Source organism: Ipomoea nil, unplaced genomic scaffold (assembly GCF_001879475.1).
Source record: "Ipomoea nil cultivar Tokyo-kokei standard unplaced genomic scaffold, Asagao_1.1 scaffold3100, whole genome shotgun sequence".
Lineage (NCBI taxonomy): Eukaryota > Viridiplantae > Streptophyta > Magnoliopsida > Solanales > Convolvulaceae > Ipomoea > Ipomoea nil.
This window is the reverse complement of record NW_017619528.1, coordinates 2,362,257-2,434,345: the sequence shown is the minus strand read 5'-3', so window position 1 is coordinate 2,434,345 and position 72,089 is coordinate 2,362,257. Positions and strand designations below refer to the sequence as shown.

The 72,089-nt window shown below is 39.0% G+C and overlaps 1 protein-coding gene, 1 long non-coding RNA gene and 1 pseudogene across 2 annotated transcripts; all 3 read right to left on the bottom strand.

Annotated features, from left to right (window-relative positions):
- Positions 1-7,883: 7,883 nt before the first annotated feature.
- On the bottom strand, positions 7,884-9,897 carry LOC109166443. The gene is made up of 6 exons (XR_002051660.1): positions 9,703-9,897; positions 9,499-9,561; positions 9,329-9,348; positions 8,976-9,219; positions 8,433-8,535; positions 7,884-8,346 (listed from the first exon to the last, which is right to left on the bottom strand). It is a non-coding gene; the product is annotated as an uncharacterized LOC109166443 (long non-coding RNA).
- Positions 9,898-10,977: 1,080 nt separating this feature from the next.
- On the bottom strand, positions 10,978-11,931 carry LOC109166499. Its single transcript, XM_019315449.1, has 2 exons — positions 11,547-11,931; positions 10,978-11,486 (listed from the first exon to the last, which is right to left on the bottom strand). The coding sequence occupies exons 1-2, from the start codon at positions 11,929-11,931 to the stop codon at positions 10,978-10,980; spliced, it is 894 nt and encodes a 297-aa protein (XP_019170994.1).
- A 10,138-nt stretch (positions 11,932-22,069) lies between these two features.
- On the bottom strand, positions 22,070-59,893 carry LOC109166442 (annotated as a pseudogene).
- Positions 59,894-72,089: the final 12,196 nt, after the last annotated feature.

The window sequence follows — 72,089 nt, the reverse complement described above, 5'->3', positions numbered from 1 at the left end:
ATTGACAATTATGCTACACTTGTTGGAAACACCACTATGTTTAAAGGTTTTAGTAATTTAGGAATGTTAGTATAGAAACATTTACAGATATATCTTAAGTAACAGTAGTTAATATACAATTATCCATGAAATGTTATTTAGGTCTTGCACGTATTTGTGGAAAACAATCTAATAGACAATAAATATTGTACGAGATTTAGTGTAGGATAGGTTGAGGGAAAAACAAAATTAAATAGATGGAGTTTCGTCTCTTTTATTTGAATAGATTTAATTTTGAGTAAATACCGACCAAGGTCCCTTGAGTTTGATGGTTTCACCACCTATAGTCCCTAATTTCATTAATTACCATTTGTGGTCCTCCGAGTTGCGAAATGTGACCTGCTACCATCCTTCCGTTACTTCCTGCGGTCTAAGTCGTCAAAAGTGGGGGTATTAATGTCCTTTGGCATATAACAACATATTCAGAAATAAAAAAAACAATAATTTCCGTATGAAATGTAAAATTCCCAAATCATTGTCAACCACTTAGAACCCTAATTTCCACCGAAGTCTTATTCAGAAGTCGCGATTTTCACAGCTGCTCGAGGGAGACAAGGTGCCGGTGGCTCCTCTTCTTCATCCAGAGACAGGTTAAGATCAATCTGATTTTTTAAACCTAGAACAACAGTTGGCGAGCCCCTTCTCTATAATAGAATTTGATAACTTCAGGTGGATTTCTAGACAATGCCTCATCTGCAAAGACTTTATTCGAATTATCTCCTTTGGAGATAGAATCTGCAGTCTTTAGATTTCCAGAAGAACTAAAAATCTGAACCCCGAAGATCTTCTTAACATTAGCATCATCACTAACACTATCAGCCTTGCTCGACTCACAAGCATTGATGGATGTTGATCGCCTGTCTTCTTGTTTCTGATTCAAATCTCGAGAGAAACTCTCATCGGTTTCAGACTTCTTAAAAAACTGCTGAGAACAATTATGCAATAAATCAAGATTCATGTGGTAGCAGTTCTCTGATCAGCTGAAGATTATGCTGCGACTTCGCTATGAACCATGGCAACGACCCCTTGGAGCTTTCTTGCTTGCTTATTGGAGTCTGATAATTTTGATTATCTGGCGCTAAATCACCAGAACTCACGCCATTAAAAGCGTCAAATCTAAGTAATGAACACCCTTGCACCTTTCCGACACTCAAATCCGAACTGTTGGAAGCACCATTTTTGTATGAAGCCGTTTCTTTTGAGTTTGAAACGGAATTAATATTACCATTCATGCGTATTTTACCTCCATTAAAGTCTAGGCTTTGCTTCAGTGAATTAATATCCCCACTGGAAGCGGTGAAAAATTGTTGAAGCGGTGAAAAACTGTTCTTCAGTGAATTTATATGCCAAATGACATTAATACCCCTGCTTTTGACGGCTTAGACGGCAGGAAACAACGGAAGGCTGGTAGCAGGTCACATTTCGCAACTCGGAGGGACCACGGATGGTAATTACGAAAGTTAGGGACTATAGGTGGTGAAGCCACCAAACTCAAGGGACCTTAGCTGGTATTAACTCTTTAATTTTTATGTACAAACAGTTAAACGGACCTTGTTAAAGAAAAAAAGATTTGACATAATTTTTGTTTTGACAATATGAAGTGGAAACACATGTGGTATCTGTTGTTAGGGTAATGTGTGCCGAGTATATCAATTGGATGATTACGTCTGAAATTACAAATTAAATGAGACAGGTGGGAGGCTATTTTTTGAGCTAGACAGAGTGTAAATATTTGAATCTTTGATTGATCTTAATGACAAAATATTGACAGCAAAAATTTAGTGTCAAACAACGACTGCACACGAATGACAAAATAACGGCTGGTTTACAAATGTTGCGACTATTTTTTTTTTTTTTTTTTGTTCCATTGTGGAGGGACGTGTAATAAAAGAAAAAATCAAGGTTAATGAACAAATAGTTAACAATTTTGAGTTGGCTGCCGAAGCAAAGAACACCCGCTCGGCATGGGCATGTTACAACACACCATTTTTTTTTCTTCCCAAAAAAAGTCATCTTGTAGGGAGAAAAACATGGAACACAATTCTACCTCCAATTGTTATTTAGCGACCTACAAGTGACCTCATCACTAAGAAGCAGGATATATGTAACACTCAATCGGACAAGATTGTGCATGTAGGGCGGATATAACTCTAACAGACAAATCCTCAAACGACCACCTATGATTTTTTTTTTTTTTTGATCAACAAAAGATCTCATTGCTGAGAAGCGGGATAGATGGAACCGGTCCTGCGTTTCATTTATATATGACGTTAGTTGTTTGGAATAATCAATGTGGTATTATTATTATTATTATTATTATTATTATTATTATTATTATTATTATTATTGTTGTTGTTGTTGTTGTTGTTGTTGTTGTTGTTGTTATTATTATTATTATCCTATATATAATAAAGCTATATGGTTTGGGAAATAATTAATGTTACAATTAATGTCACAACATCCTTTATTATATATATATATAAAAAAAAGCACAACATTTAAAAAATAAAATAGCTATATATTATATAATCATATAAAAAATATATTTTTGAAAAATAAAATAGCTATATATTATATAATCATATAAAAAATGTGTTCAATTAGAGTTTAAATTTACACATACAAAATTTGAAATTTGTTTTCCAAATGTAATTATCTTAGTTACTATTCGTATTGTGAAAATTATAATATAGATGAAATACAATTAAGAATAAATCAATGTAATTATATAAATTCTCTCTATAAGTTTATCTGAATATGCACATTATTAGAGATTATATTAACCATACAAAATTTTAATTTTAATTTTAATTTTAATTTTAATTTTAATTTTAATTGTAATTTTGTATTCCATAAAAATAATAAATACTTGACCAATGGAAGCTCAAAAGTATTATTATATTAAATAATTTAAAATATTTTAATTTTTTCTATTTTTATTTATATTTATAATAACATAATTTTTTTCCGTGCATCGCGCGGGTGAATTACTAGTTATTATTATATTAAAGTAACAACAAGTGGTAAAAGTCTAATTTAATTAACTTGATTCCTCAATAGTTACGCATGGTGCACATGGTTGCAAAACGACATCGTTTTGACTAAAAACGTGCGTCCCATTTATAAAAAAAAAAAAAAAAATATATATATATATATATATATATATATATATATATATATATATATATATATATATATATATATATATATATATATTCTGTTTCGATTCCCCTCAACAGCATTATTGTGGATATATAGTTATGAATTGGTGGATATATAGTTATGAATTTGTGGATATTTAGTTCATTCATTGTGGATATTTAGTTCATTCATTGTGGATGTTTAGTTTATTCATTGTGGATATTTAGTTCATTCATTCAGGATATTTAGTTCATTCATTCTGGATTTTGTGTTATTCATTCACTGTGGATATATAGTTATGAATTTGTGGATATATAATTCAAATTATGCACAAATAATGTTATTGCCGGGAATCGAACCTGATTTTTTTTTTTTAAAGTGAGACACGCGTTTTTAATCGAAATGACATCGTTTTTACAACCTTGTGTACCATACATGGTGCATACAGTTGCACAGCATAATTTGCGAAGATTCCTAAGGCAAGGCACAAAATGGCACATGGGTAAGAAATACATCTTTATTGGCATACCAGCTGGGATTAAAGGTTATATCCTATATGATTTGGAAGATAGAACTGTTATTGTATCTCCGGATATCACATTTTATGAATTCCAATTCCCTATGGCAGCTGAGAAAATCACCAGCTACAACCTGTCCTCCTCTGAGCCCTCTCTCCCAAATATTCCTACTACCATGGATCTTGATTGGCATGACAATTATGATCATCAGCTCAATACAGCCTTGTTCCGGAAGTGGTACTAATCAGTATTGCCAAACTCATCTTAATAATGAATAGGCAGATGATAGTGTTTCACATGGGAATGAACAGGTAGATAATGATCAGCCATGCACTACTATCCCAGATTCCTCATCTGATATACAACCTAGAGTTCCGGCACCTATTGATATCCAGCCTCGCCGTTCTGACAGAAACCGTCATGTCCCAAGCAGGCTCTTAGACTATTACTGTGATGCAGCCACATCACAGGGTACCTCACCCCACAAGCTATCAGAAGTTATCTCCTACAACCATCTCCTTATGCCACACATGAAGTTTTCAATGGCAGTCACTTCTATCAAAGAGCCAACAACATATAATCAAGCCATACGTGATGATTGTTGGAAAGAGGCTATGATTGCTGAAATTAAAGACACTAAAGCCCTTGTGATTATTTTACATCATCTAATAAAAGTATTTATTACATAAAATATTACACTATTGCATAAGATATAAAATATTAAATAACAAAATTAAATTAAAAAGAAAAAGAAAAATTCAAATAAAAGAAAAAACATTTAATTTACATAATCCAACAAATTCGTGTTATTTAAAAAAAAAAAAAGCATAAGTATAAAATAATTTTGAGTTGATTGCCGAAGCAAAAAATACCTGCTCAGCATTGACATGTTACAACACACTATTTTTTTTGTTCGGCCCATAAAAGCCATCTTGTAGGGAAGAAAACATGGCAAACAATTCTACTGCCAATTTTTATTTAACAACCTACAAGAGGCTTCATCACTAAGAAGCGGGATAGATGTAATACTCGACCGGGAAAGATCGTGCAGGTAAGACGATATAATTCTAACGGACAAAACCTCAAACATCCGCCCATGAGTTTTTTGTTTTTTATTTTTCGATCAGCAAAAGGTCTCAAAGCTGAGAAGCGGTATATATGGAATCGGTCATGCGTTTCATTTATATACGACATTAGTTTTTTGGAATAACCGATGTCGTATCATTATTATTATTATTATTATTTATTTTTTTATTTTTAAAATAACAACTAGTAAAAGTCTAATTTAATTAACTTTACGAGTTTTTTTTTTTTTTTTGAAAGCCAAGGAAATTATATTGCATTAAACTATAAGCAAAACAAAGGAAGGAAGATAGTCCCTCCAGACAGAATGAGAGTCAGTCGCACTACTATGCTTTGCTAAGGCATGAGCTACCATATTGGCATCTCTGCGTACAAATTTTATGGAGCAAGAATCAAAAGAATTAAACAACTGTAAACATGAATCCAAAATAATTCCTAGATATGAACGATAGGTCATCACATCACGGAAGGACGAAACTAGGACCGCACAGTCTGAAAAAATCGCAACATTCTGAAATCCGCGGTCCCGTAGCCAAGATAGGGCCTCACGTACCGCCATTGCTTCAGCTAAAAGGGGATCATTCGGACAAATAAGAGGTCCGTTTGCAGCTGCCTCCAATCCACCTTGTGCGTTGCATGCGTAAAAACCGTAAGTTGGGGATGTACCGTGAATGGCTGCGTCCGTGAAGCAATATAACCCTCCAGGCGGCAGTGGCATCTCCAAAGCTACCGGCAGTACAGTAGCATGTTGAAGCACAGCCGGCAGTGCATGGGCAGTCGGATCTTGGGGAGCAGCTGGGGGTTCCGGCGCAGTTGGTCCAGCAGGCGCAATCGGCGAGCAACTTGTGGAGTAGGCAAACCAATAACCATGAAATGCGTGACACAGCTGCGTAGGAGTCGGTAGAAACGAATCCCAAACAGTCATATTCCGGGCTCTCCAAATTTCGTAGAGTATTCCGTAAATTTGTTCTTTTAGGAACCCAGCAGATGTTGCTGAGCATCCTAACCAAGCCTCCACCCACTGCATAAAATCATAATTATCAACATTAGGGATTATAAGACGTGAAACATTCCACACACGTCTAGCATATACACAAGTGCATAAAATATGCATAACATCCTCCGCACAATCTCCACAAGCTGGGCAAATATTAGGAATTTCCACCCTCCTTCTAACCAAGTTGGTAATAGTTGGCAAAATATTGGAAAGGACCTTCCATAGAAAAATCCTCCACTTGGGAGGGACCCTCAGCTTCCAAATGTTATTCCAAATTGCTTCTGGGGTGTTGTCCAACTCACATTGGCATCTATAGCCATTTTTAACCGAATATTGTCCCCTAATATCCCCCTTCCAAAACCAGTCATCCTTGAAATTAATGCTCACAGGAACCTGTTGAATTCACTCAGCATCCCTGGGAACAAACATCTGAGAAATTAAATCATGGTTCCATTTCCACTGTTCATAAACTAACAGATCTGAGACCATAAGATCCGGATACTGTGCCCCCTGGTCAGTTACTACAAACGGATTCTGAGAGTCAGGCAACCACGGGTGTGACCACACCTTAGAAGTTCTACCATCCCTAATTCTGCGCCTGCAGCCACTATGAATCAGGTTCCACTAGTACAAATTTGCACATCCGCTACCCTTGTAAAGGGCTATCCACTACCCTTGTACAAGGGTAGCGGATACTAGGGTCGCTGAAAACCCTGAGCTTTCCGCTACCCTTGAACAAGGGTAGCGGAAAGTTAAGAATCCGCTACCCTTCTTTAAAAGGAAGGGTAGCGAATACCATTAATTTATTAAAACAATCCGCTACCCTTCTTTAAAAGGAAGGGTAGCGGATTGTTTTTTATAAATTAAAAAAAAAAATCATTATTATATTTAAATTTCCCAATTTTATTTTTTTTTAAATCCTATACGGAATTCATACACTACATATCAACATAATACTACAATCCTACAATAATATTCATAATATAACGCAATCCACAACAAAATCTTTCGCCCATATTCAACATAATCTAAATTAATCATTCACAATAATCAATTTAATCCAACCATTAATAATATATCCTAATTAACTAATGATAATCATCAATATTTCAATACAACCAATATAAGAACGATTAAGCAGAACTAGTACAATGTATATAGTAAAAAAAGATGTATGAAATTCACTTGAAACAAATAAGTGCATTACTGATATATATAAATATAAATTAGATTCATTAATAGCCAAGCACATGAATCACAGCTAATTGATTCCAAGTTTAACAGGTGTTATAAATCTATCACAAGGGAGCTAAAACTAAGTCAAATATATCAGGAAAAGAATAGGACATTGCAGATCCAACTTCTGTAGTACACTGCAATAGTCATTTTATGCCAGGAAAAAAAACTTAAGTATCTTCATAATATAAAATAGTAAATTAAATAGCTCATGAGCAAGAATCAGAAGAAAATTAACTCTCCCAAACATTTTGCTATATTAACTTTAGAAAAAAAATTATCATCTAAATAGGCAAGCATATTTTCATTCACAGAGAATCCAAGTCTATTCCTCATTCCTACAGTTTTTTGAGAGATTTTCATAATGTTTCACAACAATAAAATTACCAAATTCAAACTATAGTTGCATGTTCTCTAGAAGGTGGAAACAAATATGGGGGAACTGGAGAAGAAAAGCACTAATAACAACTAAACAATCTAAAACCTGAAGGAATTCCTTTAGTTAGTAGTTTGATTACTAATATCTGTCACCTAGACATATCAGCTTATCCTCAAATGTCAAAGTTCTTATTCTCCTTTCTTCTATTTGGGAACTATGTTAATGATCCCTTTGGACAGCTATCAAGTGATCATCAAGTGCTTCTATAGTATTATAGTTCAATAAAAGTCAAGTATACCTAAACTCATACCAGAAAACTATAATGACCAACAGTCCTTGACCCAATAATTGTTTCTTTTAGACATATGTTAAGAAGATAGAGCATTTGTCTCTCTAATTGATTATCCCATTTATCTCTACTCAAATAAGCCTTAACAGAGATCTTGTTGGGGTTTGCTGCAAGAACTTCTTAGTTTAATCTTATTATGTAAAATGAACGCTGTGCACCAAACCAGCCTAATACAGATTGAAAACTTAGACACCCATCAAAATTCAACTATTTTAAGGTCACAAGACAAAAACCCAATAATCCTCATAGTATAGAAAGTCATTAAAGTTAGAAAACTTCCAATCAAACAACCCAGAGTCAACAATTATTTATTAAAAAAAAATTGAATCTAGAGATTTTAAGGACAATGCTTATACGAAGTATGGGAGTTGGAAGAAACAAGAATCAATAAAACATTAGAATACATTAAGACAAAACACACATATGACATAGAATTAAGGTGACTAAAGTAGTTAATTTAGAGAATTACCTTCTCAACAGATCACTCTCCCATTACACCCCTTCTACTTTTGATGGCATGAAGATGAGCATGGTTTGGGGCAACTTTGCGGGATGCAACAGAAACAGCTAGTTGACTCAATGAACCCCACAATTCTTCAACTACCTGTAATAACACTTACTGCATTATATACTAATATGCGTGCTAGAGACTACTAAACAAAATTCTAACAGCAATCCATGAGTATCTACCTCATCCAACTTTCGTCCTTCGAGAGCAGCTTGCTCTTTAACTCGCTTTAAAGCGTTTATCCTTCAAATATGGGTTGAGTTCTCTTGGATTTACTTTTCTAGTCTGAACCAGAAACAGAATAGAAAAACGGGTAATCCAACTTGATCACACAAAAAGCCCATCATAAAAATTCTAGTAGAGAAGTTAGAACTAATATACTTTGCTGAAAACTAACACAGAATTGTTCCACTTTGGGTAGAGGAGATGCATTTTTCAAGCATTTATGGGAGGTTAACAACTAAAATACATCTGTACCTTTGAAAGTAAATAATAATAATAATAATAATAATAATAATAATAATAATAATAATAATAAACAAAGCTACACCATGGCCAATGGCCAATAAACAATACAAGTTAAAGTGATGGTGATGCCCTATCCTCAGACTCAACAGATCAATAGAAACCACAGACTTGGGTCACTTGTGATTAAGAGTTAGATAATTAGTATCATAATATGAGCAGTCAAAGTCAATAGGTCATAGAATGTACAAGAAACATACCTCCTCATCTTGATTTTCCTCGGGTTTATCTCAGCAGTTTTAGAAGCCTTCTCTACACTGTCTGCAGGCCTAAGCTGAACGTGAGGAAAAATCATCATCTGAAGCATGCCATTTCTTCTTTTTTCTAAATCCAGTTTTCACTCTTTCAAGATCATCATCTAAACTACTTAAGGATTCAGAGAAATACTGTAAATCAGATGGTCCAGCTCTGTCCTGGTTACTAGGAGAGGACCGAGGAGATCTCCTACATTTCAAAAAATATGCACAAATAAATAGATAACTGCGTATCTCTAACCACTTTGGCCAGATCTCCTACATTAGTCTAATTAGAAAAGCATTTCAACTAAACTGACCTGTATAGAGAAATTTCCATCTTCCAGTTGTGCAACACAAAAACATTTTTAAAAAAAAGAAGCTAATTAGCAAAGAGAATTACCAAACTCCTCACTTACTGCATCATTTAAAACAGATTCATCAAAAACCAATGCATAAAGGTTGACATCTATGCCAAACAAGAACCAACCATTCATTCAGCCCCTTGCACCCATTCAATCTGGAATCACTAAAGTTGCTGGCCTTATCCAACCTGGAAATTCATCATGGAATGACACCCTTATTAATACTCTTTTCAACCAAAGTGATGTGAACCTCATAAAGAGTATCCCTCTTCCAGACAGCAAGTTAAAAGGATAAAATTATATGGACGGAGGATGATAAGGGTACTTACACTGTGCGTAGTTGCTATAATACTCTTGCAGGTGATTTCAGTTCTGTCCAAGTCCCAATCTGGACCAGATTCTGGAAATTCAAACTCCCTCCAAAGCTAAAGACTTTCTTTTGGCAGCTTTGTTCCTCCTCTCTTCCTACTTGTGATCGGCTGAGAACCAAACATATCAATGTTCCCGATTTATGCCAGCTATGTTCAAATGAATACCTATCATCAAATATACAATTATGCCATATTTATTCATCAAACAACATATTTATCATAAATAATTTATCAAATACATATTTCATCAAATAAAAAATAAACAATTTATCAAAATACCTATTTCACACAACATTTATTAAAATTCAAAAATAAATAATTAAAATGTCAAAATTCTAAATAAAATAATAATAATCAAAATTCATAACCAAAATTCGTACTTCTAGTCATATATTATACCATATATGCACACATTACTATATAATCCCAACAAAAATAACAACTAAATTCATATCTTTACACATATTAGGGTATAACAACAAAAATAACAACAAATAACTAAAAATTCGAAATAAAAATTAACAAATATAATATATATTACAATGATAATTATAAAAAATAATTTTAACAAAAAAAAATTACCTGCACGTACAGTTTTGTTGACCAGCTGCCGACGGTGGAAGTCACAGAAGCAGCCGCGGCGGTGGCGAGGGTGGTGGCGGGGTCGTGGGTGGCTGATGAGAGAGGCGTTGGATCCTTATCTTGGTGGCGGCGGCGGTTTTTGGTCGAGGCTGAGGGAGTCGTGGTGAGAGAGGCGGTGTAAGCGGCGTCGTGGGAGGATGAGGGAGGCGCTGGTGAGGGCGACGACGGAGGTGTGGCCTGTGGGAAGGAGCGCAGCGACGACGGAGGTGTGGTGAGAGTGACGGTGGAGGCAGGAAGACGCGTTGAGGAGAGGTGAGATATGAGAGTGAGCGCAGCTAGGTCAGCGAGATCTTTTTTTTTTTATTTTTGTTTCCCCGCTACCCTTTCTACGGGGAAGGGCAGTGGAAAGTATTCATATTTACAATTATGCCACCGTCTTTTTTTTGGAAGAAAAAATCGCTACCCTTTTTTTTTAAAAGGGTAGCGGTTTCATATTCATTTATTTACAATTATGCCATTGTCTCTTTTTTTTTTAACAATACACTACTCTTGTTTAAAGAAGGGTAGCCTAAAATCATATTTCTTTGCTCTATTTTGTACTAGTGTTCTGACTTGCCATAATGTTCCTCCATACGTAACTTGGGTTACCACCTAAGGTGGCCTCATAAAACGTGGAATCATGATAGTACCTTGCCTTAAAATTCTGGCCATTAAAGAATCCGGCTTTGTTAACAGACGACAAGCTTGTTTCCCTAAAAGTGTCAAGTTAAACTCATGCAGCTTCTTAAAACCCATACCACCGTACTTCTTGGGCACACACATTCTATCCCAGGCCATCCAATGAATACCATCCACTGTAGTACTCTTTTCCCACCAGTACCTATTCATCAGTCTTTCCAAAGAAGCACATAAAGATATAGGTAGCAGAAAAATACTCATAGTGTACGTAGGCATAGCTTGTGCCACGCTCTTGAGCAGTATCTCCTTACCTGCCATAGATAGCAGCCTCTTATTCCACGAACCAAACCTTTGCCTCAACTTCTGCTCCACATAGGAAAAAACATATTTCCTGTTCCTACCAACAACTGAGGGGAGCCCTAAATATTTTCCAAAATCCTCTGCCTGCTCTACCCCTAAACCCATAGCAATAGCATCCCTGTCTAACAACAAAGTATTCCGACTGAAAGAAATGTTAGACTTATGAAAGTTTACCGATTAACCTGAGTATTGCTCATAAATTTCCAAACAACGCTTCACTTCCATAGTTTCCTGCATGTTAGCCTTGAAGAACAATAGGCTGTCATCAGCAAAGAAAAGATGAGAGATGGGAGGGGCCCCACGAGCCACTCTACAGCCATGTATCCGTCCTTTTGCTTGGGCATCCTGCAATAATAACGACAAGCCTTCCGCACAGATGATAAAAAGATAGGGTGATAGAGGGTCACCCTGTCTTAATCCTCTCGTGGGCAAGATCTCCTCACTAGGCTTCCCATTGACTAGGACCCTGTACCTGACTGTCCGTACACATAACATGATCAAATTTACCCATCTAACATCAAAACCAAGCCCCAACAACATGCGTTCCACAAACCTCCATTCCATCATTTTCAGGAGCCTCAACTGCAAAAGGAACAGCAAATCACCTTGATGAAATAATGCAACGAAACATATAATGACAAACCACATACAGTTAGCAAGAAGTTCCTTACCCACAATTTCTGGCAATAACTTTACGAGTTTAAATTAAACATGTCAACGTTTAAATTAATTGATAATTCAAAAAGTTTAATTATTTTAATATGTTATTAAAAGTATTTATTCCATAAAAAATTACACTATTGCATAACATATAAAAGATTAAATAAAAAAAGAAAAAAATATTTGATTTGCATAAGCTAACAAATTTGTGTTATTTAAAAAAAACATAAATATAAACAATTTTAAGCCCTGAATAAAAAAAATAAAAAATAAAAAATAAAAAATAAAACATACAAATTGCATGACCTTTGCTGACACTATAGCCAAGATTATTATTTTCCTTCAGAGGATCAAGTATGTTAAGATGCTTTTGTTGAAAGGTTCTGAAGTTCATATCATACCCTTTTGAAGAAACAGAAAACATTTTGACACAATATCTAAGAAAATCATTGTTGAGCAGTAACTCACCACCATCATTTTCAGGAGCCTCAACTGCAAAAGGAACAGCAAATCACCTTGATGAAATAATGCAACGAAACATATAATGACAGACCACATACAGTTAGCAAGAAGTTCCTTACCCACAATTTCTGGCAAAGATGATATGCGAACAGGACCAGCTAAACAAATACAATATTTTTCCCAATCAAACTTGCTAAAGTAGTCCAAAATTTTGTAGAGGACCTAAAAATTTAGAAGTTTCAATCATTAGAGTTTCCAAATGTGAATAAGAATGCGGGATATATGAACATTCAGTGTGAGGTTTGGACGTTTGGTTTCAGAAAGTTTAATAATTCAGCAGTTTCAATTATTATAATCAGCTCACTTAGGTCGTTTGATCGGTATAAAATAAAACCATAACTAACCACAAAGTAATGTAAGTTTTGGTTTCCACAGATCAGTAGATCACAAGGTTTAGCTTGGTAAAACACTTTGTCTAACTTAATATAATGTTTGTAGGTATGAAAACTGTTGACTCAAAGTATTTTGTCAAAGTTATGTGCAAAAAGAATTCCAGTTCTATAAAGGAATATCAGTACTAAGAGGAATAGTTATTGAAGAATACTAATTCTAAGGGGATTTGTTGTTGAAGATTTTCTAGTTCTAATTTGATTAGGAATAGTTTGTTATTCACGAATCTGTTAGGGAATAACTACTATAAATAGGGGATGTCCTTTATAGTAGATCTCAAGCATTCAACATTAATCTTGTGAGGTACGAGAGTCTTTGAGAATAGGATACTAAATTCCCCTAGAAAGTAGTACATGTGTTTAGGTGTCAATAGTTTGGTAGGAAAGATCATTCTATTGTGTAATCTCAGGTTCCAAACAGTGTACTTTAAATATTGAGCTTTTAGTGGATTTAGGCAAGTTCTCAAATTGAGAAGTGCCTCGCATATTAGGGTTGTTTGCCCGAACTGCGTTACAGATTGTTTGTGTTACAACTTCAGTTTCGGTGCTGCGCTTTACAAATTTTCAATTGGTATCAGAGCCAAATTGCTTAAATTATTAGTAGGATCCTAATGGAGTTTCCCAGAGAAGGACTGTCAAGCACCAGGCCCCCTGCGCTCTTTGGTACAAATTTCTCCTACTGGAAAGCTAGAATGAAAATCTATATTTTGGCACAAGGAGAAGGAGTTTGGGAAGCTGTTGAGAAAGAATGGAAGAATCCAGTTGATGATAAAGGTAATCAAAAACCTAAAGTAGAATGGAATGAAGAAGAGCGAAGAGAATATAATTACAATTCAAAAGCAATGAATGCCATATATGGAGCGGTAAGTGAAGATACTTTCAAACTAATCGCTACCACTGGCATAGCTAAAATTGCATGGGATATACTATGTGATCATCACGAAGGAAATACTTCTGTTAAGCAATCCAAGCTGCAAATGATACAAACACAGTTTGAGAATTTAAAAATGGAAGAAGATGAGGATATCTCACAGTTTAGTGCAAGAGTTTTAGGGATTGCTGGAGATGCGTTTAACCTAGGCGAACCTATTCCTGAACCTAGGCTCGTCAAAAAGGTCCTACGTTCCCTACCTGAGAGATTTATGATAAAGGTTACAGCCATCCAAGAAAACAAAGATCTAAACACCTACAAACTCAGTGATCTAATGGGAAATCTTCAAACATATGAGCTTGAGATACTGCAAAAAGGGAAAAATAATGACAAAGGAATTGCGCTCCAAGAAAGAGAGTCCAGAAATTGATACTGAAACCATGGAAAAATCAATTGCTCTCCTAACAAAGAATTTCAACAGAGTTCTCAGAAAATTCAACAAATTTAGAAGCAAAAGTGCTTCAATCAATCAAGGGAACTTCCCAACTGGACAAAATCAATCTATTTCAAAAGGAAGGGAGAGTCTAAAACCTGAAGGAATTCAGTGCTACGAGTGCAAAGGGTTTGGACACATCCAGTCAGAATGTCCAACATACTTTAAAAGGAAGAACAAAACATATGTGGCAACACTAAGCGATGACTCAGATAGTGAAGAAGACACCAACACTAATTTCGTAGCATTCACCGCAAATCATGAGAATGAAACGAAAACAAAAATGATATGCAAGAACTGCTAGAGTCATATACCCAATTGCATGCTAAATGGGAACAAATCATCAAAGTGAATCTAGAGCTCATGCAAGAAAATCAGTTTCTAAAAGGTGAAAAAGAGAGAGAAGAAAAGCGCCTCAAAGAAACTCAAAATGAATTATTAGAATCTAAAAACAGAGAGGCCAAACTGTTACAAGAAATCAAGGCACTAGATGGAAGGCCTAGATCTCCAAATCCAGCGTCCAGTGAAAGCCACTCTTCTGAAAATCCTGAGGTGTCACGACATCACTTTCAACATCGAAGGAGAATCAGATGTTATTACTGCCACAAATTAGGACACATAAAGGCGTATTGCTTCAAAAGACAAAATGATCTCTATTACAGACAAAACAACAGAGATTGGGCAGTACAAAGCAAAAATAACAGCAAGAAAGTATGGGTAAGAAAGGAACAAACACAAGCTGTTGTGTATACCTCAGAAACAAGCCAAGAACAAAGTGTTTGGTATTTTGACAGCGGATGTTCAAGACATATGACAGGAAATCCACATTATCTTGAGAATATCCAGTACAAAAATGAAGGGCATGTCACTTTTGGAGATGGAAGAAAAGGACAGATTATCGCAACTGGTACCTTGAATGTCCATGGACTGCCCAGATTACCAAGAGTCTTTTTGGTACAAGGACTCAAAGCAAACCTTATCAGTATAAGTCAACTGTGTGATGATGAACTCAAAGTAGAATTTTCCAAAGAGAATTGTAAAGTCTACAACCAAAAACATGAATGTGTTATGATGGGGAAAAGATCATCTGATAAAAGTTACACATGGGATGGTGATCTAACCTGTCATTAATCTGCCATCAATCAAACACCACTGTGGCATCAACTAAGGGGGAGAAAGACAGAGACCAAGGTGTTTGCCAAAAATTTGACAAAGGAGGAGAATGTTGACTCAAAGTATTTTGTCAAAGTTATGTGCAAAAAGAATTCCAGTTCTATAAAGGAATATCAGTACTAAGAGGAATAGTTATTGAAGAATACTAATTCTAAGGGGATTTGTTGTTGAAGATTTTCTAGTTCTATTTTGATTAGGAATAGTTTGTTATTCACGAATCTGTTAGGAATAACTACTATAAATAGGGGATGTCCTTTATTGTAGATCTCAAGCATTCAACATTAATCTTGTGAGGTACGAGAGTCTTTGAGAACAGGATACTAAATTCCTCTAGAAAGTAGTACATGTGTTTAGGTTTCAATAGTTTGGTAGGAAAGATCATTCTATTGTGTAATCTCAGGTTCCAAACAGTGTACTTTAAATATTGAGCTTTTAGTGGATTTAGGCAAGTTCTCAAATTGAGAAGTGCCTCGCAGATTAGGGTTGTTTACCCGAACTGCGTTACAGATTGTTTGTGTTACAACTTCAGTTTCAGTGCTGCGCTTTACAAATTTTCAAAAACAAACTACAAAGAAATAATAAAACACAAAACAAAACAAAATTAACACAAAACATAGTTTTAAAATTAAACAAGTAAAATCACATTCATGTGCATGTATACATTATAAACATGTGTATCTTCTGTATTATTCATTCATAACTGGGTATAGATATATTTAATAGGTGGTTCAATTTTTACAATAACGAAGTGTTAAACCATAATAATAAACTCTATGTCTTTCAGATTTTAAAAACTAAAAGCCCAAAGTTTTTTGAATTAGACGAAATACTAATTGATTTGCAGGGGGTTTGAATGGTATGGACATTTTCTTGGAACAACCCTAACAGGGCGTTTGGTTGGAGGGGGGAATTATGTGGGAAAGGAATTGTAATTTCATGGGAGTTGAATTACTGGGAATAAAGTCGGAATTTAAATTCCAGTGTTTGGTTGACAGGAATAGAATTACTGGAAATTTCAATTCCAATGTTTGGTATACATGGGAATTGAAAGGGAATAAGTAGTATAAAGTCAAAAATGTCCATTTTTGTTGTTAGACATTAATTTTAGGTTAAAAAAGGAAGGGATAATTTTGACTCATCACTATATTTTTTTCCCAGGAATTAAAATACCAGGGGAGGGACATGGGATTTTAATTCCATGAAAATGGGGGAATTGCAATTCCAAGGAATTGCAATTCCCTCCAACCAAACTACGGAATTTAATGGCCTTTGGAATTAGGTGGGAATTAAGTGGGAAGGGAATTTAAAATCCCTCCAACCAAACGCCCTTAAATTGTCAAACAATTAATCCAGGTAAACTTAGGGTATGTTTGGTTCGCACATAGGAATCGAAATCGGAATCGGAATGGGTATCATATACTAGGTAATGAGTTTTGGTGAAAGTATTTAACATGTTTTGTATGGATTTTTTCAATTGATGAAGTATTCGAAATCCATAGTAGTGTTCTAAAAACCTATCAACCAAACAACAACAATCAATTTAATACTCATTCCTATGGACAAAACTCACCAACCAAACACACCCTTACTGCTAAAGTACCATCCAACGTGGAGTGAAATAGATGAGTCGCTCCCAAGACTTGTCTTTGAAGTCGGAAGGTGAGCCGCTCCCGTTGGCAAGGTGATCTTCCGCTTCCGGAGGTTGCGCTTCACCTTGCAGGAGTCTATAACTGGCTTTTGTCCAATAAAGACCTCTTGGATGACTTTTCCAGAACCATGCATCCTCAAACGAACTGCAAACTGGCACCTTAATTACGAATTTCAATTCTTCGACGTCTCCGGACTCGAAAATTTCCTCCAACAGTCACATTCCAGTTTAAACCATTGGGAAGCAGAAGTGTATTTACCTTGGCATTCACCAACTGTTGAGTCGAAGTGGAAGTGATATAGGGGTTGTCTACGTTGAGAAGCCAAGGAGAATGCTAAATGCGTTCAAAAGTCTCAAATTTCGGGGCTTGCTTAACAAATGACAAGTAATGGAGTTTAATGAAATCCTGTGGTTTTTTATGCAATGACTCACGGGAGGAATTATTCTATTACGTACTAAATTCCTTATAATCCTATATCGAGGGAAGGACTTTCTTCTTTCTCAAGTGGCAACACTACTGCCAGAGCGAAAAACATTACTTATGAGCCATCAATTTCACGAAGAATCTGCTCCGTTCATTAAAATTTAACGCGGACTGCCTTCTTCCGCTTCCGGAGCCTATACGGAGGATTAGCTAATCTTCCGAAGTCGGAAGACATCTTCTGAAGTCTTCCTGAGTTTATCAAAATATTTATGACAATGAAAATTTGCAACTATTATGCATCTGGTAAATTATATATGTTCCTATCCATTAATCTACAAACTACAAAAAAAATAAATTGCAGCAAAAATACCAAAAATAAATTACAGCAAAAATGATCTGTTATAAACTACTAGATAAAATCTTTATCTCATGAACATCACAATTATTAATTGCAAGAGGATATGGATCGTAAAACATATATGGCACTCCTAATGCACTCCTGTATCGATCATATCCACAATAAAGCGGCAAGTCTTCACGTGACAAGTCTCCCCTTTGAGTGTAGAAGAAGCCAGTATTAAGGATACTTGTGGCTGATATATTTTGTCTCTATTTAGTTTTAATTATTCTCCTTTAATTTAGCAGTATTAAACTGGTGGTTACAACTAGGGATGTCAATTTAGCCCTGAACCAATGGGCTGGCCCATTAAGCCCTAAAAATTGCAGGGCTAAAATCCAAAAAGATCAATCCAATAAGAAAGTAAACTCATTGGGTTGGCCCTATTGGGTTATTGGATTGAGTTAGGCCAACTCATGGATTGTTGAGCTGGCCCATGTAATATTCAATGATTGTTGGATGGACCATAGTCTATACAACTTGTGTGGACCATGAATATAAGGTACATTTTTAATATATTAATTGTACATTATTTGTATATTGAAGGTACATTATTTGATAGTATATATGAAATAATGTACTTTTATACACTACACATATTATATGTACACTACACACAGACTGTACACACACACACACACTATATATATATATATACACACACTGTACACTGTACACACAATATATATACTACACACTGTACACACACACTGTACACACAATATATATACCACACACACACTATATATATATATACACACACACACTGTACACACAATATATATACTACACACACACTATATATATATACACACTGTACACACACACACACTGCACACGCACTATATATATATACACACACACTACACACACACACTCTCTCTCTCTCTCTCTCTATATATATATATATATATATATATATACTACACACACAGTACACACACACTGCGTGTGCAGTATATATAATTAAACACACTATATATATATATAAACACACACTGTACACACACACTGTGTGTAGTATATATATATAGTGTGTGTGTATACAGTACAGTGTGTGTTTATATATATATATATATATATATATATATATATATATATATATAGTGTGTGTGTGTGTAGTGTGTGTGTATATATATATATATAGTGCGTGTAGTGTATATATATATATATATATATATAGTTATGAACCTACTTTATTTGTAATAAAAAATTTGTTTAGTGATTTAGCCCGTTGGATTAACCAACAATCCGTTGTTTAGGATTAGGTCTAACCCAACTCAAAAAGAAAAAATAAAAAACCATTTTAGTCCAAGCCAACAAGTCCACCAACCCTGTAGGGCTAGTCCAAAACCCAACGGGTTGGCCCATTTGACATCCCTTGTTACAACTTTCTACTAACCACCTACTAACTTCTCTCCCTTTATGCAATAACTTGTTTGTGTTAATTAAATTAATACAGTTCATAATCTTATAGCCAGCGCATTTAATGTTATGACTATCACTGAAGAGACAAGCCTGCACAAAAAGACAAAAAAAGTTTATGCAAGAACAATTTTTGAACCACATGCAAATCTGACTTTGATCGTGACCATTGCACCTTACGTGTTCCTCCATTTTTCCGGACAGCTTCTCATCTGCATTTTTTTCGGCCAGCTTCTCATCCACCGCAATTCATGAAAAGCGAAGCATTAACGATGTTCACCGAGAAGACAACGAGATCTACCAGAGAACAAAATAAGAGTCTCAGTTATTTAGCAGCATGTCCCTCCGAACCCACCGTTGATTGAATATGGTGGAAGTTCACCCAAGGTACAAAAAATCTCACCTGAAAATATCATGGGCAGATATAAACCAAAAACAGTAAAATATGTGAACAATTATGCTTACCAAATAGATATAGACGAGAGAGGCAAAGTAAGCAAAAGGATGGCAGTAATCGAAGAAATTGAGCAACCAAAGAAGCTAAGTAGCAACACTACGACCACATGGTGTATCATTGTACCTTCTGTTATACTACTAACCATTCTCGAAATTTATTTTCTATACATGCAACTTCTGACCTGAACCAAATACCCGCTACAGATTCCTGACCCGCCCGGCACTGAGCAATCGCAATTCACAAGATCTGGAGGATGCTTAACAAAATAAAATGTTTAGCCCTTCCATACTACTCCGTGTAAAACACTCATTGTTACGCATATCGCCTTTGATGAATTGGAGAAAAGCGGAGCGGATAGAAAGTGAGATTTGATTTGTTTTGTTCTTAGCTACCGTGGACCAGAAGCATGTGGAGCAGTGGCAGAGAGACGAAGAAACATTTTCAGTAGATCAGATAAAGCTGTGAGGTAGACCGGAAGAAGGCAGCGGTATAACTTCTTTGCGGACAAATATTTTTTTTCTTAATAACAATAAGGGGGGCGGAAGAAGGCAGCGGTATACCTTCTTCCGGAACGGCGCCAAAGAAGCAGAGAAATATTCTTTTTTTTCTTTTGTTAATAACAATAGGGTGGCCGAAAGAAGGCAGCTGTATACTTTTTTTTAGGGACATTTTTTTTTTTTGAGTTAATCAACGATTTGGTCCCTTAATTATTATCGAACTGTCAATGTAGTCCCTCAATTGCTTATACATCGATTTGGTCTTCGAAAAAAAATATTTTTAATCGATTTAGTCCCTCCAGACGTCGATTTGGTCGCCGAAAACAATTATTTTTAGTTGATTTAGTCCCTTCGGCCGTTGACGAAAGACGGCCTCAGAGACTAAATCGACTAAAAATAATTGTTTTCGGGGACCAAATCAATGATTAAGCGATTGAGGGACTACATTGACAGTTCGCTAATAATTGAGGGACCAAATCGTTCATTATTTTAAATAATAATATGGTGGCCAGAAGAAGGCAGCGGTATAACTTCAAAAGTGCTTAGGCAAAGCTATATCAACTATAAGGAGCTGGTCTAGCTGGATGGCTAATCGCCTTAGAGTAAACTACAAATTGAAAACCAACAGCAGGCAAAACATTTGTTTCAGCATATTGACAGTTAACTACTTGACTTAACAGAAAACGGTTCAAATTTCATTCTAAAAATCTAACCCAGCACTTATGCATTCACGGTCACAAGTACATTCCTGCAAGCAGATGCCTCCTTCAAAACAGTGATTGTCTTCAAATGTTTCCAAGTGCACACCGCCACCAAGCAAAGCAGAAGCGTCCTTCCGATTTGGAGTCACTAAATCAGCCAGTGAAAGAAGTTCCTTCCTATTATGAGCAAACTAAAAGTTATGGTTACATAAGTTATTAGCGGAGTAATGAAGAGATGCATAAACGCAGGCGAAGGAAATAAATAAACGAGAGGGAGAAGAAACAGAAAAAAATGCCAGTGAGAGAGAAACGAGTGACGGGGGAAGAGATGAAGAAGAAAGATAAAAATAATAATATTACATGTCAGACTTGATGGAGTAAAATAGGGAGTACCGGTTGAAGGCATGGACAATCTTGTAGGCTCTACACAAAGAATAGACATAAAATAATAAAAAATAGAAAAAAGTACAAATGAAAGTATTGATGTCTCTGGATTACAGTATGGCAGCCTGTGGAGAAACAGTGCACCACAGTAAGAAAGTCATTCCAAGCCAGCTAAAGTAAATACTTTTTTACTTTTAGTCTTGCCTGGGTGTACTTTATACGGCCTGAATTTGAACGGCTGGAAGCAAAGAAGGGAAAAATAGACAAACAAAATTCAAGGAACAACCATCAATGCACAAAGTACAAAAAATCTCGCCTAAAAATGTCAAGCAAAAATCACCTCGATTTTACTCTCAAAAAAATACTGAGAATAAACTTCACAAATCAGAGAAACCAGAAGACATCATACAAAATGTTATGGAAGGAAGATTTTTGTTTTCAACCTGTTTTTTTTTTTTTTAATCAATCAAGCAGACAAAGTAAAATCAAATCAATAAAACAATTAAATACAAAAGTAAAAAAAAAAAAAAAAAAGAGAATAAGAACTCTGAGAAAACATAGTCTGGTTTGAGCCTGTGCAGAAAAGCTTACACATATGACAAAATCATAATATTATTTACTATTAATATCAAAATACGGAGAATAAACTTTACAAATCAAAAAGCACACACATGTTTCTTAAATGCATCAAATAAGCTCAGTTTTGAATACTGAAAGTGATGATGTTACTGAAAGGTTGGTCTAGTAATAGCAGTTGTCTACACAAATTAACATATGGTGAACTAAAGAAGGTTTAAGGCAATTTCATTATATCCAAGTTCTATTATTGTCACCTGAAGCAGCCATAACTTGTGACTTAACACGGTGTCCTATATCTCGAACCCACTCCGCAAAAAATGGCACCTTCATGTAGCGCTTAATTATCCTTCCCAAGTTCTCTGGCAACTTGCTTAGTGTAAATGTAACCAATGGTATGCAGCATAGCCTCACCAAAAGCTGAAAACAGAAAAATGCAAATTGTCTATAATTTCTTCTTATCTTCAGGGAAAGTGGAAGGGAAATGACAAGTGAATGTTACACAGAACTCTTTTCCACAAAAGAAGAAGAAGAAGAAGCCTTATCTTACTGGTTATTGTCGTTGTTTAGCTTTTAGCATGCAAAAATCAATACTGGTTAAAAGCATAGAAGCCTTATCTTACCAGCTAGAGATAGACGACTTGCTTCTGATGTCGCCCAATCCACAAACTCTTGTATATGGGCTTCAACAAATCGGTGAAGACGATCTATTAGAATCTTCACAAGTTTGTCTTCCCTTTCCTTCTACAATGCCTGTATACAGGAGTCAAAATGTTCTAAATAAATTGTTCAGAGTGAGATTGACTGGCCTTTCATGAATTAAAGTCTTAACAAGCATATCTTCATCTTTTCTGCGACTTTCACATTCCGGGTTTCAGGATCAGTAGAGGCCTGTTCAGCTTCAACAACTGACAAAGAAGCCTATAAAAGTTGCCCCACAGTCTTCGAAGAAATCACTTCTAAATAGCACTCCAGAAACTGCTGCAGGGTCTAGCATAGCTTTCCTAAGAATAATGAAATGAAATAAGTGAAAACCAATTCTTTCCTGCTTGAAAAGTTGAAATACAAGATATTAGTGACGATAGCACTTAAAATGGGTTCAGTGAACAAGAATGTAAATATGTTCTATTGTGGTACAAGTAAATTTTGTTTAATTCAATTCCTTTATCACCCATAATCCATGCATGCAAGTGATGCAAGGTCTTAATTTACTCCATTCAAGATCCACCCCATCTATGGGATACTGGATCTTCTTATTGCAACCACTGATTTGCCTCTCAATTTGTATTGCGTGCCAATAGATGAAAGGTGTTATAAGCCATAAAAAAAAAACTCTGGATTTTTAGAAAATGTTCAAAAGCAGGTAATGAAACTGTTTGCAATTTAATATTTGCACTTACTCCTGCACTCCATATTTCCCATTTCTGTCATATGCTTCACGCTTCTCAGGATCACTCAGGACCTGATAAGCCTCTCTAAGCACCTTAAATCTCAAAAAAGAATTGAGAAAAAAGCAGCAAAGAAAATTATATTCTAAAGGAGTTATCTTGTAACAAATAAATACTCTAGTATTTGTCAAGTACTTGCTCGCTCCATCGCTAGCTCACACACACATTTGGAGTAGGAAACTAACAATGTTCGTCGCATGGAAGAGATTACCTCCAGTCCTTTACAAACTTAAAGCATTCAAATGATTTGGAAACCAGATTGAAAGTACAAACCAAAAGAAGAAGAAGAATAAGAAGATATGCTGACAGATAAATTAAAACGACCAAAATACCTGGAAATTGTGAGCAGCTTTTGGATCCACAGGATTTTTGTCTGGCTGTACTGCCCTTGCCAGGCATAAGAATAACACTTTCTTTATATGCTAGTGATTCACAAATGTTTATCAAGAAGAAGACTGAATGGAAATTAAAGAATGTGGAGAAAAAAACACACACAAAACTCATGTTCAATAAATGTCATAAACGAATAATTGTTAGAATATAAAGGAAAGCGAAGAATCGAATTGAAAATTGAGAATTATAGAAGTTAAATAATAGAGAAAAAATTTAAATGAAGAAAAATATATAAAATGACAAAATAATTAATAAGAATGGGAAAATATATATAAATATATATATATTAATCTCTAAAAGAGAATACTAACAAAATATATGTATATATTTCTACGTGAAAGAAAGAAAAGAATGGATAAAAAATGAATTCAAATAAATTGAATTGATGTAAGAGGTGATTTGATTACAAAGTAAAGCATGCTATTTATACTATAAATAAAAGCAAGAAATGCGCATGAAGTGCTGCTACGTGGGGAGATATTGCGGCAGTGGTATGCTACGTGCACAATAGAGAAACTCAACAATAGAGAAATCATCTCATGGATTTGGAGCCACATCTAACAATCTCCACTTTGGATCAAATCCATTGTGAAATTAACAACTGGAACAGCCGACTAAACTCAAACACTGTTTGAACTTAGCAATATGAAGAGCTTCAGAATAGCAGGATGGATCACCATCAACCATCTATGCGACAGAAAGAGCATTAGAAAGCAAGTTTGTAACACCCCAGATTTTCGAAACTTTTAAAACTTATATAATAATGGTAAATTCTCATTAAATCCCAACCAGAGTAATACTAAACATAAGAATACCGGTGTTATGCCACATCTGAGCTAGAGAACTCAGATGCACAGGCTAAACTATCTAATTATCCTTAAATAACATCATTACATCATTATGGCACGCAGGCCGAATATGAGATTATCTATTTAAGCCTTGGGTCCTCTAGCGCGCTCCGGAGCTAATCATCTGTGTTTGAAAGCCAAATATATCTGTTCAGCGAATAATGCTGGTAACCTACTCTAACGCGTTGAAATACCGTATAAGTATATATATATATATATATATATATATATATATATATATATATATATATATATATATATATATATATATATATATATATATATATATATATAAGAAAAGCCATTTTGAAGCAGGAAGATATATCCTAGGAAACTCTAGTTTCAAAACCTGAATAGACTTTGACAGATCAAGATAAGCACATTCAACAGTTATAACCAAGCATATAAAGATACTAGCATATATCCTACAGTCACAAATTCACTTTATCTCATTTATATCATCATTCATCTCGTCACACAAGCACACTTCGGTGGCGCCACAGGACCAATCGCATGCCCATACATGAGGGTCAGGGCATATAGCTCTGACACGGCCCTGCAGCACCCTGCCTCGTATCGCAACACGAAGGGATCGATCGCAACCGACCGATGAACCGCATCTCATCATAATGTTTGATCGCAACCAAACAGTGGACCTCAGCCCAAGAGTGATCATCTGACCGCAGCCAGGAATATGAACAACAGCTCATGTAGAACGTTTGATCGCAACCAAACGGTGGACCGCAGCCCGAGAGTGTAATTCTGACCGCAGCTCAGGAATAACCAATTTGATCGCAACCAAATTGGGGTATCATGCACACATAACACACCGCAAGCACATGCAACCCACATTAACACATTGGGAAGGGGGAGAAAATGTATAACGAAACCTATGCGCGGTCATCCACATACTAGGAATAATCCTAAGGGGTTCGTACTTCTTTTACCTAGGCCAACGGGATACCAATTCAATTAGCATGCGATATATAAGACTCATTTGACCTACGAATGGTACCCGAAACATCAGACCAGACTTAGGCACGATAAACGGAGTCCATTGGGACACCACGAGGGTCGGGGAAACATCAAACGGGGAAGCCGGAGACCCAAGTTGGGCATGTTCCAGCGGATAGCCGGTGGGTGGAGGATCACCCGCTGGCTGCCCGCCGGAGAAAAACCTCCGGGCAGCGGGTGTCCGGCGGGCAGTCGTCTGCCCTCCGGCTGCCCGCTGCCGGCGGCGTCACTTTCGGGCAGCAGGTAGGTGGCGGGTCCCCCTACCCCCACCTAGCCCCCACTGACTCTTTATCAAAATAAACGTCCCGGGATCCCTTGTGGAACCCGAAACCATGCTTAGACACTTTTAAACGCAATTGATGACACCACGTAGACAATTAACGGATCAAAAGTAAGAATCATATAACATATATCCTATCATGACTTCTAAGCATAATCAACACCCGAACATGAGAATTCCCACCCAAATATATCAAGAATATCACAATATGCGTTTCACGATTCATCCTAGGGCTCTAATCATATTTAAATCATCAAGATCATAGTTCATCTTTTAACATCAAGAAACATCAAGATTTATCAAGAACATTACATAATCATCAAGAACTTCTTATCATCATCAAGATCACACATACAATCGTCTCATCAATTATCAAGATCATATCATCAATATCATAAACGATTCATCGCGACACAAGCGTAGAGAAGAAGCCAAAGAAGATAATTATAGCAAAGAAAATAGGTTTTGTTAAGACATGGGTTACCTCTTAGCCTTAATTAATTTCCTTGGCTATGAAGGGTCTTTCTTTAAGATTCTTTCTTTCTTGATTTCTCATAAAGGAATTCTTGGAGCTTCTTGTGTGGTGGGAGATTATTGTGGTGTGAGATCTAGGTGCCTCCTATGTCTCTATTTATATATTTAAGAGTCCTAATTAGGGCCTAAGTGGTATGGGTTTGCTAATTCTATTTCCTATAGGACTAGGGGATTCGTTTTAGGGATAAGGGCCCATGGACCATGGTAGATCTTTCTTAATTAATTAATGAGATTTAATCCCTATTTCTGGGTAAATAATTAATTGGTTTATGGGCCGTAACACGGGGTGTTACACTCTCCCCCCTTAACGGTATGCTTCGTCCCCGAAGCTTTGGTCCTTGCTGAGTGACTTTTTCCCTTATCCTATGCTTTCGTCTTGGTTACCTTGTGTGAAGAGTTCGGGGTAGCGTTCTTTCATTGTGTCTTTGAGTTCCCATGTTGTTTCTTCGGTCCCATGGTTGGTCCAGAGGACTTTTACCATCTCTATGGCTCGCTGGCGGGTGGTTCTTGTCTTGGTGTCCAGGATTCTTATAGGTTTCTCTTCGTAAGCTAGTGCGTCGTCAAGGTCCACGGCCTCGGGTTGTTGCACGTGGCTTAGATCGTGTATATATTTCTTTAGTTGGGATATGTGGAACACGTTGTGTACCCGTTCCAGTTCGATGGGTAGGGCGAGGCGGTAGGCCAGGTTCCCGACTCTTTCTATGATTTCATAGGGGCCGATAAACCGGGGGCTGAGTTTCCCTTTGCACTTGTATTATCGCATAAAATGCTAACATTTTCGCACTTAATCCCATAGTCCAATAATTGTTGCTTCATCCACAAGATTTGTGCACAACAACTCCCAGCTGCAATATATTCGGCTTCGGCGGTGCTCGTAGCTATGGAGTTTTGCTTTTTGCTGAACCAAGAGACCAATCTTCCCCCTAAGAACTGGCATGTCCCTGAGGTACTTTTTCGGTCTATTTTACAACCTGCAAAATCTGCATCTGAATAACCCGTTAGTGTAAAATCTCCTTCTTTGGGATACCATAATCCCACATTGATTGTTCCTTTGAGATATCGGATTATCTTCTTGGTTGCAATTAGATGACTTTCTTTGGGCTTTGATTGGAATCTTGCGCATACGCCAACCGAGTAGGATATGTCCGGTCTGCTCGCGGTTAAGTATAGTAACGATCCAATCATCCCTCGATACATCGTTTGATCGACGTCTTTTCCTTCATCATCTTTATCCAACTTTTGAGATGTACTCATGGGAATTTTGACTGAGGATTTTCCATCTATGCCAAATTTCTTGATAAGATCTCTTGTGTACTTGGCTTGATTTATGAAAATTCCTTCTTCAAGTTGCTTGACTTGCAGTCCCAAAAAGTAATTTAATTCTCCCATCATACTCATCTCGAACCTATTCTGCATGAGCTTAGAAAATTTCTCACATAAAGATTTATCAGTACTTCCAAAGATAATATCATCAACATAAATTTGTACTAACAAAATGTGATTATTTTCTTGAGTTCTAAAGAGGGTTTTATCGACTAGACCTTTGGTGAATCCACAACTTATTAAGAACATGGACAAGGTGTCGTACCAAGCTCGCGGAGCTTGTTTTAACCCATACAATGCCTTCTTTAATTTGTAGACTTGATCACCAACGTCTTTTACCTCAAAACCAGGTGGTTGTTCGACGTAAACTTCTTCTTCAAGTAAGCCATTAAGAAATGCGCTCTTTACGTCCATTTGATATACCACGAAATTCTTGTGCGCTGCGTATGCTAGGAATATCCGAATTGCTTCGAGTCGTGCGACGGGGGCGAATGTCTCATCAAAATCAATGCCTTCTTCTTGTGAATACCCCTTCGCAACTAATCTTGCTTTATTCCTAACAATGACGCCGTCTTCGTTTGCTTTGTTCCTAAAGACCCATTTAGTGCCAATTACATTTTGGTGCGTTGGTCTTGGAACAAGTCTCCCTACGTCGTTGCGCTTGAATTGATCTAATTCTTCTTGCATGGCATCTATCCAACTTGGATCTGCTAAAGCTTCATCAATTTCTTTTGGTTCCAGTTGAGATAGAAAGCATGAGAACATTGCATCTTGTTGTTGATTCCTAGTAGATGATCGCGTTTTCACTCCGTCACTTGGATTTCCAATGACTAGGTCATGTGTGTGACTTCTTAGCCATTTTCGATTTGGTTGGAAATTTGTTGGATTCTCAGAGTTTCCTTCTTGTTGTGATTCCACTTGGTGTGACACCACTTCTTGTATATTATTGACGGGTGCTTCTTCGGGTTCAACTACTGGAGTTTCTTCTTGTGCAATTTCGGGTGCAACAGGCATGCGTGACATTTCGGGTTCCTCATTGCATATAGCCTCATATTGGTGAATACCCATGTCACTTGATTCTTCTACTTCCTGCAACACATCATCTTCGAACAACTCATTAGAATTATTCAAATCACAATTACCTTCACCATTTTTGCCATTTTTGTCGTGATTCTCGTCGAACACAACATGAATTGATTCTTCTACCACCATTGTTGATTTGTTGAATATTCTGTATGCTTTGCTGGTGGATGAATATCCCAAAAATATTCCTTCGTTCGCACGTTCGTCAAAAGTCTTTAATTGAGACTTTCCATTAACAAGTACAAAACATTTACAACCAAATGTATGAAAATAGGTGAGATTGGGTTTTCTCCCTTTCCATAATTCATATGGTGTTTTGTTATAGGACTTGTGGATTAGACTTCGATTTTGAGTATAACACGCCGTGTTAATCGCTTCTGCCCAAAATCTTTTTGGTAGTCCGGTGGCCGTTATCATGACTCGTGCGGCTTCCTTGAGTGTTCGATTTCTTCTTTCAGCTACACAATTTTGTTGCGGCGTTCGTGCGGCAGATAATTGATGTAAGATTCCTTGTGAATTACAATAGGATTGAAACTGTTCACGAACTCTGTTCCTCGATCGGTTCGTATTGTTGCAATCTTCATGTCTTTTTCGACTTGCAGTAGCTTCAATAGCTCTGGCAACTTTGATAAGACTTCATCCTTTTTCTTAATGAATATTGTCCATGTGTACCTAGAAAAATCATCAACAACAACCAAAGTATATTTCTTACCACTTATACTTACTGGGCCTACTGGACCAAATAAATCCATGTGCAGTAGACTTAAGGGTCTTGATGTTAACTCTTGAGCTTTGACTTTGAATGATGCTTTGATTTGCTTTCCTTTCTGGCATGCATCACAAATTTGATTTTTCTTGAACACAATGTTGGGTAGTCCTTCGACTATATTATTTCTTGCAAGCTTGTTGATGGTTTTGAAATTCAAATGATTTAGCCTTCTGTGCCATTCCCAACAAACTTCATTTGAATTATTTGCCATCAAGCATACGGATTTCTTCGTTGTACTCCAATCTACAACATACATGTTTTTCTTTCTTGATCCGGGGAGTACGACTTCATTCGTGGATTCGTCCTTGACTTGACATTTGCCTTTGTAAAATTCTACGAGATATCCTTTGTCGCAAAATTGACTTGTACTAAACAAGTTAAATTTTAATCCTTCGACATAAGATACGTCATCAATTTGTAGACCATTTTTCACAATTGTGCTGGTTCCTTTTGTCATTCCATATTGATCGTTTCCACCGAACACTACTTTTGGTCCTTCGATACTTTTGAACTCAACTAGACTAGCTTTATTGCCGGTCATGTGTCGAGAGCATCCGCTATCGAAATACCAAATTTCCTCTTCGTCGATTTCACGGGCCATATAACATTTTTCATGTTCGGATGTCTTGCCCACTAGGCATAGTAGCGCCGTATCTTCTTGTGATGAATCACTCTCGTCACTAGATGATTCTTCGGATTCACTTGCTTCTAACGGATCGCTTATTAGAGCCTTCCGTTTGCCCTTTTTGAATTTCTTCTCTTTGGATTTGTATTCCACTTGTGGAGAAGTATTCGAATTTTTGTCCGCCTTGGGGTGTGGACATTCGGCCATAAAATGTCCAGGCTTTCTACAATTGTAACACACGTTTGTGTTATCTTCGACCGGTTCCCTTCTTGATCTTCTATTTTCTCGAAAGAAATTTCCTTGTGGTGATCCTTTGTTCTTTCGCATGAACTTCCTGAATTTTCTAACAAATAGAGAAAATTGTTCGTCAGATAAAAAATCATTATTTCCTACTGACCTTGATGTAGACGGTTGATTGGCCATCAATGCGGATGTTCGTTCATCGCGTTCTTCCTCGACTCGTGTCTTCATTTCAAACTCATACGCCTTAAGATCACTAAAGAGTTTATCCGTAGATAATGTTCTTAGATCTCTATGATCGCGCATTGCGGTCACCTTCATATCCCAATTTGTAGGTAGTCCGCGTAACACTTTGAGCGATATTTCTTTCTGGGTAATGGTCTTTCCCAGATCCGTGATTTCTCCAAGAATTTTGATCAATCGAGCTTCCATGTCGGTGATGCTTTCGTTCGGTAGCATTTTGAAATCTTCGAACCTCTTCATGGCAATGGTTAGTTTGTTGTCTTTTTCTTGTTCATCGCCTTCACCTATACTAATGAGAGTATCCCATATTTCTTTTGCTGTGGTGCACTTTCGAATCTTTGGGAATATGGTGTCATCGACCGCTTTGAACAAAATATCTTTGGCAATGTTGTCCAAATTATTTCGCCCTCTATCTTCCTTTGTCCACTCCATTTTTGGCTTTGGAATATATCGTGGAGCATTTGGAGTTAGTGCGGCGGCAGTGTTAACTTCCATAATTTGGATAGGACCATTTGCGATGACTTCCCACATTTCGTCATTTAAAGCAGATAAGTGCACCTGCATACGTATTTTCCAATCATCAAATTTATCAAGTGAGAAAAGCAAATTTTGAGCAAGAGCCATATCTCTCTTCATCTTGAGGATTTTGAGATCTATCTAGCAGTCAAAAATTGACTCAAATAGACAACCGCTCTGATACCACTTGTTGGTCCCGAATGGGTGGCGAGAAGTCTAGAGGGGGGGTGAATAGACTTCTCTAACTTTTCAAATTCTTTCGCAAAACACACAAGGCAAATAACACTTTAATTATATCAACTCTAAGTAACAAGCATCATCAAGATAAACAACTTAGAGTGTGCTGCGGAATAGGTAGCGGTATAGTGTTATGCTTAATAGTGTGGTGCTCAAAGAGAGATTCTAAACATGCAATACGTTAGAAACACTTAATATGGTTCAAATATAATGTACGCAAAGTTTGGCTCGCATGCAAACGTGGGAACTATCAAACCCAGACAGATAAAGATACGCGATAAATTGTAATCGGGTTAGTTCGCAGTTAGAATAAGCATGCACAAAATATATGAGCAGTAAGTAAATAGAGAGAGAGATTTATAGTGGTTCAGAGGTGGTGTAATCCTCCTAGTCCACTATTCTCCTTTCACTTCAAGGAGGAAATTCACTATTCTTCGATCACCCAGATACAATAGTGAATAAGTGCCCAACGACACTTCTCCGAGTGCTTCGCACAAAGCTACACTCCTCCAAGGTTTTTCGCAAGCTCCTCTTGTTACTCCGCCTTCCCGAGTACTTCGCACCAAGCTGTACTCCTACACCACGAGAACTACGCACAAAGCTACGTCCTCCAAGGGTTTTCACAAGCTCCTCTTGTTACTCTACCCTTCACCACGAGTGCTACACACAAAGCTACACTCAACCAGGGGTTTTTCACTCTCTCTAGTTACTCCGCCCTCTTTCTACACTCAGTAGAGAATATTACAAAGAAATAAAATTTCTCTCTCACTCAGACTTGAATTCTATCGTGTATAGCTCAATATATTGCTTCTTGGCTGATATAAATATTGCTTGCTTTTCTCTTGCTTGTAATTTTTCAGCCGTGTTCAAGTCCTTCTGTCTTCAAGTCTGCTTGGGCATTTTATAGCCAAAGAAAGCTATTTGCCCGTTGATCAACTTTCGATCTTGATCGTCCATTTTGAATTGTAGTTGATCTGATAATTTTGTCAACTTGATCTGCAATTGTAGGTAGATGTCATTTCTCCTTTTTGTCAGATGATTTGAATAAATTGCCCGTTGCCGTGTCTTGAATTTTGTAGCCTCCAAAATTTGAATAAGTTCGGCGCGGCGTGCTTGATTTTCTTCACCTTCATAAATGCTCTGACATGTCAAGTTGATCAAATAATTTAACTGCTGATTCTTGCTTGAGTATAAAATTATTTCTCCGCAAATCAGCCTTCTTCGAGCGTCTCCGGTTCCACCGTAAAAACTTGATGTTCAGATGAAAATATATCAGATATTTTCTCCTTCATGATCCTTGTAAAATAATATACTGGAACCTCTGTAAAAACTTCACTGTTGTTCATGGTGAGATGCTCTGTTTCGAATTTCAAGCTTAGTCCACCATACTTGGTATGTTTCTCCATATGGTGCATGGCTTCTGTGAGACTTGTGCATTTTCCTTAGCTAGTCTCCATTAGCTAGTCTCTCCTTAGCTAGTCTCCATTCTAGCTAGTCTCTCCTTAGCTAGTCTTCTTTTTAGCTAGTCTCCATTTAGCTAGTCTCTCCTTAGCTAGTCTCTCCTTAGCTAGTCTCTCCTTAGCTAGTCTCTATTTTAGCTAGTCTCCTTTTCAAGCTAGTCTCCATACGGTTTTGTATACTTTGAGCTAGTCTCTCATACTTCTCCAAGCTAGTCTCCCGTACGGTTATACGGTCCAAGCTAGTCTCCCATACGATCTTCGTATACATTGAGCTAGTCTCTCATACGGTCTTCGTATACATTGAGCTAGTCTCTCATACGGTTATACGGTTCAAGCTAGTCTCCCATACGATCCAAGCTAGTCTCCAATACAGTGAAGCTAGTCTCCCATACGGTGGAGTTAGTCTCTCATACGGTCCAAGCTAGTCTCCAAAGCAAGCTTAAAAATTTCTTCACTTGAGATTCGAACTAAGCATCACTTGGCTTAGCTCACACGCATTTCTTCCAACTCCTCTAGCATGGTTCTTGGTGACTTCTCCGCAACATAATTATGTTAAGCTATAATCCCGCTTAACATCGAAAATCAAAATATGATTTTCCAGACTTGTACATGGGTTGCATGATATAGGTGCACCATACTCCGTAGACAAGGACTGACTCAAATAGAATAAAATTGGGGACTACTTGATTTTACAAAAATACATTCGGCTCGTCAAAATTTACAATATATTCCTAACAGTATTTTACTAATCGATTCAGGTAGGCCCAGGCTAGTTGCGTCATTGTCCATGTCTCTTTCATAGCAATGAACCGTGCGATCTTGGTTAGCCGGTCCACTATTACCCAGATTTTATCCTTGCCAGTTGGGGTTGTGGGTAATCCTCTGACGAAATCCATGGATATGGAATCCCACTTCCCCTGTGCTATCTCAAGGGGTTGTACGAGTCCTTTGGGATTGCATCGTTCGGCCTTTACCCTTTGGTAGTTCAGACATTTGCCCACGAAGTCTGCGATTTCCCTTTTCATGTTGGGCCACCAAAACATCTTTTTCACATCTTGGTATAGTTTGTCGCCTCCGGGGTGCACTGAGTATGGGGAGTTGTGCCCTTCTTTCAGGATTTGTTGCTTTAGGTGGGGGTGTGTCGTGGGTACGCACCATCTCCCTTGATAGCGGAGGCTGCCGTCTTCGCATATTTCGAAGGGTCCGTCCTTTCCCTGAGTTAGGTCGAGTCGAATTTTATTTAGTTTCGGGTTTTGGTGTTGTCCGGCCTTGATTTCTTCGAATAGTGTGGGTATGACTCTGGCATAGAATAGGTGGATCTCAGAATTGGTTTGTCCTTGCTCTACTACCTCCAAGTTCAACCTCTGGAAGTCCTTGTATAGTTGGTCTGGCAGGATCCAGGTAGTGTTGATGGAGTGGTTAGCCTTTCGGCTTAGGGCGTCCGCCACAACGTTAACCTTTCCTTCGTGGTACTGGATATCTAGGTCGTAATCTTTTATAAGTTCCAACCACCTTCGTTGTTGCATGTTTAGATCTTTCTGGGTGAAGATGTACTTTAGGCTTTTATGATCCGTGTAAATCATGCATTGTACTCCGTATAGGTAATGTCTCCAAATTTTCAGGGCGAACACGATGGAGGCTAGCTCGAGGTCGTGTGTGGGGTAATTTTCTTCGTGGGTTTTGAGTTGTTTGGATGCGTATGCTATTACCTTGCCCTTTTGCATTAGTACGCATCCCAGCCCCTTTTTGGAGGCGTCGCTGAAGACTTCGAATCCTTCCATCCCGGAGGGAAGGGCTAAGACGGGTGCCGTGGTCAGCTTCTCTTTCAATTCTTGGAAGGCTGTGGTACAGTCATTGTCCCATCGAAAGGGGGTTTCCTTTTTCATGAGCTTGGTGAGAGGTTGAGCTATCTTGGTAAAATCGGGTACGAACCTCCTATAATAGCTTGCTAATCCTAGGAAACTTCTGACTTCCGAAAGTGATTTTGGTGTAGGCCATTCTTTGACGGCGTGGATTTTGGTGGGGTCCACCTTGATTCCTTCTTTGGTTATCACGTGACCCAGGAAGGCTACGTTGTCCTTCCAGAATTCACATTTGGAGAACTTGGCGTATAGTTGGTGTTCTCTCAGGGTTTGCAAGGTTGTGCGGAGGTGCTTTTCATGTTCCTCTTTGTTTCGGGAGTTGACCAGGATGTCGTCGATGAATACAATGACGAAGTCATCTAGGTGGGGCCGGAATACTCAATTCATGAGGTCCATGAATATAGCGGGTGCATTGGTGAGTCCGAAGGGCATTACTGTGAATTCATAATGGCCGTAGCGTGTTCGAAAGACCGTTTTCTGAATATCTGGGTTGGCCACTTTTATCTGATGGTATCCGGATCTTAAATCAATTTTCGAGAACACCGCTGCTCCTTTAAGTTGGTCGAACAAGTCGTCGATTCGGGGAAAAGGATATTTATTCTTTATTGTAACTTGATTTAGTGTCCTGTAGTCGATGCACAGACGCATGCTACCATCTTTCTTTTTAACGAATAATACTGGTGCTCCCCATGGTGAGGTGCTAGGGCGGATGTATCCCTTATCTAGTAGTTCCTGAAGTTGTGTTTTCAGTTCCTTCAGTTCCTTTGGCGCTAGCCTGTAGGGTGGTTTTGAGATCGGGGCAGCGCCTGGTATTAGGTCTATCGCGAACTCGACTTCTCTGGTTGGGGGTGCTCCGGGGATTTCGTCTGGGAAGACATCGGTGAATTCGCTTACCACTGGAATGGTTTGGGGTTCGGCTATTTCAGTGTTGAGGTCCTTGCCTGAGCATAGGAAGGCTTCGTTCCCTTGGGTTAGATATTTCTTCATTTTTATCATGTTTACTAATTTGATTTCCGGGTCCTTGTGGGTTCCGTGGTAGGATACCCTATTGCCGTTTGGTCCTCGTAAGACCACTTTTTGTTCACCGCATAGGATTTGTGCTTGGAATTTCCCTAGCCAATCCATGCCCAAGATCACTTGTACCCCATCCAGCCTGAATTGTATTAGGTTGCTAGGGAATTCCACTCCTTCGATGGTGACTATTATGTTTTTGTACATGTGGTCACATTTTATGATTTCACCGGATGCCACCTTAACATGGAGTTGTACTCTGGTGCTGGTGTTAAGATCGAGTTGAGTGGCGATTTCGGTTGCTATAAATGAGTTGGTAGCCCCTGAGTCAAATAGTACGGTGGCGGGGGTGGTGTGTACAAGGAAGGTTCCGGAGACTATGTTGCTATCTCCGATTTTGGCCTTGCTTATGGTAAGGATCCTTCCTTGAGTGGCCGGTGTTACGGCCTTGTGGGGCGAGGTGGCCCTGGCGGTTTTAGGCTCCCGGAGGGGGTTCGTGTGGTTCCCTTTGAATTTTCTTTTGTGTCCCAGGCGTGTTTCCTGTGGTTTGTTTGGTATTTGTTGTAGTTGGAATGCCTTGGCATAGGCTTCTTCGAGAGTTCTCGGTTCTCGTATAGTTAGGGCCTTCTGGTCTTCGAGGCTGAGGCCCTTTATGAATTTCTCAATTTTGATTGTCTCTGTAGGTACTAGTTCGGGGGTGAGGCGAGCTAGCTTGAGGAACTGCCGGTAGTACTCTACGATTGGGGTTGCTCCTTGTTTTAGATGGAGGAATTCTTCGTATACGGTTGCTTTCAGGTGGCTGGGGTAGAATTGTTCTCGTAGTCATATTTTTAGGGTTTCCCAGTTGAACCCGGGGCTTTGTACGCAATTGGGTTTCTCGTGGACCCACCAGGTGTTGGCCTCGTGTCTGAAGTAGAAGGAGGCCGTCTCTACTTGGTGGCTTTTCGGGCATCCCGTTGCCCTGAATATTTTGTCAAAGGTTCCGATCCATTCTTTGAGGATCGTGGGATTTTCATCCCCTGAGAAGGTAAGCGGTTGGTGTTCCGAGACTTGGCGGTGGATTTCCAAGTTTCCGTTTGGTGGTGACAGTTGGAGGACTGCATTGTTTAGTGCCTGGGCAATTTGGGCCAGACGTTGCAGATTTTGAGTTAAGAATTCCTGTGTGGGGAGTTCTGGTGCTTTTGCCTGTTTCCTTTTTTGCGCGATCCTGGGGTTCATAGGTTGGTATTATTTTGCATCCTTACCTTGATGCTATGGGTGTAGAGGAAGTTTATTTAAATTGCGTGTGAGTTAGAGTGAAGGAAAGCGTAAGGTCTCACAGTCTCACCGCACGTCTTATGATCCCTAAATCCTACCTTGCCGAACTCCTAGTGTTTTAAGTCTATTGTCCTAAGGTCTTGGTCTTAAGAGTCTTATCCTAGGGTCAAACTTAGGCTCTGATACTAACTGTAACACCCCAGATTTTTGAAACTTTTAAAACTTATATAATAAAGGTAAATTCTCATTAAATCCCAAACAGAGCAATACTAAACATAAGAATACGGGGTGTTATGCCACATCTGAGCTAGAGAACTCAGATGCACAGACTAAACTATCTAATTATCCTTAAATAACATCATTACATCATTATGGCACGCAGGCCGAATATGAGATTATTTATTTAAGCCAGGGTCCTCTAGCACGCTCTGGAGCTAATCATCTCTGCCTGAAAGCCAAATATATCTGTTCAGCGAATAATGCTGGTAACCCACTCTAACGCGTTGAAATACCGTATGAGTGTTTATATATATATATATATATATATATATATATATATATATATATATATATATATATATATATATATATACATATATATAAGAAAAGCAATTTTGAAGCAGGAAGATATATCTTAGGAAACTCTAGTTTCCAAACCGGAATAGACTCGACAGATCAGGATTAGCACATTCAACAGTTATAACCAAGCATATAAAGATACTAGCTTATATCCTACGGTCACAGATTCACTTTATCTCATTTATATCATCATTCATCTCATCACACAAGCACACTTTGGTGGCGCCACAGGACCAATCGCATGCCCATACATGAGGGTCAGCGCATATAGCTCTGACACGGCCCTGCAGCACCCTGCCTCGTATCGCAACACGAAGGGGTCGATCGCAACCGACCGATGAACCGCAGCTCATCATAATGTTTGATCGCAACCAAACAGTGGACCGCATCCCAAGAGTGATCATCTGACCGCAGCCAGGAATATGAACCGTAGCTCATGTAAAACGTTTGATCGCAACCAAACGGTGGACCGTAGCCCGAGAGTGTAATTCTGACCGCAGCCAGCTTCTGAACAGCAGCTCAGGAATAACCAATTTGATCGCAAACAAATTGGAGTATCATGCACACATAACACAACCCACATTAACACATTGGGAAGGGGGAGAAAACGTATAACGAAACCTATGCGCGGTCATCCACATACTAGAAATAATCATAAGGGGTTCGTACTTCTTTTACCTAGGACAACGGGATACCAATTCAACTAGCAAGCGATATATAAGACTCATTTGACCTACGAATGGTACCCGAAACATCAGACTAGGCTTAGGCACGATAAACGGAGTCCGTTGGGACACCACGAGGGTCGAGGAAACATCAAACGGGGAAGCCGGAGACCCAAGTTGGGCAAGTTCCAGCGGGTAGCCGGTGGGTGAAGGATCACCCGCCGGAGACAAACCTCCGGGCAGCGGGTGCCCGGCGGGCAGTCGTCTGCCCTCCGGCTGCCCGCTGCCGGCGGCGTCACTTTCGGGCAGCGGGTAGGTGGCGGGTCCCCCTACCCCCACCTAACCCCCACTGACTCTTTATCAAAATAAACGTCCCGGGATCCCTTGTGGAACCCGAAACCATGCTTAGACACTTTTAAACGCAATTGATGACACCACGTAGACAATTAACGGATCAAAAGTAAGAATCATATAACATATATCCTATCATGACTTCTAAGCATAATCAACACCCGAACATGCGAATTCCCACCCAAATATATCAAGAATATCACAATATGAGTTTCACGATTCATCCTAGGGCTCTAATCATATTCAAATAATCAAGATCATAGTTCATCTTTTAACATCAAGAAACATCAAGATTGATCAAGAACATCACATAATCATCAAGAACCTCTTATCATCATCAAAATCATCAAGATCACACATACAATCGTCTCATCAATTATCAAGATCATATCATCAATATCATAAACGATTCATCGCGACACAAGCGTAGAGAAGAAGCCAAAGAAGATAATTATAGCAAAGAAAATAGGTTTTGTTAAGACATGGGTTACCTCTTAGCCTTAATTAATTTCCTTGGCTATGAAGGGTCTTTCTTTAAGATTTCTTCTTTCTTGATTTCTCCTAAGGGAATTCTTGGAGCTTCTTGTGTGGTGGGAGATTATTGTGGTGTGAGATCTAGGTGCCTCCTATGTCCCTATTTATATATTTAAGAGTCCTAATCAGGGTCTAAGTGGTATGGGTTTGCTAATTCTATTTCCTATAGGACTAGGGGATTGGTTTTAGGGATAAGGGTCCATGGACCATGGTGGACCTTTCTTAATTAATTAATGAGATTTAATCCCTCTTTCTGGGTAAATAATTAATTGGTTTATGGGCCGTAACACGGGATGTTACAAAGTTGGTTTCATCATCACCAACATACCAAGCAGGTTTTTTAATTGTCCTCATATGACGATCCATAGCAATGGAATACCCTCGTTGTGACTCGACGAGAGGTGCGGTGCTAGTAGATGCATTGTCTCTAGTATTACCATCAGCAGTAGTAATACTATCAATGGTGCTGGGAACTTTTCCAGAAGAAAGTAGTGCATTTTCATCAAAAGTGATATCTCAACTCAGAATGACTCTTTGAAAATCAGGAGACCATAGACGATACCCTTTTGACTCAGAGGCATAACCAAGGAAAATGCATTTAACAACTCGAGGGTTTAATTTACCCGTACTGGAATGAGCATACGCAGGACATCCAAAAACACTTAAGATAGAGTAGTCAACAGGAATACATGACCAAACTTCCTCTGGAATTTTGAAATCAAGGGATGAATGTGGAGATCTATTTACCAAATAGCAAGTAGTAGAAACGGCCTCGGCCCAAAAATCATGCCGTTTCCAGAACCCAGCATTAGAGAGCATACAACGAGCTCTTTCCAATAGAGTCCTGTTCAAACGTTCGGCAACACCATTCTGCTGGGGTTTACCAGGCAAGGTCTTGTGCCTGGTGATTCCATTTACCGCACAAAAGTCATTGAAATCTGAATCACGGAACTCCAAGCCATTGTCTGTCCTGAGCTTCTTGACTTTTTTACCTGTCTGAGTCTCAACAAGTATTTTCCATTTCTTGAAAATAGAAAATGCCTGATTTTTTTGTTTATGGAAATAGACCCAGACCTTATGAGAAAAGTCATCAATAATAGACATAAAATATCTACAACCTCCCATAGACTGAAATTTAGTCAGTCCCCATAAATCGGAATGTATATATTCCAATACATCTTTGGTATGGTGTGTAGCAATAGAGAAACTAGTTGTAACACCCCAGATTTTCAAGACATTTAAAACTTATAAAATAAAGGTATTATCTCATTAAATCCCAAAACATAATACAAGTGTACGGGGTGCTATGCCACACCTGAGCTGGAGAACCCAGGTGCACAGGCTAACTAACTAATGTCCTCAATAATGTAAATGCACAATATGGCACGCAGGCCGAAAGGGGACTAACTACTTCTACGTTCCGAGTACTAGCGCTCTCCAGTGACTTATTCTTCTGTGCCTGAAAGCCAAATATATCTGTTCAGCGAGAGATGCTGGTAACCCACTCCAACGCGTTGAAATACAATACATATAGAGATATATATATAGATATACGAAAACCATTTTGAGCATGAAGATATATCCTACGAACTCTAGCTTTAAAACCGGGAACGACTCGACAGATAAGGCCAGACACAAGCAACAGTTATAACGAGCATATGCAGTTCACAACAGATAAGGCAAAGCATAAACAATGATCATAACCCAACATGAACAATCCCCAATATAAATCCCATAGTCACATCCCCAAAGACACTCGTAATCACAACTCGTCCATGTCACAATACATAACACACTTTGTTGGCGCCACAGGACCAATCGCATGCCCATACATGAGGTTGAGCGCATATAGCTCTGACACGGCCCCGCAGCACCCTGCCCCGTATCGCAACACGGAGGGGTCGATCGCAACCGACCGATGAACCGCAGCTCATAAGAATGTGTAATCTAACTGTAGCCAGGAATTCCCATCTGACTACAGCCAGCCTCCGAACCGCAGCTCGGGAAAATGTCATCTGATTGCAGCCAGGAATTCCCATCTGACTACAACCAGCTTCTGGACCGCAGCCCAGGATACCGTCATCCGACTGCAGCCAGGAATTCCCATCTGACTGTAGCCGGCTTCTGAACCGCAGCTCAGGAATAACCAATCCGATCGCAACCGAATTGGGGCAACACGCACACATAACACATAGCAAGCACATACAACCCACATTACACGTTGGGAAGGGGAATAAACGTATAAATAAACCTATGCGTGAACCATCACCAACTAAGAATAGTCCTAAGGGGTTCATACTTCTTCCACCTAGGTCAACGGGATACCAATTCAACTAGCATGCAATATAATCGACTCATAAACTTACGAACGGTACCCGAAATACCAAACTAGACATAGGCACGACAAACGGGGTCCGTTGGGACACCACGGGGATCGGGGAAACATCAAACGGGGAAGCCGGGGTCCCGAGGGAGGGAAGATTCCAGCGGGTAGCCGGTGGGTGGGGGTCCACACGCCGGCTGCCCGCCGGTCATCACTGTTCCGGGCAGTGGGTGCCCGGCGGGCAGCTGCCCGCCCGCCGGCTGCCCGCTGCCGGAACTGCCCGAGAATGCCACGCGTAGGTGGCGGGTCCCCTACCCCCACCTACCCCCCCACTGACTCTTTTCATCACTTTTCGCCCCGGGAACCGTTGTGGAACCCGAAACCATGCTTAGACACTTTACAACGCAATTAACGACAACACGTAGGTAATTAACGGATCAAATACGAGAAACGAACGGCACCTAACCTATCATGCATAATCAACACCCAAACATGCGATTTCCCCACCCGATAATCCAAGAATAATATCATACGATAAAACCTAGGGTTCTAATCACTTTTATATCAACAAGAATACAATTCGTCTTCTAATTGCAAGATTCGGTAGGAACAACACATAATCATCAAGGATACCAATTAATCATCAAAAACATCATAATTATCAAGAACAACACACAATCATCAAAATCTCAATTAATCATCAAGAACATCATAATTATCAAGAAACTTTCAATATCAAGATTATCAAGATTCCCCATGGAATCATTAAATCAACATCAATAGTAATCATAGTGATTCGCCATTTACAATCATATGGGGAAAACCCTAAGGGGAAATCATAGCTACGAAAATAGGTTTTGTTGAGACATGGGTTACCTCTTAGCCTTAATTAATTCCTTGGCTATGAAGGATCTTTCTTTCAGCTTTCTTGCTTTCTTGATTTCTTCTAAGGGAATTCTTGGAGCTCTCCTGGGGTAGTGGGGCGTCTAGGCGTGTCGGGGGGGTTCTAGGTGTCTCCTAAGTCCCTTATTTATATATTTAGGAGTCCTAATTAGGAATTACTACTATAGGCTTGCTAATTCTATTTCTTTCGGAACTAAGGATTGGGTTTAGGGGTTGGGCATATATATATATGAGGGCCCATGGACTATGGTGGGCCTTTTTCCCTAATTAATCATTATGATTTATTCTTTCTCTTGGGCTATTGATTAATTAATTAAATGGTTTTAGGGGCCGTAACACGGGGTGTTACACTAGTCCTCTTTTGTTTCCAAAAAATACAATGCTCACAAAATTGTAATTTACCCGTGCCTGAACCACCAAGGAGGCCTTTCTTGATCAGGAGATGCACGCCTTTCTCACTCATATGCCCCAGATGCATATGCCATAGTTGAGTGAGATCTGCATCAGACATCGATGAGGATACCGCTACTGAACCTGTCACAGTACTACCATGCAAGACGTACAAGTTTCCAGAACGAGAAGCTTTGAATAGAGCAAGAGAGCCTTTTATGACCTTCAGAACTCCACCTTCAGCTATGTACTTGCACCCCAGAGATTCCAAGGTGCCCAAGGATATCAGATTGCGTTTCAAATCAGGTGTAACACCCCCTAATTTCTACGCTAATTTAAGCCTTAAACATGCAGATAACTAATCAAAACATCAAACACAGCGGGAGACTGAAAAAGGATTATATAAACTGGAAATGAAAGGGTGCTATGCCACGCTCACCCAGAGGTGAACGCACAGACCAACATCTGCATGATTCATAATCTAAAATCCATACATAACCAAAGTACTAAAGTCTATCCTTGGCACACAGACCATAACAACTCAAACATGGGTACTACACTAGCAGGTTCTAGACCGCGCTCACATCTACACATCACCTGAAAGAAACACATAGAAGATGGGACGACGCCAGTCAGCGAATGATGCTGGTAACCCACCAATACGTGTGAAGTATCATACATAGATAGGATATACGTATGTAAAATCATTTTCGAAACGGAATATACATATATATGTTCAAAATCCAGAACAGAAGTCAACACAAGACTCCAAGCACTCACAACAAGATAAGGGAACATATCCCAAGACCACACGAGATACAACGACTCACAAGAACGGCTCAAGGTATAATCTACCATCACACAGTAGATTAACACCCGACATGCATAACACAAGAGAATAAGGACACAACCAATGGCAACGCATGCCTAGGAAACACAAGCCTTTGTGACTACACACGTCACAAGAAGAGAAACTCACAAGAACGGCTACAAAAGCCTTTGTGGCATCACCCATCACAAATTGATATGCCTTCCTTATACCCGGTTCCAACCTTATGGCTACCCCCAAATTTATATCTAGTTCCAACCATTACCTCCAGGACCCCTGTACTTCTAGAGTCCAACCTTTTCCCTCCTGGGACCGTCGTCCCCCACCAACAAACCACCAACAAGACCACCAATTCATAGTACACAAGGTACCTATCACACACATGGCGATACACGCCTCCCAAGAAATACGTGAACCCGACACACAGGTCACAAACTCCATAATCACGTCATGGCCACCACGAGGAACACTGCCCTACCTTGGTGACTAATGTCCCATACCATTAATCGTGCAATCCAGGTATAGCCACACACACAACACCACAACAGGAATCAATCAACGGATCACAACGAAGATATGAAACCATACTCAATCAAGGAATGGATCACAATCCAACAACAACGATGAATAACACAAGTAAGCATCAACAATAGGAAGGTAAAAACAACACACACGCTAGCATTTAAACACCGAACTAGCATGCTTATCAAACGGGTAAACCAAACATAGTTCCGAAGAACACACAAGACTCATCACGGTTCAACGAAACACAATGTTGAACACTTAGCACGATTCAAGACACCAAAACCTACAAGGATTCCTACCATATAGTTCTAGACATACGAAACATCAAGAAGACGCTCAAATAGTTCCACGAAAGAACAACGGGAAGTCAAAAGACAAAATACCGAGTCAAAAGAATCACGGAGAACAAATCCCCTAACAACCTCATCATGTTCCCCGTGGGTGGACCCACGGGTAGACCCCCACCCGTGGTTTCGCCCGCGGGTACACACCCACAGCTACATGTACCCCGCGGGTGGGGCGGGTACACTCCTCTACACCAAAATAATCCCTTCAGGGATTTTCAACACCAAGCTCAAATTCAAGTCCAAAACATGCCAAATCTCACCCAATACAACAAAATGACTTGAATCAAAGGAATAGCCAAGCAATGGCACACATGAACCCTAAACACAAGCTCTAGATATGCATTTTCACAAGACAATGCATAAACACTCACATTTCATAGCAAAATCACTTGTAGAATCCAAGAATCATCAAATAGGTAAGCAAAATAGATTTTGTAGAGCATGGGTTACCTCTTGTAGACAAAAACCTTCACTTAACACTTCACCAAGCTCCTAATAAGGCTCACCTTCCAAACCCACTTCAAGAACACACAAAAAGATCATAAAGATTCTATTTTTAAGAAAAGACACCTTAGAAAACACTAAAAACACAAGATGAACATAGATCTTATCCTCCTAGATGCTCAAATGTATGAAAGGTAGAATCTTGGAGACAACCTTTGAAGATTTGACAAAGCTCCAACTTGGCTTGGAAGAAAAGCTATCTAACTTTTAGAGAGAAGGTAGAGCTCAAGTTTGGAAAGTGTAAGGAGAAAGAATGAGGAGTGTCTACTAGGTTTGCTTGCATTACTAACACAAGGTGAAATGTCATTGTAACACCCCGAAAATTTGGAACTTTTAAAACTTATTTAATAAAGATAAATCCTCATTAAATCCCGAAATATAACATAAGAGTATGGGGCGCTATGCCACACCTGAGCTAGAGAACCAGGTGCACGTGCTAACTAATTAAAATCCTCAATGATGTCAATACATAAGTATGGCACGCAGGCCGAAAGGGAAACTAGCTACTCTACGCTCCAAATCTCTAGCGTGCTCCAGTGTCTACTCATCTGTGCCTGAAAGCCAAATATATCTGTTTAGCGAGAGATGCTGGTAACCCACTCCAACGCGTTGAAATACATTATAGATAGATATATATACAAAAATCATTTTGAAGCAGGAAGATACATATACTTAAGAGACACTAGTTTTAAAAACCGGGAATAGACTCAGCAAATAGGGACAAGCACATCAAACAATAATAAACAGTTAAGTAGAGATAACATCATAGGGAATACGCATCTAAGGTCACAGATCACTTTCCAATTCCAAAACACATCATCATTCAATCACCATTCATATCACATAATCATTGATGGGCGCCACAGGACCAATCGCATGCCCCGAACATGAGGGTTAATGCTTATAGCATTAACGCGGCCCCGCAACACCCTACCTTAGTACCGTGGTATGAGGGGAGTTGATCGCAACCAACCTTTTGAGAACCGCTGACGAACTCAACGTCGGACCACGATCCGACACACCATTGACGCACCCAGTCGGTGGACCGTGATCCCCTTTACAAGGGGGGACTTACGACCCTACACACCGTCGATGCTCACAATCGGTGGACCATAGCGGATCAAGCTCGGCTTACCGCTGAGCTATACTCAATCGGTGGGCGAAGATCCTCGGAGACTATGGCCCTACACACCTCTGTCTCATCATTCGGTGGATCGCAGCCAGCCGTAGCCCTACACACCGCCTGATTACTCAGGTCGGTGGACTACAACCTTCCTCAGCTTACTGGCCCTACACACCGCCTGGCGCGTTCAGTTCGGTGGGTCATAGCACCGAGGCCCATAGTTGGACCGCAGCCCAAGAAGTGTATCAATTTGGCCTTAGCCACTTCTGAGCCTTAGCTCAGGAACAATCCATTGGCATTCAGCCACTTCCGAACCTTTAGTCCGGGATCAATCCATTCGGTCTTCAACCGACTTCCGGACATTAGTTTGGGGACAATCCATTCGGTCTTCAACCGACTTCCGAACCTTAGTCCGGGAACCACCCAATTGGCCTATAACCAAAATGGGGGATCATGCAACAGATAACACATAGGAGCACGTAGTAGCACATTGGGAGGGGAACGACATATAAATAAACTTACGTGTAATCATTCACTTACTAAGAATAGTCCTAAGGGTTCATACATCTTCTACCAAGGTCAACGGGTTACCAATTCAACTAGCATGCAATTCCTAAGACTCATTTAGACTAGACCATAGCACGAAATATCACACTAGACTCAAGCACGACAAACAGGGTCCGTTGGGACACCATGGGAAGCGGGGAACATTAAACGGGGAAGCCAAAGACCCGGGGTGGGGTACGGACCAACGGGTAGCCGGTGGATGGGGGTCACCCGCCAGCTGCCAGCCGGATGGCGCTGTTCTGGGCAGCGGGTTGTCGGCGGGCAGTCGGCTGCCCGGTGGCTGCCCGCTGCCTGGCAGTGCCCCTTTAGGCATCGGGTAGGTGGTGGGTTCCCCTACCCCCCGCTGACTCTTTTATGATATATTCGTCCCGGGAACCTTTGTGGAACCCGAAACCATGCTTAGACACTTTTAAACGCAAATAACGACACCACGTAAGCAATTAACGATCAAAAGCAAGAATCATGTAGGACTTATCCTATTACGACTTCTAAATATAAACAACACCCAAACATGCGAATTCCCACCCAAATATAAATCAAGAACATCACAATACAAATTTTCAATCCAACGTAGGGCTCTAATCCCACCCAAATCATCAAGAACATATTTTATCTTTAACATCAAGAAAATATCAAGATTCGTCAAGAATCATCACATCATAATCCAGAACTTCTTTTTAACATCAAGATAATCAAGATTATCAAGAAAGCATATAAATCATCTTATCAATCATCAAGAACATAACATAATTACTATAGAAGAATTCAATCAAGACACAAGAATATAGAGGGAGGCCAAGGAAGGAGATTATAGCGAAGAAAATAGGTTTTGTTGAGACATGGGTTACCTCTTAGCCTTAATTAATTTCCTTGGCTATGAAGGGTCTTTCTTTAAGCTTCCTTCTTTCTTGATTTCTCCTAGGGGGATTCTTGGAACTCGTTGTGTGGTGAGAGATTATTGTGGTGTAAGATCTTGGTGCCTCCTATGATCCTATATATATATATATATATATATATATATATATATATATATATATATATATATATATATATATATTTATTTATTTATTTATATATTCCTAAGAGTCCTAATTGGGGTCTACATACTATGGGCTTGCTAATTCTATTCCTTATAGGACTGAGGAGTTGGTTATGGGGATGTGGGCCCATGGACTATGGTGGACCTTCCTTAGTTGATTAATGGGATTTTAATTATCTTTTTAGGGTAAGTGATTAAATATTCAGTTAGGGTTAGGGGTCGTAACACGGGGTGTTACAGTCATGAATACCCTTACTAAAATGAAGAGGTGTAAGGGAACAAGGGAACTACTCACAAAGCTTAAGGTACAACCTTGACTTTAGGTTGACTAGTGAATTACTAGTCCCCGACTATTGAATTTTTAGGAATTTAAGGAATTAAATTAGCAATTGGTTTAGGATTAATTACTTAATTAATCCCTTAATTGAATTTGGATTACGGGGTGTCACATCCTCTCCCCCTTGAAAGAAGCTTCGTCCCCGAAGCTTGGGTACGATGAATTAGATCAAACGGTGAAACGAATTCACGAAGTGACAAGAGTGTCAAGAACATTTTAATTTGGCCAAAACTCAAAGGATTCAAAAGGTGTCAAACATAAGCAAGAAGGTAAACCCAACACAACCAACAACTCCTACCTAACCACCAAAGTCTAAACCTCTAACTTCTAACACAAACCACTAAACGAACAAACCAACTAAGTAAGCAAGCAAAACAAACACTCGAAGCGAACGACAATAACTAGCAGCGGTAGAAACAACTAAAAGATAACACAAGCTAAGGAAAAGGAGACGAGATTGCCACAACTCCACCCTAGAAGGATTCGCTCTCCGATTCCTTGGTGTCTTTATCAGACTCTTCGTCGGCTCTTCCTCGGCTAGAACTGGCCTCAAGCTGGTCCAACCTCTAGTTAACTGCGACAGACGGCGTCTTCAAAAAAAGCAAAACAACTAAACCAACTACTCAAACCACAAGCTAACAACCACGACAAACAAGAGAGAATGACTAAACGCACAACTGAGCAAACAACTACCAATGGACCTACTAACAAAACAAGCAAGGGACGCAACAAGGTTCCACAACGAAAACGGTCTGCTTGCGAAATGGATGACAAAGCTTAAGAGATGGGTTACAAATGAGGTTTTAAGAAATAAAGGTGTTCACCCCCAACCAAAGTTAGAGGAAACAAGGGTTTAAACTAAGGTATTAAGATTGATAGGCTTGGTCACAACGAAGTTCAACACCAAAACCGTCGGTTAGCAAAACGAGGGACAAGGCTTAGAGATAGGTTGAGGGTTCACAAATGTAAGACAAGAAAGAAAGATAAGGTGATAGATAAAAGATTTACCGGAAAGGAAAGCTAACTTCACACCGAGCCTAACTCCTGCTCAAAACTAGCCAACGATCTACTCAAAACGAGACGGCTCAGCTAAGGAACAAGCCACAAACAGAAACTGACACCACAAGAACCCTAATCTAGATCACTCGGGATCACAGAACCAGGGTTGCATCTTCAACTGATCTCTGCTGGCTTCTTCAACCAAAGGAAACAAGGTACTCACACTACACAACTTGAGCTCGGCATCTGCTTGAACTTGATCCGTCACTTCCGACAGAGGCTACAACTGTTAGATCCAAAACACAAGTTGGATGTCCTTCTCTTCGGATCTTGGGCTAACTTGATGAAGGCTACCGACTTAAAACTTGCATTAGCACACCACTTCCAACTCTCTACAAAGCAATGCTTGAAACTTCAAAACTTTCGGTCCAGATGAAAACGGTTCGAAACAGGAACGGTAACAAAGGAGAAAGGTAATTCAGGGGAAGAAGGCTCACAAGAAGAGATGCGGTTCAACGGAAAGGATTAGAGTGAAAGGCTTGGGTTCAGAAACTGAAGGACCACGTTACTTAGGAGTAGGATCAAAGTCATCAAAGTTGCAACTTAGGAAATAAGGTTGCTACCTTGCACAGAATCGTTAGAAGCGAGGAATACAAGAACGAGGTTCGATTCAAAGGGGAAGATCGAGGTGAGAGTTTAGGTTCAACAATTCGATGACCATGTTTTTTAAGAAGGGAGAATTGTAAACGAGGTTATAACTTAGGGAGTAAGGAATCAAAACGAGGTTTTAGGGAGTTGAAAGAATTTCCTCACGGAGGGTATCCGATTTAAAACTCAAGGATAGCGTTGATTATGAAGGGAATCAAGATTTTCGAAGTCACAACTTAGAAAAGATGAGGTTGCAACCTTGAACAGAATCGAATCAAGAAGGAAACAAGAATGAGGTTCGGAAGAAAAGGATCACTTGGCAAAAGGGTGATTGGATATGTCTAGAGACAAGAAAAGATTACAGAGGGTCAAGGGTGACTCTTGAACAAGCTAACACATGAAGCTAACACGCAAAGAAGGGCACAAAGACAAAGGGAGGTGCAACAAAAAGGGTACAAGAGCTTACTTCAACGGTTCCCACTTGCATCTGCCTCACGACTGTGGATCTTGCCTTGCCGAGGTCCCGACTTCGTACACAGGTCTTGAATGCTACTTCTACTTAGTCCATTGTTGCTTCCACTTCGAGACTTCCTTCCCGACCGAGGTCTCAGACTACCAACTGGTTTCGGGCTTGCTGAAGTCTTCTTCTTAGACCTGCACTCAAAGGACTGGTGACCCTTCTTGCCACAGGCAAAGCACTCAACTGGTTTCCCAAGACAGTTCACGCCGGGGTGATCACTTCCACACTTCTTGCAAACGGAGCGTCTTCCCTTACACTATTACAAAACACACCTACCACGGCGGTTATTTTTATAAATACACGGCGGTTCTTGAAGTACCGTGTAGGTGACCACCTTTGTAAATAAAGACTTTCGACGGCGGTTTTTTGAATCGCCGTGTATACTTCATATATACGGCGGTTGCTAACCGCCATCTAATCTTACAATGTATGTCGTGTAATCTCAACAATTATATGTATAAACGGCGGTTTTCTTGAAGAACCGCTGTCTATACATATAATTTGGACCTTAATAAATATGTATAGACGGCGGTTCCTTAAGAAAACCGTCGTCTATACATATATTTTGTACGTTAAAATATATATATAGACGGCGGTCCAAAGAAAGAACTGCCGTCTATACATATGTTTTAACGCTCAAAATATATGTATAGATGGCGGTTTTTTTGACGAATCATCGTGTATATATATAATTTGGACCTTAAAAAATATGTATAGACAGTGGTTCAAAGAAAGAGCCGCCGTCTATACATATAGTTTTTAATTTTTTTTTTTGAATTTCTACTTTGTAAATCTCTAATATCAAATACAATAAAAAGCTGCACAATTGCATCAAAATGCATACAATAATTTCAATATTACAAATTTGTAAATCTCAAATTTCATATGTAATAAAAAGGTGTTCAATTACATCAAATGCATACAATACATCAAAATTTTAAAAGTATGTATAGAAAGATATTACATTTTAATATAGTCCAATAGTACTAAAAAATATAATAATATTTAAACAACAATATCTACCTATCTCAAACAGTCTTACACTCCTATAATATTAGGACAGCTCGTCTAACCTAACCGCTGATGTTTGTGATAGTTGGAAATTTTTTGCAACATATTTCAATTTTCTTGCCACAACATCTTCATGCAGCATCACTAGGAAAATTAAGAGTGATTTGAGCTTGCTTCTAGCTCCAGTAGTCAATCCCAGCCCCTTCAAATGCTCTGTTGGTCCCAAAAGAGGTAAGGTGAAAGTCTAGATGGGGGGGGGGGGGGGGTGAATAGACTTTCAATCTTTTTCGCACAGCACAACAATTGCTAAGCCAGAGATAAACCAAAACTCTTAACTAGATTGTTAGAGTATGGTGCACAGCGGAATTAAATAAAGATAAAGTGTGTGTGAGATTGTGTGAGCAGTATATCTCGTGTAGAGCAATTATGTAAAGAGTAGTAAGTAAAGAAAGCAGTAAAGAACACAAGACAATTATAGTGGTTCGCGAGGTGGTGTAATCCTCATACTCCACATGCTCTTATCTCCAAGAGTAATTCACTATATCTACCACTTCTTGGTTCCAAGATACAATGAATTTCTGTGATCTAGTGCTTTGATCACAAAGCCGCACTAATCACGCCCAGTGACACCACACTGCTGCTTCGGGTTTCACGTCGCCGCGCTACTATCCCAGGATTTCACGACTCCGCGTTACTTTCCCCCCGTCTTCCACACTCTGATAGAAACATATCCCATGATCTAGTGCTTTGATCACAAAGCCCGCACTAATCACGCCCAGTGCCTCCGACACTGCTGCTTTGGATCTCACAGCTCCGTCTGACAATCTAGGATTTCACAGCTCCGTGCTACTTTCCTCCCTTCTCTTGTTTTGCTCCAAAACAAGTGTTGTCTTGCTTCCAACTTCTAAGACTCTGTAGATGATCTTCAATGATGCGCAGGTCTCTTTGATGAAGATTAACACTCTTGAATGATTTCTCTTGATAGCTCTGAGTGTTTTCTCTCTTTGAGTGTATCAAGTAAAGCATTTGATTTTTATGCTCTGTTTTGCTCTGTTTAAGAACTCTCAGAATATTTTTCTTTGAAGCTCTCTGAGTTCTTTTTCTTTTCTCACTTCTCACTTGAAGATTTTCGGTATGCTCTGTACCAAATGAGATTTTTGATCAATGTATTTTTGCTCTTTGCTCTATGCTCGTATGTTCCCCTGCTCTTCAAGTCTTCATATCTTCATCATTTTATAGCTGGTAATGAGGATCCGTCCGTTGGAAAGAGACGATCTCATTTTTGAAATCTTGTATCTTTTTGTCATAGATCTTATCTTATCTTCTGCAAAGTTGTCAGAAAGGATAAGCTAGCCGTTTGAGAGAGCTTCCACTCCATGTAAATGAGCTCCCAAACTTCATCTGATATTCCTCTGGTTATACGTTGAGTGGGAATATCTGGGTCTCTGTTTTGGTGTAGAATGGCTTCTCTGATCAACTATGAAGTGGTCCTTGTATCTTTGGGATTTAAAACATATTCTTCAATTTAATCCCAAACTAGTTAAAATAGTATTTTTCCTTGTGAGAAATTCTTTACTGTATGTTTTTCTTCATCTTCTTCATTCTCACGTCTGGGTGTTCTCAGGCTTCAAACTGGCTTTGAACTTCCTCCCAATTTGAATTTCTCCTTTGTAATTGACACCCAATTTCAATTGACTTGTAATTGGCACCCAATTTGAATTTCTCCATTGTAATTGGCTCCCAATTGACTTTGTCTTGCAATTGGTTCCCAAACTTCTCCTGGTGCTTCAATTACTTCTTATTTTGAATTATGTTGACCTTAACTTCGAAATTGGCTCCCAGACTTTTCCTGGTATTGAATTTCATCTCAATTGCTCCTCAATGTCTTCTTTTAATTGGTCCCCATTTTGAAATTGCATCCCATACTACAATCTCAATTGGCTCCCAATTTCAATTGATTCCCTTGTGAAACTTGCTCCCAATTTCAATCAATCTCAATTGGCTCCCAATTTCAATCAATCTCAATTGGCTCCCAATTTTAATCAATCTCAATTGGCTCCCAATTTCAATCAATCTCAATTGGCTTCCAATTTCAATCAATCAATCTCAATTGGCTCCCAATTTCAATCAATCTCAATTGGCTCCCAATTTCAATTGATTCCCTTGTGAAACTTGCTCCCAATTTCAATTTCTCTGAAACTAGCTCCCAATTTTGATTTCTCTGAACTAGCTCCCAATTTTGATTTCTCTGAACTAGCTCTCAATTTCAATTCCTATGAAATCGCTAGCTCCCAATTTCAATTCCTATGAAATCGGCTCCCAATTCAAGTGAAATTGCTTCCCAATTTCCACTAACTCCATTAGATTTAATCAATTTTGATCGGCTCCCAATTCAAGTGAAATCGCTTCCCAATTTCCACTAACTCCATCAGTTGCTTCCCAATTTCCACTAACTCCATCAGATTTAATCAATTTTGGCTTCTCTATCAGATTTAATCAATTTTGGCTTCTCAAATTTTACCTTGTAAAATTGTTGATGGTGAGTTTTAAATTTGAGTCATTTCGCATAACATATTAAGCATCTTCCACTTTGTCCGTACAGCTTATTGGTTAAATTTCCAATCATCTTTAATGTACTCCTTTCGTTTCATAGATGCTTGATCTCCAAGTCAAATTCATGCAATCTTCCAATCTTAATTTTCTTCACGAAAATTCTTCTGGGATATCTCTTTGAGTAGCATTGACGTGAATATTATATCATTCAACTTCTTCTTCAATTTGTCATTCTCTCCAGACAAATTCTTGATTTTCGGCTTGATATCTTCTTCTTCTTCTATTTTCATGCATCTTCCTCTGTTTTTCTCTTTTGCAATTTAAATAATTTCCCGATCATGGTCTAAGACTCTACTAGACCTATAAAATAAAATTGGGGGATCTACAAATATATATTTGGCATATCAAAACCATTACACTTTATTCCTAACAATTCCCCCCCTTTTGATAATGCCAAAACCTATACTCAGTCATTGGCTTTAAGTCTTTCAAAAATAATCTTTTTGCTCAATTTTATTTGACAAAGCCAAGATGAGTTTAACAAATGGTTTTCTAGACACAATCAAAAGAAAAAGTTGTGAATTAATTTTTAGACAAACTCCTAAACGAATCTTGAATTATTTTTATTTTTGATCATCAATTTTTTTTAATATTTATGTGCATTTTGACATTCCTTGTCTATTTAATTCACGAAAGTCTAATTACAGCAAACAAATAAAATATTAAACTCAAAATAGACCATGGGAAATTATTATTGAGATATTTCGAATTTATAGAGAAAAACGCAACAGAGGTTCGAAAATAGCAGAAATATCAGCTTAAGAGATTTTTCAGATTACCTTCTGGGTTTCTTCTCACCAAAGTCTTTCTTCAAAATTTCCTTGACATGTTCTCTGAGCTTGAAGAAATCATCTTTGAACTTTGCATTCTGAAATCTCTTTATGACTTGCCCGGCCATGTAATATCCAAAAGCTTCTTTGATATTGTTGCCCGGAAGAACTCCAGCTTCCCACCATAAGACACATTCTTCGAAGCTTCTTTCTTCTCCAAGATTCATGCCCATATTTCCAGTGAAATCTCTTAGTTCATACCACATCTCGGTTCTTTTCCGTTTGCCTTCTTCTTCTTTATTCTTGTCCAAGATCCATTGGGCTTGATCGGCTGTAGGCAATTTTTTGATCATTCTTGGTAGATTTTCCTTAGTCCATATTGTTGTCTGAGTGGCGGTACCTTTTGAGCATTCAAACCAGCCACGAGTTTCAGCAACTTTCGATGTACTCGTACCAAGACTAGGATTCGCGAACTGAGCAAAACCAAATCTGAGATGGTCCTTGTGAGGATTGTCCGCGGCTTCGGCCTCTACCTTGAGTAGATATTACTGGCTGTTGTTGTCTTCCAAGAATAAATTCTTGCTGTTGCAAAGCCAAGTGACTGAGAATTTCTTCCCCCCTTTTGGCGTTATCAACCAAAAATGCAAGGGTCTTACAATCTCGATCTTGGTTTGCCTTCACAGCTTCAACACTATTCTGTGTTTCAATGGAAACAGCTTGAACATTTTCCAGCTTGTTTGTTGCAACTGTGAGTTCAACTTCAAGTTTATTGATTCGGCTTTCTTGATCTTGAATCGCTTTGACTTATCGCAAGTGACGTTCGTTGTGAATCTTTTCAGCTGCTTCTCATTCCTTCTTCATAAGTTGAATCACTTGAAGTAAACCTTTTGTTAATTCTCCTATGAAGATTCTTTCTGATTTGTCAATCTGGGTCTTCAAAATATTTTGATACTCCATTAATTCCTTCAGATTGACTCGTGTATCCGTGTGTTGTTGATCCCATCTTTTGATTTTGTTCAATCAACTTTTCTCCAATGGTCTGACAAACAACATCACCGGATTCGGCAACTTTGGCAAATAAGGATGTAAAAATGCCATCTTCTTGATCACTTGTCTGTATAAAATTTTGAGGGGATCCGAATGAACTCCTTCTCACCAAATACAAAAAAAATGACTTGAATCAAAGGAATAGCCAAGCAATGGCATACAAGAACCCTAAACACAAGCTCTAGATATGCGTCTTCACAAGACAATGCATAAACACTCACATTTCATAGCAAAATCACATGTAGAATCCAAGAAATCATCATATAGGTAAGCAAAATAGATTTTGTAGAGCATGGGTTACCTCTTGTAGACAAAAAGGTTAACTTAACACTTCACCAAGCTCCTAACAAAGCTCACCATCCAAACCCACTTCAAGAACACACCAAAAGATCATAAAGATTATATCTTTAAGAAAAGACACCTAAGAGAACACTAAAAACACAAGATGAAAATGGATCTTACCCTCTTAGATGCCCAAATGTATGAAAGCTAGAATCTTGGTGACAACTCTTGAAGTTTTGACAAAGCTTCAACTTGGCTTGGAAGAAAAGCTATCTACCTTTTTAGAGAGAAAGTGGAGCTAGAATTTGGAAAGTGTAAGGAGAGAAATGAGGGTGTTCTACTAGGTTAGCTTACAATACTAACACAAGGTGAAAAGTCAAGAATACCCTTACTAACATGAAGAGGTGTAAGGGAACAAGGGAACTCCTTACAAAGCTCATGGTACAACTTTGACTTTGGGGTTCACAAGTCAATTACTAGTCCCCAACTATTGAATATTCAGGATTTTAGGAATTAAATTACCAATTGAAATAGGATTAATTATTTAATTAATTCGTTAATTGAATTTTGATTACGGGGTGTCACATTCTGAGTCCAACCTTTTCCCTCCTGGGACCGTCGTCCCCCACCAACAAACCACCAACGAGACCACCAATTCATAGTACACAAGGTACCGATCACACACACGGCGACACACGCCTCCCAAGAAATACGTGAACCCAGCACACAGGTCACAAACTCCATAATCACGTCATGGCCACCACGAGGACCACTGCCGTACCTTGGTGACTAATGTCCCATACCTCTAATCGTGCAATCCAGGTACAGTCACACACACCACACCACAACAGGAATCAATCAACGAATCACAACGAAGATATGAAACCATACTCAATCAAGGAATGGATCACAATCCAACAACAACAATGAATAACACATGTTATTATCAACAATAGGAAGGTACAAACAACACACACACGCTAGCATTTAAACACCGAACTAGCATGCTTATCAAACGGGTAAACCAAACATAGTTCCGAAGAACACACAAGACTCATCACGGTTCAAAGAAACACAATGTTGAACACTTAGCACAATTCAAGGCACCAAAACCTACATGGATTCCTACCATATAGTTCTAGGCATACGAAACATCAAGAAGACGCTCAAATAGTTCCAAGAAAGAAAAACGGGAAGTCAAAAGACCAAATACCGAGTCAAAAGAATCACGGGGAACAAATCCCCCAACAACCTCATCATGTTCCCCGCGGGTGGACCCATGGGTAGACCCCCACCCGTGGTTTCGCCCGCGGGTGCACACCCACAAGCTACATGTACCCCGCGGGTGGGGCGGCGGGTAGGCCACTGCCCACCGTTCCGCCCGCGGGTACACTCCTGTACACCAAAATAATCTCTTCGGGGATTTTCAACACCAAGCTCAAATTCTAGTCCAATACATGCCAAATCTCACCCAATACAACAAAATGACTTGAATCAAAGGAATAACCAAGCAATGGCACACATGAACCCTAAACACAAGCTCTAGATATGCATTTTCACAAGACAATGCATAAACACTCACATTTCATAGCAAAATCACTTGTAGAATCCAAGAATCATCAAATAGGTAAGCAAAATAGATTTTGTAGAGCATGTGTTACCTCTTATAGACAAAAACATTCACTTAACACTTCACCAAGCTCCTAATAAGGCTCACCTTCCAAACCCACTTCAAGAACACACCAAAAGATCATAAAGATTCTATTTTTAAGAAAAGACACCTTAGAAAACACTAAAAACACAAGATGAACATAGATCTTACCCTCCTAGAAGCTCAAATGTATGAAAGGTAGAATCTAGGAGACAATCTTTGAAGATTTGATAAAGCTTGAACTTGGCTTGGAAGAAAAGCTATCTAACTTTTAGAGAGAAGGTAGAGCTCAAGTTCGGAAAGTGTAAGGAGAAAGAATGAGAAGTGTCTACTAGGTTAGGTTGCATTACTAACACAAGGTGAAATGTCATGAATACCCTTACTAAAATGAAGAGGTGTAAGGGAACAAGGGAACTAATCACAAAGCTTAAGGTACAACCTTGACTTTGGCTTGACTAGTCAATTACTAGTCCCTGACTATTGAATTTTCAGGAATTTAAGGAATTAAATTACCAATTGGTTTAGGATTAATTACTTAATTAATCCCTTAATTGAATTTGGATTACGGGGTGTCACATCAGGAATATACCGAACATTGGTAAGAGTCCTGATAATGTTATCATGAGTTTTAATCTGCACACTTCCAATTCCACTAACGTTGCATTGAGTATCATTACCCAGCAAGACAACTTCACCATCAACCGGTTCCAGAGAGATGAACCAGTCTTTGTGAGGACACATGTGGAATGTACAACCAGAGTCCAGAATCCACTCGATTTCACTCCGTTTGTAACCGGAGCAAACAAATAACATAACATCGCCTTCTGAATCACTTTCAACAACACTAGATTCAGCGGGCTTCTTTTCTCGCTCTTGCTTGTTTTTCAACTTAAAGCATTCAGTCACATCGTGACCATGCTTCTTGCAGTACTTACAGGATTTGTTGGACTTACGTCCTTTGGACTTGGATCTAGAATTTTTAGTGCTAGTCTCTGTTTCAAGTGAACGACTCCTTACGGTCAAGCCTTCACCTTTGTCTTCAGACTTAATTTCAAAGTGAAACTTTTCTTTGGACAATAGGTTTGACTTAACATTGTCAAAAGTAAGCGTATCACTACTATTACCATACAGCATAATTTCTTTGAAATGCTTGTATGATTTAGGGAGAGAGACAAACAATAAAACAGCGCGAACCTCATCTTCAATTATGACATCAATATTTTCCAAGTCCAATAAAATAGAATTGAATTCATCCAAGTGAGATTTAATAGAAGTATCTTCCGTCATACGGATTATGAACAGATGCTCCTTCAGGCATAGCGTGTTCGCCAGAGTTTTGGCCATGTAAAGCGTATCCAGCTTGGACCATAAATCTGACACCGTCATCTCACTTGCCACCTCACGTAGAACCACTTTAGACAGACACAAAAGAATGGTTGAACGTGCCTTGTCATCCAAATCTTCTCAAGTTTCATCTGTCATTGTAGCTGGTTTCATCTTCTTCCCAGCTAGCACTTTCTTCAAACCGTTCTGGGTTAGAACGGCTTCCATCTGAACCTTCCAGATAGAAAAGCTAATTTTCCCGTCGAACTTCTCAATATCGAACTTGGTAACAGTCGACATCTTTGAAAATAATTCTCAATCAAACCACTCTTATACCACTTGTTAGGAATATAGCGGAATAATGCGGAAGCGAAGAATCGAAAATTGAGAATTATAGAAGTTAAATAATAGGGAAAATATATAAATGAAGAAAATTATATAAAATGACAAAATAATTAATAAGAATGGGAATATATATATATATATATATATATATATATATATATATATATATATATATATATATATATATATATATATTTCTACGTGAAAGAAAGAAAGGAATGGATAAAATATGAATTCAAATAAATTGAATTGATGTAAGAGTGATTTGATTACAAAGTAAAGCATGCTATTTATACTATAAACAAAGCAAGAAATGCGCATGAAGTGCTGCTACGTGGGGAGATATTGCGGCAGTGGTATGCTACGTGCATAATGGAGAAACTCAACAATAGAGAAATTATCTCATGGATTTGGAGCCACATCTAACAATAACCAACTGATGTTCTTACCTTGACATAGTATGCTTTCTTAATTTTAGTAGAACTGGCATCCACGATTCCACGCTAACCCCTAAGATGTCATAATACTCTGTTTCCTTCACCATAGCTTCCCTAATTATTAATTCCTATGCCACATCCTTGATCAAGACAGTATGCTGGTGGGCTCCCATCCAAACATGTGACACCCCAAAAATCCACATTCGATCCATGGGTTAATTGATTAATTAATCCTATTTCAATTGAGGAATTAATTCCTAAAATCCTGATTTTTAATACTTGAGGACTAGTATTTGACTAGTCAACTTCAAAGTCATGTTGTACCTTGAGCTTTGAAGAGAGTTCCCTTGTTCCTTGCACTATCTAATGTTAGTAAGGGTATTCTTGACCTTTCACCAAGTGTTAGTATTGTAACCTAACCTAGAAGACATCTTCATTTCACCCCTTACACTTTCTAAAACATTAGCTCTACCTTCTCTCTAGAAAGGTGAGAAGCTTTTCCTCCAAGCTAAGTTGAGACCTTGCCAAGACTTCAAGATTTGCTTCCAAGATTCAACCTTTCACCTATTTGGGCATCTAGGAGGGTAAGATCTAAGTCCATCTTGTGTTTTTGGTTCCATCTTAGATGTCTTTTTCTTAAAAGTAGGATCTTTATGATCTTTTGGTTTGTTCTTGAAGTGGGTTTGGAAAGTGAGCCTTGTGGGGAGCTTGTTGAGGTGTAAAGTGAAGTCTTTTAGTCTACAAGAGGTAACCCATGCTCTACAAAACCTATTTTGCTTACCTATATGTGATTTCTTGGATTATACTTGTGTTTTGCTATGAAATGTGAGTGTTTATGCATTTGTCTTGTGAAAATGCATATCTAGAGCTTGTGTTTACGATTCTTATGTGCCATTGCTTGGCATTTCCTATGATTCAAGTCATTTTGTTGTATTGGGTGATGATTTGGCATGTTTGGACTTGAATTTGAGTTGGAGATGAAATATCCGCGAAGTGTGTTCTTGTGGTACAGGATTGTACCCGCGGGCGGAACGGCGGCCGGGGCACCACCCGTCGCTCCACCCACGGGTACTGGCCTTGTGGGAATGTTTTCCCGCGGGCGGAACCACGGGTGGGGCACTACCCGTGGGTCCACCCGCGGGTACACAAGTGGTGTTGTGATGGGATTTATTCCCCATGATTCTTTTGACTCGGTATTTGGTCTTTTGACTTCCCGTTGTTCTTTTGTGGAACTATTTGAGTGTCTTCTTGATGTTTCGTATGTCTAGAACTATATGGTAGGAAGCCATGTAGGTATTTGGTGTCTTGAATCGTGCTAAGTGTTCAACATTGTGTTTCGTTGGACTGTGAAGTATCTTGTGTGTTCCTCGGAACTATCTTTGGTTTCCCCGTTGATAAACATGCTAGTTTGATGTCTAAATGCTAGCATGTGTTTTGTTTGTACCTTCCGTTTGGTTGATGATAACTTGTGTTATTCATCGTTGTTGTTGTTGGGTTATGACCCATTCCTTGATTGAGTATGTTTTATATTTTCGTTGTAATCCGTTGATTGATTCTTGTTGAGGTGTGATGCGTGTGTGGCTTTACCTGGATTGCACGATTAGTGGTATGGGACACTAGTCACCAAGGTATTGCAGCGGTCCTCGTAGTGGCCGTGACGTGATTATGGAGTTGTGGCCTGAGTGATGGGTCCACGTATTTCTTGGGAAGGCATGTGTTGCCGTGTGTGTGTACGGTACCTTATGTACTATGAATTGGTGGCTTTGTTGGTGGTTTGTTGGTGGGGGACGACGGTCCCGGAGGGAAAAGGTTGGACTAAGAAGTACAGGGGTCCTGGAGGTAATGGTTGGAATGAAGATACAAGGTTGGGGGTAGCCATAAGGTTGGAACAGGGCATAAGGCAGGCATACCAACTCGTGATGGGTGATGTCGCGAGGGCTATTGTAGCCGGTGTTGTGTATTCTTCTCTTGTGACGTGTGTAGTCACAAAGGCATGTGTGGCCTCGGCATGTGTTGCCGGTTGTATGAGTCTTATTCTTTCGCGTTGTACTTGTCGAGTTTTGATCTATTGAGTGATGATAGATCATGCCTTGACTCTTTTGTGAGTTGTGTTGTTCTTGTGGTTTTGGGATGTGTTCCCATGTTGTTTGTTGAGAGTGTTGAGTCTTTTGTTGGCTTTGACTCTTGGTTTTACACTTATATATATGTATTCCGTTTCGAAAATGGTTTTACAGCTTATACCTTACTTGTGTACATTATTTCACATGTATTGGTGGGTTACCAGCATTATTCGCTGACCGGGCGTCGTCCCATGTTTATCTTTGTGTTCTTACAGGTGATGTCTAGTCAAGCGCGATGTCTAGTGCCCGATAGTGTAGTATCTTTCCCTTGCTTTACGGCCTGTGAGCCGATTTAGCTTTAGACTATGAGTTTTTTGATAGTTTTCTACCATGCAGATTTGGCCATAGCATTTATCGTGTTGATAAGCGTGGCATAACACCCCTGTTTGGATTTTATGTTATCCAGTTACCCTTTTATCTTCCGCTCTGCTAGTGTTTTGTTATGATATCTGCATGCGTTAAGGCTTTTATTATAGGTTGTTTTGAGGGGGGTGTTACAAAACATACTACAACAACATTGTTATCTCCAAACTCTCATGATTCACTACTAACTCACCCAATTTAATGTGGCATAACAGATTTTTAACCTGCAACCTGCTCCTTTTGCAACCCCATTAGAGCGAAAATACTATTACCTTCAACAGTTACACAATCACGGGTCTCCAATCTGTTCGCTGGTGGGGGATCCATTCATTATCGATCATCATCCATACCACTGGATCTCCTCGCTGTTGACGTGGCCACACCGGAGAAGAGGACCAAAGTCGCCGTCGTTCACATCTGCTCACGCTAGCACAACATGTCAACAGGGAAACAGAGGTCGGGGAAGCTGCTGCCTAAGCCGAGGAAAATCGGGGACACCGTCGAAGAGCCGTTGCATCTGTTCAGCTGCTGCCCAGCCAGTCAGCTGTTCGCCGAAGTCGCCACCAGAGGTCGCGATTGTCGCAGTTGCCTACGCTGGAGGAGAAGTTGCCAGGCCAGAGATGGAAATTGCCCGTGAAGATCCAGACGTCGCTGCACATGGTGTCAGTAATGGATGGTTGCAGGTTCCCTACAGTCACAAAGGAGTTGATGCTGCGGTGAACGGTGAGCATAGAGAGAGGACCAATGAATTGATGATGCGGTGAACGGTGAGCACAGAGAGTAACAAGGGAATTAAATGCGGTGAAATGTTTTAAAAAAAATTTTGGTGAACACGGTCAATGGTGTGAAAGAAGAAACATTCACATTAAATGCAAGCATGAGTTGTAGATAGAGAAGTACAATAGGTAAGGGGTGGGTTGTCAAATCAGCACATGACTACAGTAAAAAGCTAACAATCTCTTTGTACTTCACAAGCCGGACACAACCGAATTTTGAACGGACGATGCATAGAAGGGCAGATGAGGAATTTATGTGGCAAGGTCCAACCAATAATGTATAGAGTACAAAAAAAGTTGCTTGAAAATGTCATGGGCAAATATCACTTAGGCTTTATGCGTATTTATAGATATGTTTAACAATTATGTCAATTTTGATTGGATGAAGTTCGAACATAAGATCTTCCTTATAAAAATCAATATGTAACTTAACAATAATAAATAGTTAACTGAATATTCCATTACTAAAGTCTACACTAACAGAATGCATGTGTATTTAGGAAAAGTAAATGATATAATAGAGGGTAAAATTGGAAAAATAAAAATATTAAAATTAAATTAAAATAGTATGAACCATCAATTTCAACCAACAATTACACCAACATTTTTTAGATCCCAGGACATAACTTTATGGGCTCTTAGATGTAAATTGTAATATAATATGTACACAAATATGTTTTTCCTAATAATAATGATTATATAAATATTTTCCTAATTATAGTAATCCTAATATTTATATTTTTCCGATTATATACATATGTACGTATATAAATATTTCTTAGTTTGCTTAATTATATGTTACATACAATATATATAAATATTTTGAATTATCATCATCATAATTATAATCTTACTCTCTATCTCTTACACACACACTCTCTTTCTCCCTGTAGAATACAAACAAACAAGAAGAAGAGGAAAAATTGATTTATTATGTCTTATGTGTAAACCTCAATACAAGGACTATATATAGTGCCATGAATAGGAAAATAAAGAGATGGGAAAAAAAAGTTGAGAAAACAAAGAGATGGGAAAACAAAGAGTTGAGAAAACAAAGAGACACAAGATGATTAATGTTCTTGAATGTCTTCTTGAATATATCAACACCCCCACCCCCCTCTCAAGTTGGAGCATGCAGATCTGAAATGCCCAACTTGTGAAGAAGAAATTCAAATTGCCTTTGCCCAAGAGCCTTTGTGAATATATCAGCTAATTGCTAATTGGTAGGAATATAGGAAGGGAAAATCAAACCATTTTTAATTGCATCTCGAACAAAATGACAATCCACTTCAATGTGTTTTGTTCGTTCATGAAAGACTGGATTCTTTGCAATATGAAGAGCCGATTGACTGTCACAAAAATAATTTTATAGTTTTGCGATGATGCACCCCAGACTTAACAACAAACCCTTTAACCATTTGAGTTCACAAGTAACGGCCACCATAGATCTGTATTCCGCTTCTGCGGAAGAACGAGAAACAGTATTTTGTTTCTTTGTTTTCCACGAGATTGGAGAATGGCCAAGAAACAGAAACCAACTAGTAAGAGATCGCCGAGTAGCAGGACATGCGGCCTAATCCGAATCACACCATCCCTGTAGTGTTAGACCACTGTCGGATCGTCGGAGAATCCCTTGACCCGGGGTACCTTTCAAACAACGGACAACTCTAGGTACTGCTTCATAGTGCTCACCATGCGGTTCCTGAATAAATTGAGACAACACATGAACAAAGTATGCGAGATCTGGTCGAGTTACGGCCAAGTAGATAAGCTGTCCCACAAGACGACAATATGCTGGAAGATTCAAGAAAATTGGGTCACTAGCTAGGCCGAGTTTATGGTTTTGCTCAATAGGAACACTAACCGGGTTGGCGACCAACAATCCTGCTTCAAAGATAATATCAAGGGTATATTTTCTTTGACATAAAAATAGTCTAGAAGCGCTACGAGCAACCTCAATACCAAAAAAGTACTTTAGAGAGCTGAGATATTTCAAATGAAAACAATCACTGAGGTAAGCCTTAAAAGTCTTTAGAGCAGCAAAATCATTCCTAGAAATGATAAGATCATCGACATAAATAAGTACATTTATCTTAACTCCACCGCGAGTGAAGGTGAATAAGGAGTAGTGGGAATAGGATTGTAAGAAACCGTATTCTTTCAAGACCGTAACAAGTTTTGCAAACCAGCACCTTGGTGCCTGCTTTAATCCATACAAGGACTTGCGCAATCAACACACAAATTTAGGATCGGATGCCTCAAAACCTGGTGGAAGCTTCATATACACCTCTTCATCGAGATCACCACGCAGAAAAGTATTGTGTACATCCATCTGATGCAGTTCCCAATTTTTAGAGGCTGCAATGGCAAGAAGTGCACGAAAGTAGTCATTTTGGCAACAGGAGCAAAATTTTCAGTGTAATCGATGTCTTCTTCCTGATGATTACCAAGAGCCACTAATCTTGATTTGAGTCTTTCCACCGACCCATTTGAGTTATATTTGATTCGATACAACCAATGACTCCCAAGAGCCTTTTTCCCAGGTGGGAGATGCTCAAGAGTCCAAGTTTGATTATCTTCCAAGGCCCGAATTTCATTTTTCATAAATTCTTTCCAACCACTTTTTGTCATCGCCTCTTTAAAATATTTTGGTTTCTTTTCAGAAAGAATAGCTGCCAGAAAAGTTCTGTATGGCAAAGAAAAGTTGTCACAATTTATATAATGTGGTAGAGGATAGGGAGTACCTAAGGGTGACTGTGGAGACGGTGTGACAGAGGATGGACTTTTAGCAATAGTAGAATTAATAACATAGTCGTGCAATCACACTGAAGGAACTTTATTTCTCATTCCCCGACCCATCTCAACATTTTGATCCTGATTATTTGGAACAAGATTACTTGTGTGTTGTTCATGTTGTGAGCTGAACTTGGGTATGGAGTTTGACTCTTGTTGGGAGGTTGGCTTGGGTGTGGAACTTGGCTCAAGTTGAGGGTCTGTCTCGTTTGTTGAGCTGGGCTCGGCTTCTTCAATAATTACAGGAAAATCTTCATGAACAAATTCTACATGAGGAATGGAAGTCGTATCTGTGAGGGGAAATGGAAAAACATCCTCAAAAAATTTCACATCGCTGGAAACATAAAATTCTTTGGTGTCAATATCAAACAACTTCCAACCCTTTTTCCCAAATGGATATCCGACAAAGATGCACTTTTGACTCTTGCTACCAAATTTATCGCGTTTTGCTTTTTGATTGTGAGCAAAGAAGAGACACCCAAAAACACGAATTGTGTTGTAAGATGGAGGACTACCAAAAAGAATTTCATAGGGAGTTTTGTTATCTAGCAACGGTGTTGGTGTCACATTTATCCTATGTGTGGCTGCAAGAACACATTCTTCCCAAAAATAAATTGGCAAATAGGCTTGGAATCTCAAAGCTCTCGCTACATTGAGAATATGTTTATGTTTCCGCTCAACCCTACCATTTTGTTGAGGAGTTCCCACACAGGATGTTTGAAATAGAATTCCAGTAGCAGAAAAAAAAATCACGCAAGCAATTGAATTCAGTACCGTTGTCACTCTGTACGACTTTGATTGATTGAGAAAATTGTCTATCAATCATAGCCACAAAACACAAAAACATTTTGAGAACCTCAGTTTTATCCATCAACAAATAAATCGAAACTCCTCGTGAATAATCATCTATTATAGCCAAGAAATAACGTGTAACACCCCACTTTTCTAACTCTTAATTATAACTTTAAACAGTCATTAACATCACTAAGCAACAGAAAATAAATTAAAAAGATAACAAGTGGGAGTGTCACCGCCACAACCACCACTCCGAGGTGATTGCACAGGCTAAGGGGTGAAACAAGAAATAAAGTAAAAGTCAGGCATCCATCATAAAACTAAAAACATAAGGGGGGAATACGTCACCCCAAATAGTCTACATCAATCCTCAAAACATAAAGTCAAAAGTCTAAAATCCATACATAGCATCAGTCAAACTAGAGTTTAGATATCTCTATCTACGAGACTAATCTAACTCGACTTCTTCACACTGCTAGGCCCACCTGAAAGGGGTTTTGCAAGCAACACATAGACAAATAGGAGAACACCCGTTAGCACAAAGCTAAGTATAACCACACTCAACCCTGTAAAGCATTCTAACATATACATAGAAAACATTTGATTTCTTTATCAGCAATAAGCTCAACTCAAATCATCTTTAGATTTATCACATTCTTTCTAGATGCTTGCACCCTATAATATCAGTTGGCATGAGCATATATGTATAAGACTGATCATGTAGATTCATCAACATATAGACTTCTCAAATAGCTTATCAAACAATTCATGCTTACAGATAGGTTCATGCTAAAAGACCATATAACAGGTGTTCACATGCTTTCACATTCTTATCACATAACTTGATAAGTAGAGCTTCTAGTACAACAAGATAATCATGCTCAACGGAATATCTTAAGTTAAACTTCTTGTTATAAAATCTGATACAATACTCTATTCGCATGTAATCACGTAGAACACTATAATCATACTTCTTATGCAATCTAGTGCAATAATATACTCATGCTCATATGCAATCTCGTGCAACCATATAATCATACTCTTATGCAATCTAGTGCAATAACATACTCATGCTCATATGCAATCTCGTGCAACAACATAATCATACTCTTATGCAATCTAGTGCAATAATATACTCATGCTCATACACTTTTATTAAATAGAGTACTTTCTGTGGAGATCTCTTTGTTACTTTCTCGAGTCTCTCTTGACTCTCTTTCTTTCTCTTGAGTCTTTAATGACTCTCTTTCTTGAGTCTCTGTTGACTCTCTTTCTTGAGTCTCTGTTGACTCTCTTTCTTTCTCTTATACTCGTAGACAGGGCCGGATTTTAGGATGTGCAAGCTGGGCTACCGCACAGGGCCCCCAACTTTAGAGGGGCCCCAAAGTTTAGAGGTCCAATGCTTAATTTTTACCTAGCTAGTTTATAAATAAAAATTAAAAGTTTTCAATTAAATTTAAAAGGTTCTATGAAGAGATGGTAAAAATGTGTATTTGTTGTATTTTAACTTTAAAGTCAAAGGTTCGAAACTTACATGTATTAATTTTAAAAATTGTGATTTTGGTAGGGCCACATTTATTTACTAGAACAGGGCCACCAAAATTTAAAATACGGCCCTGCTCGTAGACGGCTTAGGGTTTCACAAAAGTGTGAATTACCCCATCGGGAACGGCATAATTCTGACCCAATATCTCCTACCGTCTACGGAACCAATCTCGTGGTTCAAACTCTGTGGAATCAGGTATTGAACTATTAGTGTGCACACCCCCTAACCAGGATTCCAAGCCTGACGGGAAGTTTCCAACCTCGTAACGTGGGAATACGCCGCGTTACATATACTGGGACCGCAATGTCCATAAATATCTCCCGAGAGGACATAGTCCAAACGGTATCCTCCAAAACCTCAACAATATAGATAATACATAAATATATCTCTCATGCATCAATCTCATGCATGCAATAACTCTACTACTACTCAATGCATCAAAGAATGATATACCACAAGCTTATGGTTTGTTGAAAGTATTCCTGGGCTCACGTTGGCCCCTTATGCATTTTTGAAATATGACACATGTGAAATATCAAAATTCTCTATAATATACTTCTTAATCATGTATAAACTAACATGAAGTATTCAAGAATATATCATCATGCTTGGTTTGCAACATAGCAATTTCTATACATTTCACTCAACAAATATGATTCTATTCTCACTGATCAAATAACACAATTTAATCATGCTTTCATAATAAATCATATTCTCAAAAAATCAAGCTTCTATACTCAATAAAAACATTATCTGATCACATAACCAAATATTTCTCATACATAGTGAACTAAGCAAATATATACACTGTTTAGCAATTCTTCACAAATTCCTTCATAACATACTCATTTTTAATCCAAATTCAACAAAGTCAAATCCAAAACGTGCGTTGAGACGATCCCGAAGAGTCGAGCGACAATGGCCCATAACACTTGGTCCGAAACGACACGTAGCTGAGCCACAAGGGCCCGGCCACTGCACAAAATCCTTCTCAGATCAGGGACCTGGGGTGGGACTCCTCATGGTCCGCCCCATGAGCCCCGTTATATCACCGGACTAGGCAACGACCCTCCTCTAGGGCCGTGCCCTAGTCCCGTGCCACTACGGCTCTAGCCGGTGGCCCTCCTGATGGGCCGCGGCTAGGGACGTCCCTCTAATCTGGTGCACACTGTGTTGTGCACCAGATGGTGTTTCACCTGCAAAAACTAATCCAAACAAGTCCAAAACAATCTCAACAGCTCACAAACAAATACTAAATCATTTCTAAGCATGAACACATCAAAAACACATAGTTTCTACTGGTTTATACTCATATCTACTCATAACTATGGCTTCACAGAGCCAAATTTAAAGAGGAATCCATGGGGTTATACCTCTTGTAGTCTTTCTTCTAGTTTAGATCTCTTCTTCCTCTCTACCCAACTTGAGCCTCCTTCACCACCTATATTTCCCAAACACACCATATAACCTTAGCCTAGAACCTCAAAGACTAAAGGAATCTAAAAGAGAAAAGAGGTTAGGATTGAAGGATGAACAAGCTTACTGTTATGTTGATTCTCCCCTTTTTTTGGCAGACAAATGGTAGGGAGAGGCAAAGAATGAGATCAGGGAATCAAGATGGAATAAGGTGGTTTATATAAGGTTCAAAACCCTAGGTTGATCATCAATGATTGGTTGAGGGCAAAGGAGTAATTCCATACGCTAAAAGATGAATCAGGAAGATATTTTTGGTTGTCTTGTAGTCCACCATGCAACATGAACCATAAGTTAGAAATGCTATCTTTAAATACTTTGGGGTTGAATGTGAATTTTCTCAAAAGCTATTTGGATGAATACTTGTTTAAAATCCTTTTTTTTTTTTTATATCTAACTGGAAGGGGGAGACCCAAGTACATAATTACACAGATTCAGTGGTGTTGCGCCACAAAGGGGCTTCAACTAAATCATCTTCTAAGATCCCTCTCATTGTTTCTGGAGGAAGAGGTAGCCTGTGGGGACCATCTCCGAATTCCCGTGAAAGTTTAGATAATGCATCTGCCACCAAATTTTGTTTCCGGTTGATGTGTGATACCTGCTAGGATTCAAACAACCGTATGTGCTGTAATATAGGGGGGGGAGGGGGGGTTTATCACTGTTAAGGAACTCAACTGCTTCATCCGAGTCACTTTCAAATAAGACTCATCTGAAACCCAAAGCTGTTGTTAGTTGGATTCCTTTGAGTAGCGCCCAGGCTTCAGCTTCGAGCGGGGTGCAATTTGCTATAGTAGCCACAAATCCATGTTTCCATTCTCCCATGCTATCTCTGATGACACCCCCACATCCTGCAGAGTAGAATGCTGGGATCACCGATCCATCAGTATATACCTTGACCAGATTGTCAGGGGGTTTTGTCCAGCATAATTTCCTTCAATCCAGAGAATTTCCCGACGGTTTAAATCCCTTAGCTCTGTCGAAAGCACTAATTACCTCATTAATCTGAGCCTTTAAAGTGGTATTCTTTGATTCGATCGGGGTAACCTTTTCGTTGAAGATAGCATCGTTTCGCCATTTCCAAATCCACCATGCTGTGATCGCAAAGACGGTGCTGTTGTGGCAGAGATGGTTGCTGTTACTGTAACACCCCGTGTTACGACCCCTAAAACCACTTAATTAATTAATCAATAGCCCAAGAGAAAAAATAAATTATAATGATTAATTAGGGAAAAAGGCCCACCATATTCCATGGGCCCTCATATATAAACCCAACCCCTAAACCCAATCCTTAGTTCCAAAAGGAATAGAATTAGCAAGCCTATAATATTAGTTCCTAATTAGGACTCCTAAATATATAAATAGGGGACTTAAGAGGCGCCTAGAACTCCCCCACAAGATTAACGCCCCACCACCCCAAAAGAGCTCCAAGAATCCCCTTAGGAGAAATCGAGAAAGCAAGGAAGCTTAAAGAAAGATCCTTCATAGCCAAGGAATTAATTAAGGCTAAGAGGTAACCCATGTCTCAACAAAACCTATTTTCATAGTTATAATTCCCCCTTAGGGTTTCCCCATATTATTGTATATTGGCGAGTTATGATGATTATTATTGGTAATTGATGTGATGATCCCATGGGGGATCTTGACGATCTTGATATTGGGAGATTCTTGATAATTATGGTGTTCTTGATAATTATATGGAGTTCGTGATGATCATGTGTTGTTCCTGATAATTGTGTGATGTTCTTGATGCTTATGTGTTATTCTTACCGAATCTTGCAATTAGAAGACGAACCGTATTCTTGTTGATATAAAAGTGATTAGAACCCTAGGTTGTATCGTATGATCTTATTCTTGGATTATCGGGTGGGGAAATCGCATGTTTGGGTGTTGATTATATTTAGAAAAGCATGATAGGTTATGTGCCGTTCGTTTCTTGTATTTGATTCGTTAATTGGCTACGTGTTGTCGTTAATTTCGTCGTAAAGTGTCTAAGCATGGTTTCGGGTTCCACAACGGTTCCCGGGGTATAAAGTGTGTGAAAAGAGTCAGTGGGGGGTAGGGGACCCGCCACCTACCCACGGCCGTGAAACACCGCCCGGCAGCGGGTAGCCGGCGGGCGGGCAGCTGCCCGCCGGCGACCCGCTGCCCGGAACAGTAAAGACCAGCGCGCAGCCGGCGGGTGGCCCCCCACCCACCGGCTACCCGCTGGAAATTATCCCACCTTGGGATCCCGGCTTCCCCGTTTGATGTTCCCCCGTTCCCCAAGGTGTCCCAACGGACTCCGTTCATCGTGCCTATGTCTAGTTTGATGTTTCGGGTACCGTTCGTAGGTTTATGAGTCTATTATATTGCATGCTAGTTGAATTGGTATCCCGTTGACCTAGGTGGTAGAAGCATGAATCCCTTAGGACTATTCTTAGTATGTGATGGATCAAGC

What these genes read in the sequence shown, in the direction of transcription:
- LOC109166499 (XM_019315449.1), bottom strand. Translation starts at nt 11,931, where the DNA reads ATGATGGAATGGAGGTTTGTGGAACGCATGTTGTTGGGGCTTGGTTTT. An exon ending in AATTTATGAGCAATACTCAG is followed by an intron (nt 11,487 to 11,546) that starts GTTAATCGGTAA and finishes CTTTGTTGTTAG; the next exon opens with ACAGGGATGCTATTGCTATG.